The following is a 71,148-nucleotide window of genomic DNA, read 5'->3' as shown; positions in this document are numbered from 1 at the left end:
CCTCAATCTTGGAGTCCTCCTGGGTGCACATTCTCAGTACATTCCTACTTTCTAATCTCTCTAAGAAGCCAGCAAAGGCGGAATGTTAACATTTATATTTCAATGGAAAATCATTCATAGCAACTCAGTGACTCAAAATGTAACTGTGTCCCAGATTCCTGCCTTTTAGTTGGAAGGCATTGTTCTCTGTTAAAAGTGTTCCAGGCTATAGCACTTCAGTTAGAGAGATTATATGTCGGGAGTAAGGGGGCCTTTTTCTGCTCCTCCAGTCTCCTCGGGAATTACAGCGTGCTTCAATCAAGTTTTGAAAGCAAACATGCTTTACTCAGTAGAGAGTATTTGCTGGCACTAGAATGTAATCCCCACAAGGGCAGGGATCCTGGCGCCTGGAACAGGGCATGGCACATAGTAGGAACTCACATGCTTGTAGAATTAATATTTGTAAGTGAACTGAGCCAAAAGTGACTGAAAGGGCCTGTCCCCTCTCTTTTCTCTGTTTCTGCCACCCCCAGGCACAGACACTAAGGTAACAAAAATGCAGTAAAAAATCGAAGTGTATAAAAAAAGAAAAAAAAAATCGAAGTGTGGTTTGGTATGTAAATATTAGTAGTTCATTTGTAAACAGTTTAACATTAATGCCTGATAGTCACAAAGCATCTTATTGATTTTGAAGTTATGAGAGATATGAAAACATATTTACATTTCAGTCTTCTATCTCTAACCCCCTAGGCTCTGGCTCCTAATAGAGTATGGTAGTTGTCAAACAAATCCAGAACAACAGCCAATGAGATACATAAGGATTTTAAAAGAGCAGGCAGTCTTCTGGGGCGCCTGGGTGGCTCAGTCGTTGAGCGTCTGCCTTCGGCTCTTGGGTCATGGTCCCAGGGTCCTGGGATGGGCCCCGCATCAGGCTTCCTGCTCGGTGGGAAGCCTGCTTCCCCCTCTCCCACTCCCTCTGCTTGTGTTCCCTCTCTCACTGTGTCTCTCTGTCAAATAAATAAATAAAACCTTTAAAAAAATAAAAAAAATAAAAGAGCAGGCAGTCCAAGCGAGGGTTTCAAGATCTAAATAGGTACACACTTGTGTAACAGAAAGATTAAATGGTGTGATTTAATTAAATGGTTGGGGGAAATAGCGTATAGTATGATGCATTAAAGTTGGCAAGAGGAGGGGTGCCTGGGTGGCTCAGTTGGTTAAGTATCAGACTCTTGATCTTGGTGAATTCAAGCCCTGTTTTGGGCTCCACACTCAGCATGGATCCTACTTAAAAAAAAAAAGTTGGCGAGAGGATATGGATATGTCAGATGCGAGAAGTGGGTGGCTCAGGGAAGGAAACACTGAAAATCTTATTTTACATCAGATTGCTTTAAATAAAAAGAGAACTCAGTAAAGATGGAGGTAAAATTAGATACAAAATGTGAACTCATGACATTCACTAAAGTGGCTTAAATCAGTGTCATTTCCCCAGGGTCTCTCAGCTGCTTGCACTCAGAGCAGCTGATTCTGTGCTGTAAGAGAGGGAAAATAAAACCCAGCCTGACACAGCTTGCTTGCTGTCAAAGATACAGGGTATTTCAAGACTACCAAGGAACCAGTTTAAATCAGAGGCTCCCATGGGCTACATTGTGACAATTGGAGCATTATAAAGAAAATAATTCTTTAGAAAACCATGAGTCCAATTATTACCTCAAAAGAGGCAAACAGTATGAGGTATGCTTCAGGAAAGCTATACATAAATTTCTAATAACAGTTTCAAAAAACGGTATGTATTGATAACTCCTGATTATATACCAGGTTTGTATTTTGTTTGACAACTAACGTCCGGCAGTGTGAATCAGGGCATGGAGAGTTGATCTGCAGGTGCAGGACAGACCCTGGGCTCCTCTGAGGGTTATAGGGAACCAGAGAGAAGGAGGTGGGGACCAGGCAGGGGGTAGCTATGATCAGGGGAAAAAAACATTCAGAGTAAAAAATCCATAAAGGCAAAGAAGTGAGTTACCAGGTGGCAAGGAGGTCCTTGGGAGTGAGGGTACCAGCCTGATTTGCTGGGCCTCTGCGCCAGTCCTGAGATCCCACACCTGCTCTCTTACCTGGGATGTGGGATCCAATGCCTTGGCTGATGAGTACATTTTTGACTCTGGGATGAAGAAGGAAATCAAGCCCATATTATATGGGACTTATTTAAGTTGTGTTTATATAGTTGTGGTAGTAAGTTTTAGAATCATTACACTATTTTATGTATGCTTTGACTGCTGTTAGGATGTTGGGGAACCTGATTTGTTGGGTTCTGATTATTAGATGGATAAGCACACTTAAGTGTGGAAGGCAATTTTGCCCCTGAGAATTACAAAAACTCCAAGTTGAAGTACTTGAAAGAATTAGATATTATAGGGGCGCCTGGGTGGCTCAGTCGTTAAGCATCTGCCTTCCGCTCAGGTCATCCTGGGCCCTGCTAGGTGGGAAACCCGCTTCTCCCTCTCCCACTCCCCCTGCTTGTGTTCCTTCTCTCTCTGTCAAATGAATGAATAAATTCTTTAAAAAAAAGAATTAGATATTATATTCATAATTATAGCTTGAACTATCTAAGATAATTTAGTCAAGTTTGGAAATACTGTTGTTTAGGGGAATTTAATCTGTCAAATTTATACACAAATTGAGCATTGATTAAAGAACAAGGAAAAGTTGTCTTTTGACTTTCTAACATTATTAGGTGGTTGAATAGCTGAGCAAGACTGATCAATGGAGGATAAAGGGTGAAGAACATTTGGTTTTTAATTTTATAATTTTAGTTCATTAAGTATTGATAAAAAAACAAACCACGATCTTTTCTTTTTGAGGAATAATGCTACCTCCCATCAAACAACTCAATTGACAGCTCTCTACCACGGTTTAGAAAAGTAAAAGAGATGCAGTTGCCCATGCCACAGAAAAGGCCAAGGCTCTTTTCTCTAAAACCCACATGATTTTTTTTCAGATTAATACCATTTTTGGAATATTTATATAGCAACTGTGTTTTCTAGTGGGCTTCTTCTTCTTCTTTTTTTTTTTTTTCTCCTGGAAGGACATTTTGCGAAAGATAGAGAAAGAAAGAGACAGGGAAGGGGGCGCCTGGGTGGCTCAGATGGTTGAGCGTCTGCCTTCAGCTCAGGTCATGATCCCAGGGTCACGGGATCGAGCCCCACATTGGGCTCTCTGCTTGGCAGGGAGCCTGCTTCTCCCTCTTCCTCTACTGTTCTCCCTGTTTGTGCTCTCTTGTTCTCTCTGTCAAATAAATAAATAAAATCTTAAAAAAAAAAGAGAGAGAGAGAGAGGAGGAAGGGAGGAAGGAAGGAGAGGTGGGGGAGAGAGAGAGGGAGGGAGAGAGAGTGAGGAGGAAGAGAGAGATCCCTGTTTAGTACTTCGAAAAGCTCATTGAGCCTGGGAAATTCTAGGGATTCTCACCAATGACTTGTTTTTCTGCTCTTTATTAGCAAGGATGAAGAGCCACTCTCTGTTGACACCCCCTCCCCCCAATTCTTCCCCTCTTGGTTAAGGAAAGACTCATGGTGGGGGCTGGCTGGGGTGTCCCATGGGACATGCCTTCTATCATGGTTCCCAGACTTCTAGATTCCACACACCAGCAACGTCTCAAAAAAAACCAACCAAACAAACTTTTTTTTTGGTGACCTACATAGATTTGTCCATCATTTATGTGGCCAAATGAGAAGGAAAAGCAAAAACAAATCCCTGCCATTTCACATCACAATCATTTTATTACAGATGTGACATTTTAACACCAAAATGCAGAGAGGACATGACTTCGGTCAAGGACCATTTTTTCACATGAAATACACTTAGCTGAATGGAAAACTCACAGGGTTGTCCCTATTACTCTGTGTGGTTGTAAATGTCACTGGGGGCAGACCGGTGCCCACCTGGGAATTACAGCCCCAGAGAATAGGCTGAGTGTGCTGGGTCCGGCCACCCCACCTCCCCTAGGCCTACTCACTCAAGGACCCACTCTGCGTCTCCTCCGTCCGAGTCCTGAGCTGCCTGGCACTCCTTTCCTCTTAGTGGGCACAAACGTCAGCCTCATACTCTTTAAAGTGTCTGTGCCCCTTGATTAATGCGCCTTTCGAGTTATTATTGTCCGCATTATTTTAGCCTCCCAAGTTGTCACTGGGCCAATCATGAGCCTAAAGACATCATTTGAGCCCATCCCTTCTCCAGGGGACAGCTGCGAGAGGGAATGCCCTCTTCAGAACTGAGAAGCGTCCTCTGTGGGGCCAGTGTGCTTTCCTGGGAGGAAATTTAGTACTATTTTGCTGTTTCTATAACCATCATTCCCAAAGAAAATGGGAAAAGAGAAAAACCCTTCCATATATGAAAACACCTCTGTTCTCAGACTACAAGTATTTCCCATGTGTTATCCATCTCACACAGAGATGGGGGATTTTAAACTTCCTGAAAAGCTCCTAATACATTTGATTACTAAAAGGAAGTTATATTAGAGTTTGAGAGACTCCTGAAAAGCTACCTAGTACATTTAGTTACTAAACAGAAGTTATGTTAGAGTTTTCTACCAACCAGGAAAAATTCAAAAATAATTTTTAAAGTCCAGTATGCTTCACTTTCCTTTAAAGACTTTCAATTTGTGGGGCGCCTGGGAGGCTCAGTTGGTTAGTGTCTGCCTTTGGCTTGGGTCATGATCCTAGGGTCCTGGGATGGAGCCCAAGGTTGGACTCCCTGCTAAGCGGGGAGTCTTCTCCCCGCCCCCCCCCCATGCTCTCTCTCGCAATCTCTCTCTGTCTGGAATAAATAAATAAAATCTTTAATAATAATAATAAAAAGACTTTCAATTTATATATCAATGTTTTATATGACCTTTTCCAATTGGAATATCAGTGCCGTGATTGGGCAAACATCTAAGACAGATTCATTCACTCGGCAAATGTTTTTAAAGTACCTACCACGTGCCAACCGTAGCTTTGGCTTTGGAGACACAAAAATGAAAACTCATTCTTTTCCACCAAGGGGCTTAGGAATTTTAATAGGGAGAAAGAGACATGTTGACCAATACATGGGAAGTGTTCCCAGTGCTTTCTTAATGACCTGGGCAGGTATAATGGAGCATAAGGGAGGTGGGCATCATCAGTTCTCCCTGAGAAATGGTGAGGGATAGCAACCCTTCATCAGGGTGGGAAGGAGACACAGAGAAGGCAAGTCTGGTCAGCAGGCCAGATCGTGAGGGGTCTGGGTGTCTCTGGCAGACAGGGGAGGTTGTGCTTGTTATTAAGCTATTGCCTTCCAGCTCAGCACCCCCCCTTCTCTGCTCTGCAGTTAGATGCCAAGGCTAAGCCTCTGCAAGTACATTTCCCTTTGCCAGCTGGCTCCCCATGAGGATCTACCAGTGGGAGTGCTGAGAGGAGACTGGGAGGCTTGAGGAGGGAATGGGCACCTGCTGGCAGGCTGTTCTTGTCACCATCACACCGGCAAACTCCCAGCTCTTTTCCAGACCCCCACGCCAGCCTGCCTGGGTCTTGCAGAGGTGGCAGCTCCACCCAGCAGCAGCCTTGCCTCAAGGCCCCTCTTCCAAGCCTCTGTCCTGCCTGCATAGCAACCTTCTGAGGAGGCCCAGCTCCCAGCCCCAGGGCACCCCTCCCAGCGGACAGGTTCTGGCGATCCCAGCCTCTGCCTTGTTTCCCCAGCCAGCCCTAAGGTTGGGAGCTGCTTCCTGCCCCCGCTATCGTTGCTGACTCAACAGTTTTCTGTTTTTGCCTTTTTACCTGCTTAGCCAATTTCTTACATTCAGTTCTCCCTTGTCCTGAGAACCACAATCAGTATCATACTGGGTGTGAGTGGTCCAGGAAAACAGACTTTTTTTAAAGGTCAGAATATGGGATTGATCCAGATGTGTTTGGCCTTGAATGCAGTGCCGAGCTTCTTCCTGATGAAAAAGGGACACTAGTAACCCAAAGCATATGATGGTGTCACTATTAGTGAAATTATGACCAGAGATTCATTGTGAGGAAGTGTCTACTGATGTGCCTTGAAGGACCAGTGGCCACTGCACTTGAATGTCCAGCAGCAACAAACATTACGGGGATGGTGGGGTGCTTGCTACTTCTCTCTGCACCGGAGAGCTTTCAGAAAGAATACAACCATGCATATTCAGCATCTGAGAGCATGGCTAGAGGAGCAGGAGACTAGGAGTAATAGATTAGGAGTCTACTGCAAACTAAATTCAGTAACTTCCTGCTGGTTTGAATATGTTTGAGAAAGTCTATCCTAAAATACTGAATGCTTTTTAGTATTTTTATTACTTTATTATAATGCAGGGACTTAAAGCTAGCAAACTAATATGTGTCTGGACTTGGGGTACCTGCTATTAATACATAGCCAAAAAATGCTTTCCCAGTGCTCTGTAGCTTATCTCAGAGACTTTGATTCCTAGAGTTGGAAGAGATCATCAGCCCCACTTACAACAGCCCTGCCTCACACGCCTCTACCCAAAGCATCCAATGACGCACTCTCTGGTTTTCTGCAGCCCATCCCAATTTTTAATAGCTCTAACTGGGAGAATTTCCAGATCTTGAGCAATGTTTGCCTCACTGTAACTTTCTACTATTAATCCTAGTTTTGTCCCAAAGAATTATGTAGACTAATTCTAGCTCAGGGCTGGATCCAGAATTAGTGGAGCTAATCTTATTCAATTTGGGGATTGGGGAGAGCTCTCTTTCAGAAAAAAAGAATAACAATTATGAACATGATATTAGGTTGAAGGCTTCAAAGAAGCCAGTGCAAGTGGGGGGCCCAGAAGCTTCTGTTCCATGAGAGCCAGAGCAAATCCACTTCTGTCCCAATCTCTTTTCTTGAGAATTCTTCATGTCACCTTATTCTCCACCATGTTGAGAAGTTTTTCCTTCTCCACGATAAGCATCCTTAATTTACCCAGTTGTTTCCTTGGACATATTTGGGTTTGTCATCAACCCTCCTAAAGAACGGTGTGTAAACAGTAATTGCCTCTGGAGAAGGAAAGTGAGAGAGGTGCCCACGATGAAAAGAGAGCTTTTAGTTCGTGCCCTTGTGACGTTTTTGTGTCCTGTGCATGCATGGCTGCACATTGAAATGCCCTGAATCACCAATTTAAGCAAATAACTGTTTACAACATGCCAAAAACTGAACAAGATTCTCCAGGATGACCTACCCAGCCAGAGTATAATGGGATTCCAACCTGCATGGCTCAAAATATCAAGGAATCCTAACACATCCGTGTGCTGATCCCTGCAACTGCTAGGTAACCCTAGGAACTCACTCCGCACTTACACAGTTACTCTTTGAGACCTAAATAGAGGAGGTTCTATGGACCCCAGTTAAGTTTTCCTTTGCCAAGCTGTCCACAAAATTCCTTGAAGCCTTTTTCTATCATCTGCTGTGAATTACCTCTCTTGGGTTTGCCATCTGGAAAAATGACACATGCTTTTATTTATTCAGTTCGAAAATCATGAAGTGCCTACTAGATTCAAAGACAAAGAAAGCCAAATAATTGCATAACGTGACTAGGTCTACAGCCCGTGCTCGGAAAGAGTTAAGCCGCTAGGACCTGGGAGCCTGGGGAGGTAGAGCAGGGAAGGCTAAGAGTGGAAAAGTACTGAATGCTGAGTCAGAGTGGAGAGAAGTGTCTTCAAGGCCCCCCAGACCAGGTGGTCTTGGCAGAGGTCCTGAGAAAAGCCTCATCTGAGGCGCCTCCCCCACAAAAAGAGGCCTGAGAATGGGGGTGCTTGGGCCAGGCTTGCAGGTATTCCTCAGAGCATGGCTGGGGGTGGGAGAGCACAGTGGGGCTGACCTCGGAATCTTTCGATGCTCTCCAGAAAACTGCAGTGCCCTGGCTAAGTACCAAGTTTAGGATGTGTAAGGCACAGTCTGCCCCTCATGGGACCTGCCAGGTAAAACTTTGTAATTACCTATGGTCTGGTCTGAAAAATCACAATTAGAATTTTGGCCTGGAGCCAGACTCCTCAGACTAGAGTTAAAATAAAACATGATATCTCAACCTCAGCATTATTAACATTTTGGGCTGGAAAATTCTGCATTGTGGGCAGTATCCTTGGCCTCTATCCACTAGATGCTGGTAGCACTCCCCACATTGTGACAACCAAACTTGTTTCTAGACATTTCCAAATGTCCCCTGAAGGGCGAAATCACACTGGTTGAGAACACTGAAAAAGAGGAACATAATACCTCTGAGACTTGAGTTGCTCAGAATTTTACTTGTGTAAATCTACTTCTGCCTACCTTTTTGGCATTGCCCTGGGAATGTCTCCTCTGTCTGAAATAATCTTTCTTTCCTCTCCTATTTGTGGACACCTACTCTTCCTCTCACCTCTCCGTGAAGCCTCCCGTGACCATGCTCTCACCCTCCTGACGGTGGGTCTGGTCTTTGTGCCACTTCTGAACTAAACAAACGCTTCTTTTATTATTGTCTTAGTCTCTCTGCAACACATCCATCCACACAGGTCTGGCACTCGGTAGGCACCCAGTAAATATTGGAGAGAGGACTTAGACAAGAGGAACCAAGAGTTTTCAAAGGAGACTGAGAAAGGAGTAGCCAGAGTTATGCAGAAGACATATCAGCAGATATTGAGGTCCAGGAAACAAAGAGAAGAGATTTCCAAGGAGAAGTAGCCCCCAGAGGGAAATGCTGTTGAGAACTGAAATAGGAAAAAAGATGAAAAAGTGTCTGATATGCAGGCCTCAGGAGGGCACTGGTGACATTTGAGAACACGTGAGGCAGGGTGTCATAGGAAGCCATGCTGCGGCAGGCTGAGGACCCGCCAGCTGGGGCACTGAGGAGAGGGAGGACTCTCTCAAGAAGATCCAGACACAATGGGAAAGTGGCAACTAGAAGGGGTGTGGGGCTCAACAGAAGACACTTAAGGAGAGTCAGACATCAGATGTCAAGGGGCTGGGCAAAAAGGAAGAAATAGTCAGTGGAAATGAATGTAGGGAGTAAACATACCAGAGAGAGAAGGTAATTGATGAAGCGAGGTCCAGAGGGAGAATGGAGGAGCCGGTCCAGAACTCAATGGGAAGGAAATAGAGAAGCACCTCTTCCTTTGAATCAGGAGAAAATGGGTACAGGGGAAAGGTGTTGTGTGTACCAGGGTGAATTACCTCCTAGTGAAATAAGCAATAGGGCATTTGAACAGTGAGCAGAGAAGGTTTGGAAATGTCAGTGAAGGGGAGAGGAAAAGCATTGCTGAGCAGCACTGAAGTTGAGGAAATGCAAAGAAGAAGCCAATATTTAATGAGCACCTACTATGTGCCAGATCTTTTATTTATTTATTTATTTATTTTTTTAAAGATTTTATTTATTTATTTGAGAGAGAATGAGAGACAGAGAGCATGAGAGGGAGGAGGGTCAGAGGGAGAAGCAGGCTCCCTGCCGAGCAGGGAGCCCGATGCGGGACTTGATCCTGGGACTCCAGGATCACGACCTGAGCCGAAGGCAGTGGCTTAACCAACTGAGCCACCCAGGCGCCCTATGTGCCAGATCTTTTAGACGTTACTTCATTACTTCTCTAGACTGCCCTATGAAGTTCGTATGATATCTACTTTATAGATGACCAAGTGAAGACTGAAAGAGGTTAAGTCATCAGGTAAAGCCTGATGTCCTAGCCAGTAGCATACCTGGAATTTGAACCCAGGTTGGTCTGAAGTCACATCCTTTCCAGTGCTCCACTCCTGGAAATACTGGGACAGTTAAGGTAGTGGGAATAGGTGCAGGAGAGAAAGCAGTATGGACAGGTCGTCAGGGAGTGGAATATGGGAATGGACTGCAGAGGTGACTAAGAGCCAGGCAAAGATGGTGTGGGTGGGAGACTGGGGAGCTGGAGGAGGGGGTGAGGAACGCTAACCTCCTTCTCCCCATCTCCCTGGGGATGTGGAAGAGCTTCGGAAGGGGTGCTTTATTGCTAGAGACAGCCAGGTTTCATTTAGGACCAGAAGAGAGAGGAAGAGCTTTCTGTGAAGATGCTGAGTGTCTGTGTGTGTGTGTGTGTGTGTGTGTGTGTGTGTTGGGAGCAGGGGTCTAACAGTGAAATGGGTATCAGGGGGCTCAGTGATCAAGCCTGGCACAGTATCAGCAATGGGAGGAGGGTGCATGAGAAGCGAGGATGGGCTCAAAGCCCAGAAAGAGAATAGCCTTCTACCACGTTTGCTGTTGGGGTTGACCTAAGCTTTGGCCAGGACTGACTGCAAAGGGCTCAGACACAGACTGCCCTAGTCCACACCTCTTCTCCTTTCACATGGACACGCACCAGTTATACCACTAATTGCTCTACCTAAGAACAGACGTACTAAAGAGAAGTTACCCAAGCCCCATCCAAATACTTTGAAGTTTCAGGATAATTTATCACATTCACGTGCAATTCTCCTTCAACGTCCTGAATCACTCTGAGAGGACAATGCTGTTTGCCCGATAAATCACATCTCTAGAAAGAGTCCTCACGCTCTCTTCCCCCTCCCAGGCATCACAGGGTATTTCTTTTCTTTTCTTTCTTTCTTTCTTTTTTTTAAGATTTTTTTTTCTAACATTTCCTTTATTGAGTAAATAGCAAATTAGCTCAAAATTCTGAAATCCCTTTTTTAAAGATTTTATCTATTTATTTGACACACAGAGAGAGAGAGCGCGCACAAGCAGTGGGCATGACAGGCAGAGGGAGAAGCAGGCTTCCCGCGGAGCAGGGAGCCCAATGTGGGGCTCGGTGCCGGGACCTGAGCGGAAGGCAGATGCTCAACCGACTGAGCCACCCAAGCGTCCCACAGGGTATTTCTTCTGAAGACATTTGATTCTTAGTGATCCTAGTAGGTAGGGAAACTATGAACCATTTTTGCTGCTGCTGTGTTCTGAGTACTGAGCAAATCTTTCTCTCCCTGCCTCAGCCTTTTCCATAGAGACCCTGGAGCAACTGACAAGGAAGACAAGCTCCCTGCACTGGGGGGAGTTAGGAATCACTCAAAGGGTCTCTTGTGCCATAAAGAGCCTGCAGGTCATGATTTGAGGACCTGGAAGGATAAGCAAGTCTGAGTTGACACTGCTGTCCCCCCCTTCACCTCCCTTTCTTCCCCTCTTCTCCTAGAAGCAAGCAAACCCCCTAGAAGTCCCGTTAGCCTTAGGACAAGGCTGAGATTATACTTTTGGAAAAATCTGATCCTGTCCTCTATCTTTTCCTCATATACATCCTTCATCTGCATTTTGTGTGGCAGACCATTTGATCCAAAGTAATTTGGTTAAGAACTAGTTAATCCAAAACAGTAATTTAATTTACACAAAAAATTCACTGCTGGACAATGTGTCATCTACTATTATTCTTTTTCAGCTTTACTGAGGCATAATGGACAAATAAATTCGTAGGATATTGAAAGTGTATAATGTGATGATTTGATACGTTGAGTTAATTTGTGTGAAACAGTTCCCCCCATTGAGTTAATTAACACATATATCACCTCGTATATTTACCGCACCCCCCTTTTTTTTGGTGAGAACATTTAAGTTCTACTCTCTTAATGAACTTCATTTCAGTGTTTTGTTTTGCTTTTTTTTTTTTTTTTTTTAAGTAGACTCCATGCCCAGCATGGAGCCCAACACAGGGCTTGAACTCATGACCCTGCGATCAAGACCTGAGCTGAGATCAAGAGTCAGAGGCTTAATGGCCTGAACCACCCAGGTGCCCCCTTAATAAACTTCATTTCTACAACACAGTCACATCAGCTATATTCATCAAGTTATACATTAGATCCTCTGATGTTATCATCTTATAGCTGAAAGTTTGTAACCTTTTACCAACCTCTCCCTATTTCCCCCAACCCCAGTCCTTGGCAACCACTTTTTCACTCTCTGTTTCTTTTTTTTTTTTTTTTTAAGATTTTATTTATTTATTTGACAGAGAGACACAGTGAGAGAGGGGACACAACAGGGGGAGTGGGAGAGGGAGAAGCAGACTTCCCGTGGAGCAGGGAGCCCGATGTGGGGCTCGATCCCAGGACCCTGGGACCATGACCTGAGCCGAAGGCAGATGCTTAACGACTGAGCCACCCAGGCGCCCCTCACTCTCTGTTTCTATGAGTTCAACTTCTTTTTTAGATTCCACATATAAGTGATACCATGCTCTCTCCATCTGGCTTATTCTACTTAGCATAATAACCCTCCAGGTTCATCTGTGGTATCAGAAATGACAGGATTTCCTTCATTTTAAAGGCCGAACAATATTCCATTGTGTGTGTGTGTGTGTGTGTGTGTATACACACACATTTTCTTTATCCATTCATCTGTCAATAGCACTTAGGTTGTTCACGTACTATTGTGAATAATGCTGCATTATTTTTAAAATTTCTTATTTGAAATATTTTTTATTCATTTAAGCAAGTTAGAATCTATGTTTTTGGTAGTGTCTTCACAAATCTTTTAATTTTGTAAATCAGTTGAAAATGAACGTTTCCAATCATCTGTTCGTGTTTGCATAATTTTTTTTTTTTGCACAGTGAGGAGAGTGGGTATTATATTTAGAGATGTTCAAGCCGTTGTGACACAGACAAGAGGTGCCAGCTTGAGTTGCTGATCCAGTAAAGCCAAGCATAAGGAGATAAAAACTCCTTGACCCAGCTGGACTTTATGCCTAAGATTTCTGTTCATCATGTGCTGGGCAAATTTCAGAATCCTCTCAGGTTACTTATTTTCTATGTGCTCACATTGCAAAATAAGGAATGTGCTCTCTTTGGCCCTGCTTAAATCTGGAGCCTACCACAAACATGTACATTCTTCCTGAGGGTTCCTCACGAGTGGCCATGTTGGCAGCCTGAGGAATTCCCGGGAGTCTGTGCTCTGCAGTAGGCTTTGAGACAGGAGGCCCCAGGTTTGCTCTAAGGATGCCCTTACTGTGGGTAGGATCATGCAATACCTGGGTAGTCAAACTCTGGCTTAACCTTAGCAATATGGCCTCAGAATGTGTCTCCTTGTTTTTGATTCCAAGACTTAGGGAGAAGTGGACGGTAGCCCCTTCCTCTTTCTGCACTGTTCCCGGAAGACTTCACCTTGAATCACAAAACTATTTGGAATCCTGGGGAAATAGGCTCTCATCTTAAGTAAAACCATCTTTTAAGACACAAATTTAATACAACAGTCTACTGATGTGAAATAAGAAACCTAGAACTCTAGCAACTTGAGGGTTGAAGTGCGTCCTTTGTTACAAACGTTAGAAAGCATTGCAAATAGCAAACAAAAGGGAAATTAAGTTCTGGAATGCGGCTGACATGAGAACAATGCTTATGATATAAATATGAACACTTTTCCCCCCTAAGTCATGAAAAGTAGGATTGACTTTGCAGAAGTTAACTTTAACAACTTCAAGAGAGCTCTCTTATATGGGAATAAAAAGAATATCTTTGTTTTACTTCGTTTTCTGTCTCTGGTCTCAGTGATGGTCCCCTCACAACCACCATTACCTCCAAGAGAAATATTCTTGGAAGGGAGAGTCATATGAGTCAGCGAGTTGTTTAGTGTCCTCAAGGATGGTATTTGTGCAAATGAAAGGAGTGGCTTTGGTCCTAAAAATTAATATTTATTACCAAGTTTCTAGTTCAACTTAATTCATTTTCTGTTTAACAAATTTAAACAATCACTTTTAAAAGCGATTTTTTATTTTAATATGATTGTTTTATTAAGTGCATTTAGTCATATTAGATTACATTTATACATTTAATACATACGTATTCACAGACAATCCCTTAGTATGGAGATACTGGTATTATGAGTTTGGTTCTCTTTAGTATTTCTTCACTTAATTCCATATCCTGGTACAGCTAAACGATGCTCATCCACTGAAGGAACAATGTTCAACCCAATTCCAGGAAGACAATGTCTGCTTTTGAACTTGACAGAATTCTGCATCATTGTCACAGTCTTCCTATTGCTGGGACCACAGCCCTCACTGATGTGACAGTGACAGCTGATTGAATTCTGCATCTGCCCCCTGGATTTTGTCTGACTCTGCAAACCAATTTCCAAAGACAATCTAACGACAGTCTGTTGCTGCACTCACCCACCAGTTTTGCCATCCTGTTTCTCCTGAAGCCTGCATGATATTTTCCCCTGTGCAGAGACATTTCCAACTCAATTCAGGGCCCTTGGTGGTGGCTGCCTTCCATGTACAAGGCCACCAACTGGAATAACTGATAATATAGAACCCTACATCGCCCTCTCTTCTTGTTTTCCTCACCGTCAAGGGCCAATATACAATGAAGAAATGCCTGTTGAATGAACAAATGCACGAACGAATAAACAAATAATAGATATGAGGATAAATCCACACAAAAATATGAAACTTACTTTGTTTTGTTTCCCCCTTAAATTGGTTTCCTCTCTTGGCAGAAGAGATTCAAATGTTGATGCTGATCAAAATATTTCCTTTTAGTGACAGACGAATAGCATGTACTTATCTCATTTAGATCCCATATTCATCCTTCAAGGTGAAAAATATGCTAGCTTAATAGCAGTGGCTGCCTTAGAAATGGAAATTCTTAGTGAGATTCTGTATTTGCTAGCTTTATTCTGTCAGCTATATATTCCCCAAAGGTGTATGGTGATGTGCTCTCTCTCACTCTCTCTCTCTCTCTGTGTGTTCAAGTGTGTATACAAAAACACATGTAAACACACACACATATTTACCTATCCTAGAAAGTACTTTCTATGTTTAAGTTCAGAACAGATTTTCTAAAGTTTAATAAAAAACATTGCCTTAATGAAAACATGACTGATTTTGATAATTGCCAGAAACTCCATTTTAATAAACTTAATCTGCCTTCCAAAGGCATGTGAACTTTTAAAAGGGCTTTATGCAACAAAGCTGGTTCAGGAAGTTTGTTTAACTCTAATAATGGGAGCTGATGCAGACTAGTATTACAAAAAAGGGAGTATTTTAAACGCAGAAGGATATGTGAAAAATGAAGAACTGTCAGGTGAAGAAAGGTCTGGCAGGACTGAGCACATTCATGTACTTCCCCCTTTCCGCAGTTATCAAAACAACCTGAAAAAGAAAGTGCAAGTACCAACACTTCCAAAAGCCGGCATCTGTGTAATGAAGACATAAAGCTTTGAGATGAATTGCCTTGACTCAGGGCTGGTCATTGTTCCATCCACTTCAAAATGTCAAGTGTTTCGGTAATTGGATTAAATGCAGCAGAATCTCACTGTGTGTCTTCCTCTCAAATGTTATTAATAACTTTGTAGCATTTTGTATGTAGCAACAAACAAACTTTCTCCACGATAATGTGACAATGGCGTTTTAGGTTTAAAAAAAAAAAAAAAGCTTTGCAAATGGAACATAAGCTTTCAATAAAAAGGCAGAGAAACATTTCCCTGAAAACAATCCAGTTTTAAAATACAGGCAGATGGAGGAGTTTGTTAGTAAGATCCCATTCTCCATTCGTTTGCAACCCCAAGAACCTTCCTCCTTCAAGCAGTGAGATCTGAGGGTGAATTACCCTAAGGGGGCGGGAGGGGCACTATCGTGAGAACTCAGAACAAAGCTTGCCCATTTGGTCAGTGCTGACAAAACAATAAAAATTTTGAAAAAGATATGGTGCGGCGGAGGCCGTGTCCCTCCCACCCCCAGTAGAACGGGATGGGGGAGGGGCGGAGAAGGAGCACTGGGAGGGAAGAGTTAAAGCTTAAGGCCCGCCACTCTGCCCCCTCCTGCAGAAGGGCGGAGCTGGGGGTAGCGGGATAGGAGGTCTTTTCCTGGTAAACTTTAGGAAGCCTGGGCCCCTTCCTGGCACGATTTGGGAAGCATGCATGACCTGATTTCCTTCCACACGACACCAGCTTGGGGGAGGGTGAGCCAGCCCAAGAGAAACTGTCCAAGCTGGAAAGACCAAGCTGGGAACCTCCCCTGGGGAGCATCCCATATCCACAGTGCCCCAGAGAGGGGGTGCCGGAGACCCGAAAGGGCCTGGGGGTTGAGGGAAAAACTAGCACCATCTGTCAGTACCCCAGATCACGATGGCCAAGGCTGTCAAAGGAAGGAATGACCAGAGGGGCCTGGATGGGGCAGGCCCCATCTCAGCATCCTGCTAGCATAAGACAGAGCAAGGTTCAAGGGGCAGGTGTCTTCTTCCAAGGCAGAGACCCCTTTGCATGGACCCACCTAGGGAAAAGGGGGACAGCCCAAAGCTGAATTAATTGAATTTTGAACTTGAAAAGTCTGAAAACTCACTGACACATGTGAGTTGTCCTAGAAATAAGTTTTCTGCCATTGGCAGGAGGGGAAGCTAGAAAGAATCCACTTATGGGGAAATAAAGAGAGTTGCATGTAGTACCGCTGAGTCTATGGATTATGAAATACCATCTGCTCTGCTAGCATCATTAATTTCATGAACCTCCTCATGAAGAATTTCAGATGCATGGAACTGGAAACATTGGAAATTTATTTTACAGGACTGAGGGCTTGCAGGTTAGGTGAACAGAATGAAGGTGGTATCAGTTATTGAAGTATAATTGCATTGTCTCCAGGGTCTACGATGGTGGGATCCATAGACATAGAATCCAAGTAAGCAGTGAGTTGAGAAAATAGCAAAGAAGAAATAGGAGTCCCAGAAAAGCTTTGCAAAATTCTGAAAGCCAGCACACCTGGTGAATTCTCAGGGATTAGCTGGTACAAGGTCACACTCAGCAGGAGGGGTAATGACCACCACATTAACCCCTTCCTCAATGGGAATAATGACTTGGGAGGCTTTTCCAGAGTAGGAAAAAGCATCTCTTTTTACCATGGAAGTAAATGAGGACAAATAACCTTCGGAGAATTTTTTTTATAGACAATTCCTCTGGAACAGAGCTTTGCAAGGACTCCTAGACTTGTTCTTTGTTGCGGAGCCATGCACAGAATGTTGGGTGATATTTAAATATAGAGCATTTGTTGGTAATCACCTGTCTGACTTAATTTAGTGAGAAGTTGTGGTGTTGGCTGCCTCCAATTATTGCATAAGTGACCCCCCACCCACCCACCCACACACAGCTTGGCAGGGAGCTGGGTGGTGGGCAGAAGGGTTGGCTCTGTTGTTCCATCCTGGGAAGCCAGGCTCCCTATGGCCCTCTACAAAGCTTCTTGGCTGAGAAAAGCTCCTTATAACCCTAAGTGTGGTGATGCACAGGCAGCCCTCTTTGGTTCCCAACTGTATCAGTTTGCTAAAGCCGCTATGATAAAGTCTCCCAGACTGGGTGGGTTAAAAATAGAAATGTATTTTCTCACAGTTCTGGAGGCAAGAAATCGAAGGTCAAGGTGTCCACAGGTTTGGTTTCCTACGAGGCCTCTCTTCTCAGCTTGTAGCTGACCTTCTTCTCTTTTCGTGTCTGTCCCCAAATTCTCTTTTCTTTCTTTCTTTTTTTTTTTAAGATTTATTTACTTATTTTAGAGAGAGAGCACAAGAGTGGGGGGGAAGGAGAGAATCTCAAGTAGACTCCCCGCTGAGTACTGATCCCTCAGGTCATGATCTGAGCTAAAACCCAGAGTCAGACGCTCAACCAACTGAGCCACCCAGGCATCCCCCAAATTCCCTTTTCTTATAGAGATACGGGTCATATTGGATTAGGGCTCACCCTAACAACCTCATTTTAACATAATTACCTATTTAAAGGCTCTGTCTCCAAGTACAGTCACATTCTGAGGTGCTGGGGGTTAGGCCTTCAACATATGAATTTTGGGGGCAACAAACTTCAGCCCGTAACACCAACTTTCCACACCCAAGGCTAAGAATGGTCAAATGTTATCCTGGGCCTACTTCTAGGGATTCAGATGAGATGAAACAACAAAGCTCATCAAATGTCCCAATCTGAGTCTTGGTTCTAGAGAATAAGATCAGATTTCAAAGTAATCTGGGAAGCTAGAGAAGTGGGTAGAAGAACTTTGCTGACATTTTATTTAGACTTTGCTTTGTTCCAGAAAGGACCTGAGGGGACACCCAGATTAATAAGGATATAAAAGGCAAGACAAAAAAGAGACAGTCTGTCCTGTCTGCCCTTCTACCCTCTCACTGCCTCCTCCCCCCCCCCCCCATCTCCTCTCTTCTTTGGCCCCTGTGTAGTCACCTTGCATTCCACCCCCTGGTAACTAGAGTGTCCATTGAGGCTGCACCCTCAGAGTGGAGGTAGAAGGGACAGTTAAGAAGTAGTTTTTCAAGGCAGAACCTTGTACTCTAGGGGCTTAATAAGGTAAATGTGATTTCCCAGGGCCTCTGAAAGAGGTAACGAGCAGACTAGCATATAGGTCATGATGGTGAAGAACTATGTTGTTTCCACAGAGAATGGTCAGTAAAGCATGAGAAACTTGGATACTCTATTAGACAAAGCTGATTTCAGTATTCAATGATTAACAGATAATTACTAAACTCCTATTATGTGCCAAGCAATATGCTGATCACTGGTGAGCCAGTCTTTAATAATAGTAGCAAACACACAAGTGCCAAACACATGGATCCTAACCCATATAATATTTACAAAAAAAAAAAAAAATTTTGAGGAACAATTACAACTGAAGCAAAGAGGGTTATTTGTAATTTGCTCAAATCCACACAGCAGGGAAGAAATGAGGCCAATATTTTAACTTAGGAAAATCTGGCTGGCTCCAAACTTCATACTCCAAACCACATAATTCTATCTTAAGCTATTTCAGAGTTCATCAATGAAGTTATGAAGTCTTTTTCTCTAGATGTTTAGATAGGCTAAGCATAAGAGCTTATCTAAAGATATAATTGAGGTCCCAGATTGGTCCAGGACAGGGAGTAGGGGGGAGAGGTGTACAGAAAGGGGAGCTAAGAAGGCACCAAAGAGAAATTTTGTAACTTCAAATTTTGCTTGGTGTTGGAAGGGGCCTCTAATGAAAACCTGCCATGAAGATCAACAACTGAATGCATTCAGTTTTAAAGTGAAGCATCCAGAACATAGTCTTAAGTATTTTTCAGAAGTCTAGCTCCATATCTTGAAAACCAAGAAAAATGGGAACAAAAAGGATGGAGCAGAGCACGCTTTTAGCTGCCCCCAAATGGCCTTTGTGGAAGCTGGGGCAATTCTTGGCTTAGTTTCCCAAGCTTTTGGGCAAGCCTAGAGTGCGCTGCCCAGCTCTGGCTTCCTAATTCCTCCTTATTGTTTGTAATTTTCATCTCTTACACATAAACCTAAAATTTCTCTACAAGATGCTTCAACATAAAGTGCTCACAAAATCTAAAAACATTTAATCCCTTGTTATGTTGTGTAAAATACGTCCCATCAAGGTTCTCCCAGACTGAGAAGTGACACTCCAGAATAACTTTATATGGGTCAGCATATTTTATAAAAGGGTGGGCAGAGCGGCTTATGAAATTAAACTCTTGGAAACTAGAGACACCCTCTCAGGAAATGCCTTGTATTTATGTTTAGGTGGTGTCAGTGTTCAGCAGCATTAAAGAATCCAAGGTCGAAAAGGTCACTCCTCATTGCAAATAAAGACTAGTCACAGTTTGGGCTCCACATCGGAGTTCTGAGTTCAGACAGTTTATAAAACCCACTGTCATCGTAGTGTGTGGTTTTTAGCTGGGGTGAAGGCTTCTCCTTTGCATCCAAACATTTGGGAACACAGGCGCTTTGTGAGGGCGGGCGCCCGCGGGTGACCGAGCAGGCTGACAACCCCAGCGTCCTGTGGCTGTCGGCTGAGGAAGAGCAACCCGTCAGCAGATGAAGGAAGCTTCTTCGGCCTGGCCGCCCCTCGGGCCACGTGCGCGCGGACCGCCTGGACCCGGCGAGAGGGTCGGAGGCGCCCCCAACTGGCGCAGACGCGTGGGCGCCCACTGCATATCCGGTGCCCGGCTGGAGTCGTGGCCACGGGCGCGCACTGCCCCCACTCCGAGACCTTGCTCCAGTCGTGTTCCGGGGCTTCTGTCCCAGGCCCACAGTCCCCAGCACCCACCCTTCTCGGGGGACGGAGAGCGCGGGAGGGGGTGGGGATGGTTCAGCATGGAGCGGGCGGGGCGGGGCGGGGCGGGGCTCTGGGCGGGGCCGAGGGCTGGCGGGGCGGGGTTTGACGGGGAGGGGCCAGCCTCAGGGCGGGGCCTGGCGGAGCGAGGAGCTAGACGCGCGGCGGGGAGGGGCGCGGCTCGGGGAGGAGGGCGGGACTAGGGGCGGGCCAGAGGTAGAGGGACCCGGGGCGAGGAGGAACTGGGCTCCCCGTGGGGCCCGAATTCTCGCTGGGAGGGGCGGGGCTCGGTGCTGGAGGGGCTGGGTTAGGCACCGGGAGGGGCGGGGAACAGACGGGCGGGGGAAGGGGGCGGGGCTCGACGCTGGGAGGGGCGGTGAGTGGGAGGCGCGGCCAAGAGAGGGGAGAGGGGCGGGCCTCGGGGCAGGGCCCGGGCGGGACGCGAGACGCGCCGCGCGGCTCCCCTGGCGGCGGCCGGGTCCCTGCCCTTCCCGCGGGCACAGCTGTGGGGCGGGCGGAGGCCGAGGCGCGGAGTGGCGGGACGAGAAGGAAGCAGTGCGGAGCCTGGCTTCGGGGCGGCGGGAGCCGGTGGGGGCCCGGCGAGGAGGGCTAGAGGTGGCGGGGCCCGGCGAGGCCACGATGAAGCCGAGCGGCGAGGACGAGGCGGCGCCCGCCGGGGGCCCCTGGGAGGAGTGCTTCGAGGCGGCTGTGCAGCTGGCGCTGCGGGCGGGACAGGTGAGCGCCGCGGCCCTCCTCCCCCGCCCGGCAGGGTCCTGGAGAGCACAGCCCCAGCGGGCCGGGCCGGGCGGCGCTCTGGCCGCTGGGTGCCCACTCGAAACTTCGCCAAGTCCGAGCAGAAGTCCTGTGGGACGGAAGGAGACCCTCCGGGGCTCAGGGCAGCCGGGCCGGCACAGCGTGCGGCCCAGGAGGAGCGGCCCCCGGGTGCGGAGTGGGTCCGGCGAGGCCTGACCGCGTGCGGTGGGCGTCTGGTATCCGCGGACCGAGGGTGCTAGGGCGTGATATGGTGAAAGAAGTCTTTGTATTGGTTTATGGCACGGACCATCCCTTTACCTTCTCCATCACAGGAGCCAGGAGAGGTGAGCGCCTCTTTCTCCGGTGGTAGCCACGCATGAAGCTTGCTCTCCTTTGGCAGTTGAATGTCTAACTGTAGGTGACTTGACCTTTGCGTCAGAGAGAGTAGGTTAGAATATATTGGCTATGCAAATCAGAGTCCTGGGATTTAAGAAGCCCTCCCAGGCTTAAATGCCGCAGCTGTTTGTTTTTAAGGACCTTTGAATAGATCCTGTGGCCAGGACGTGGGTGTGTGTGGTTGCCCCCAGGTTTAAATCCCTGCCGCCGGAGCTGTGGCGGCCTTGCAGTTTGATTGTCTTTCTTCAAGCACCCCGAATCTGTACCTCCTCCGGCCCACAGCTGAAAAGTGGTTCCGCTCAGTGTTTGGAGGAACTTGTTACAGTGACCAGAAGAAGGATGAAAATCAAGCAACATAGCTAAAGAGAACCTGCGACTTGAGGTTGAAAAGGGAGTGCGGCTCCTCTTTTCTCACTATCATTTTTGCGTTTTGCTCCCCACCTTTTCCTCAGTACCCCAAGCAGTGCCTGACACATTGTAAAGTTTGGAAGTCCTTGTGCAGTGAATGAGCGGTGGTGGTTGTCCCAGGACGGTCAGGGTCAGGTTAGAGTGGGGAGATGGCTTACTCCTGCCTTGTTAAGGTACATGATTGTGTTCTGGTGATTTGGACAGAAGTAGCAGTGTGAGCAGATTGACTTTTTATATCCAAACAGCATTTTCTTTTTCAGGTCTAGCAATATGAAAATGCTCTGCTGGTTCTTCCTAGGTGTTAAAGTCAGGCTGTTACCAACCCTGAATTTGTCACGTGCTCGGTGGACAGGGCTTTATGTTGGTGTGAATCCTCTAATCCCCTTTAAACGTTAATTTCAACACTTGAGTAGACACATTTTGTGTTGGAGGGCCCTCCCTCTGTGGTTTGAAGGATTCAAGATTCAGCCTGTAAGGAAGGCAAGATTTAAAAGGTGGGTTGTGAAACTTCATCCCCTGGCTCTGTCGCCTTTCCTTCCTATAGGAAAAGGAGGACCCCCAACCTTAAGTGCTAGAATGCTGAAGTTTGCAGCTGCAGGACATTCTTCCTGGAAAGCAGATCCACTATGTGCAGGGAGCATTTGCTCTCCCCCTCCTTCCCTCTCAGGCCCCTCACTTCCTTTCCAGAGTGAGCATCATCAGGATATTTAGTAACTTTTAGGTTCTACCATAAAACTCTTCTTCCTTGAAGCTTTAAGGAGAAGCCAGCTTAGGATTCTGACACTACACTGTAAACCCTGGTGATTTGTTATGGGTTTCTATGGTTTTTCAAATCTAAATCCTTGAAGAAACAGAAGTGTCTTTAAAACATCTATTTTATTGAACAGATGCTTATATAGAACTTGCAGTATGGCAGGCACAATTCTAAGGGTCTTATTAAGAGATATCTTAAGTTTTCACAACCTGACAACAACAAACTTTTTTTTTTGAGTGGGGGAGGGGCAAAATAAAGATTCTGCCATTAGGAGTCCGGTCAGGGAGCCCAGAGTCCTGGGCTCCCTCTTGGGCATTATGCGATGCTTCCTGCCTGCCGGGCAGTGGAGGGGAGAGTGGCCGGAATGGCCTATGGCTGGAACAAACAGAAGCCACACAAGGTCATTGCAACCTGTGTAAAGTGGGACAGATTGTCTTAATAACATTCTCACGGGAATGGGGTGCTGATGGGAGAAAATCTGGCCTTTAGCCCAGAGGATAGCCCAAAGAGGGATGAAAAGGTAGGTAGTGGTGATCCTTTTCTGAATCCTCCTTAGCTAAAGGAGTATTTGGTCAGTTACAGTGGCCTTGTGACACAACATGCCCATCCCCTCATCAGTACCCAAAGTTCTGCTATTTTATTAAGTTTGTTCCTCTCAGCTGCTCCTGAGACAGTTCTGTGTGCTGAATTCCTGAGTCCCGAGGGTTCTATATGCCGAAAGTAGTGTTGGGGGCATGGGGGGCGGGGCGGGACCTCCCAAGAGATAAATGTCGATGCCCTTCATCTTTCAGACATAGGTTTGGGTCAGGGCAGTCCTACACACTTTGCTGCCACCGCCCCTTTACCCCATCCTGAGAGGTCTCCACAAAAGCAGCCTGCCCCAAAGTGCTGCCCTCTCCACAGTGGCCTCCCCGGCTCCTCCTCCCTTCTTCCTTGCCTCTCCACCACCCATTCCTGCGTGCCCAACTACCCCTGCTGGGGCCCCTGCAGCAGCCCCTCCCCGGCTATGGGGCTTTGGGGAAGGCAGTGACTTTAGTCCCACTGTTATCACACACCACAAATACAAGTAGTAATACTCATTGAAATGGGTGTTTATCATCTTTGATGTGTGAACAGAAGTATCTTAGAAAACTGCTTTTTTTCATCGTCCCATAAGACTAGATCCAGATTTTGTTGGGCGTGAAGCTTAGACATTTAGGAGCCCTCTTTAAGAAAAAAAAATACAAAATTACAAATTCGAAATTAGGTATAAACATTATTTAGGATAAGAAAAATCACAGCAGTATAAATTTTAAGATGCTAACAAATCGGAATGCATAAAAAGTAATCCTTTAGCTGCTTTTCAATCTCCTATAAGACTTTTTTCACATTTTTTGGCTTCATGCTCCTTGTGCCTTCGAATGACAAGGAGTCTGTGCTATTTTCTACGGAGCCAATAGAAAGGTAAGTTCAGGCTTTCCTGTAGCACGACTAATTGAAATTGACTACTGATAGTTTAGGAAAGTTTATTTAGGCTTCACATTTATTATTGGGTAGGTTTATATAGATATTTAGGATTGCCATCAAATTTGAGAATCCTGTCAATTTTCTTTTATATGTTAGTTGTAAGAGATGGAAGAATTTTCTGCAGACTGGCTTCTAGTTCCATGTGGTTGCTTATTTCTTTCATGACCCCATGTGCCAGTTGCCACAGCTCATGCACACATGCTCCTCTGGTCCAGCCCTTTATGTCCCCAGGCCAAGTCAGTCGGCGTGGTGGACAGTAGAAGCATTTCTGGAAGCCATTCCTACACAGGATGGCTAATAATAACTTACGGACAGGTGTGACGGCAAACCCCGCAGATCTCCCATCAAGCCCAAAGTAAATTTCATCTCTACTCAACTTGCCTGTAGCCAAAAATGCCAGGACCCACTCCGTTGCCACCTGACACAAAATATAATGGGGGTCATAGTGGGAAGAGACCGTGGTTACATCTGCAGTTAAAACAGCTGATTTTTGCACACTTGAAAGGGCGTTCACGTGTGGCCATGTGAACACTACGCCAAGGACCTCACAGAGCCTCTGGGAAGGCGGGACCCTTGGAGCCCCAGCTGCGTTAGCCTCACAGGAAATTCATCTCTGTTTACTGGTGGTAACAAAATCTCAGGACAAGCAGGGAAACAGAAGCCCAGGATCCACCCTCAGTCAGTACTCCAGACCTCTAGGCTCTCCAGTTGGCCTTACGTACCCTGCGGGTGCTGCTTCCCAAAGCTCAGTCTGGACTGGAGAAGGCAGGCTGCTATCCCCATAGCCCCCGCATGGACCAGCCCTTTGGCTGGCCACATTGAACTACTTGGCGTTTTCCAAACACACATTGTATTTTCCTGCCTTCCTTATGCTCCTGGAAAACTGTACCCTCCCTCCAGGGTTCGGTTCCCCAACCTTTCCTTCACGGACCTTCCCACATGACCTTCCTCATCATTCCTGTGCGTCTTCCCAGCTTTGTCCCTGGTCTGGTTGGTGTGCTTTCCCTGACGTGTTCTGAATGTAGATGCTCTCTGTCCACCTCTGACGCCCCAGGGCAGAGAACACCCAGCAGTGGGCTCTGACCCAGTATAACGCCCTTGTCTGGCTGGCTTTGCCAACACAGTGTTGTTTTTGATTTGGGATTTTAATTTTTATCAGTTATTCACACAGGCAACTTGATCCAAGTGGAATACTCCTGAGAGGACTGTGATGAGAACAGCAGTGCCCGGTCCCTCATCATCCTCATGCTGCTCCCCAGACGTCACTGTTTTCAATTTTCAGATAGTTACACCTGTCTTCTAAATCACAGGCTTCCACTGCTCATTCTTGAGTCATCTGTTTTAGACAGTGTCTATTATGTTGTGTGGCTGCATTACCCGATTGCTTCCGTCGTTATCCGTGCTCACATTCTGATGACCACACAATTGTAATGCCTGGTTGAGCTGGGTATATAGTTGTATTACATATTTGCTTTCTTAGGCAACTTGTATTTCCCTTAAAAAAAAAAAAAAAGTTTTGTTTTTCATTTGCTTAGCTTTCTGTGTACCTGCCAACAGTCATTTTCCACCTTCCCAACAGAATTTTTAATGATCTCCTCAGTGTGGTCAAACTCATCAGGTTCATTGCTGTGGAGAAGTGGTGCCCCCATGTTCACATGCATCAGAGGGCACCTGGAAGGCTTGTTGAGGTAGACTCACTCCCATCCCCAGAGTTTCTGATCCACTAAGTGAGGAGCCGGACCAAGAATTAGCATTTCTACCAAGCTGCTTCTGGTCTGGAGACAGCACGTTGAGAACCACTGCTGTATTTTGTTATGTGAATAAATGACTGTTTATTCAGCTCTTGAGGAAACTTTGGATAATGTCCAACTTGGAGTTGTTACGGATAATGTTGCTAAGAACATTCCTGCATGTGTCTTTTGGTTATGTATGTATGCATTTCTGCTGGGGATATTTTAATAATAGGAGTGAAATTACTGCTGTGTCATCAGGTATGAAATTCTGCCAGGTAGTTTTCTAGTGGATGTACCAATTTCCACTCCTCCCAGCACGGGTTAGGGCCCATGTTGCTCCACATCTTGGATAACACTCGTATTGTCTGTCTTCTCCACTATAGCCATTCGGATGGGTTTGAGGTGGTATTTCATTGTTTTAATTCGCATGTCCCATATGCCTAATGAACCTAAGGGCCTTTTCATGTGTTGCTTGGCTTGACTATCTCCTGTTTTTACAATGGTGGTACTAAAATACTAATTAGAAATGTATTCACCCACTGAACAAATACTTATTGAGGAACTCTGGAAAGGACTGTACCTTTACTCTGAGTGTGATAATGAAGTTCTGGGCAGTCCTGTCTGGGGCCCTACAGGGCAGTCAGGAGCCCGCCCTGGTTGCTGTATGGGGCCCTACAACTCCATGGGGGACGAGCATCGGATATCTGATAGGGAGCTGTTCAAATAGAGCACGTGAGAAATGAGGGTGGATTGACTGGGCTGTAGCGAAGAAGGTGGTAGACAGCTGCGTTTCCCAGGCTGAGTTGTCAGGCCTGCTGTTGGAGTGGACGCAGAGTGTGTGTGTGGGGGGGGGGGGGGGGGGGGGGGGCAAGGATGCCTTCAAGGGTTCAGCCCTGCAGAACTGGTTGAATGGTTTTGCCGTCTCCCAAGGTGGGGAAACAGCAGGAGGAACAGGTTTGGAAGTGGAAGTCAAGTGTGTTTTGAGCACGTCAGGCTTGAATTGCCAGGGGATTTCTAAGTGGAGGTGTTGTGTTTGCATCCAGAGTTCAGGGGAGAGGTTGAGGGTGGAGACGCCAGTTTGGGAGCCCTTGGCCTGGGATGGGATTTAAGGCCAGGTCCTTGGACCAGGAGAGAGCAGGTTTGTCCACCCACGGACTCCACCTTAGGATGATCCCAAGTCAAGCTCCTGGATTTTCTCTGGGAGATTCCCAGATGTCAGTATGTGGAGGTCTTGGGTCTCTCATTTCTTTCAGAAGAGATCCCTACTCCTCTCCCGCCGGGGCTCAGTGTGCCAGCTCCTGGAGGAAGGGAGGTGCTGGGTGGCACTTTCCCCACTGCCCACCTTCCGTCCCTCACCTCCCCTGGCCCCAGGTGGCATTTTGTGCCCCAGGTCCAGGCCTCCGGTTTCTGCCTAGCTCCACAGGGTGGAGGTCAGTCTGCACTTACAACTGTAAAACTTCTGCCAACATTTGAAACCTCCGCCAAGACAGAACTCCCGAGAGACAACTGGCAGGCACAGAGTAGCACCTGTCCTTTTTGGGGGCACATGTGGTCCAAGTGTCCAGGGCCCACCCCTCCCTGACCCTGTGTTTGAGGCCAACTGGCCATCTTCCTTGTATGCTGTTGTAGGGGAAGAGACTTGTTCCTTATGCCCACTTTGCTAACAGGAGCTGGGCTGGGGGATGAGAAGGAGCACTTTGTTTCAGAGACATTTGCATCTGCACTGACAGGAGGAGCCCGTGAAATCCCCCATCTTACCAAAGGGATGGAAGCAAAGGCTGGTGGCACTCCCACATGGAGGTGAGTCAGCCTCTCTGTGGCCCTGAGATATTTCCTTGCTAACCCAAATGGGGCGCTTGTTAGTGGAGAGGACAGTCTTCAGGGCTGAGGGGAGAGTAGTCTGAAATCTCACCACTTAGCCAGAGCATGGAAATGATGCTGGTGAGTTCCAGCCTAGGCGTGGGAGGCTGGCTGGAGGAGCTCAGCCCTGACACCCTGAGGTGTAGAGAGGAGAAGGGGACTTTCCCCCCCACCCAAGGAATTTTAAAGAAAACTTTTAATAGTAAAATAATTATAAATTCACAGGTAATTGCAGAAATAGTACAGAGAGGTCTAGTTTCTTTCTTTCTTTCTTTTTTTTTAAAGATTTTAAATTTCTGATTTCATCCAGTTTCTCCTGATGGTTATATTCCCACATCATAGAATATTACATAGGAACAAAAAAGGATGAACTATTTTTTTTTCAAAGATTTTATTTATTTGACAGAGAGAGACACAGTGAGAGAGGGAACACAAGCAGGGGGAGTGGGAGAGGGAGAAGCAGGCTTCCCGCCGAGCAGGGAGCCCGATGCGGGGCTCGATCCCAGGACCCTGGGATCATGACCTGAGCCGAAGGCAGGCGCTTAATGACTGAGCCACCCAGGCGCCCCAAAAGGATGAACTATTGATACACCCAACAACTTGGATGGATCTCTGAGTGAAAAAACTCAAGTTTCAAAAGGTCGAGTAATGTACGATTCCATTCATATAACATTCCCCAAACAACAAAATTATAAAGATGGAAAAGAAATTAGTGGTTGTCAGTGAGTAGGGATCACATGAGGAAGGGGGCAGGGTGAGGAGTGTGACTATAAAGGGTAGCAGGGGGAAGATCTTTGTATTGATGGAATGGTTCTGTGTCTTGATTAGGTGGTGGTTCCATGAATCAACACATGTGGTAAAAGGGTGTCCAGCTATAACACCCATTTTACCAATGTCAGTTTTTAAATTTTGATATTATACCATAGTTATCTAAAATATAACCATCAGAAGGGGACTTTTGCATCCCGGGTCCTCCCTGTCTCTCAGCCTCATCAGGCTGGAAACTGAAGGCTGGCGGGCTCACATTTTTCTCCCATGGGAGATGAGGGAAGAATTCAGCTGAGGGGCGGTATCCCATCCATGTATTAAGCCAGTTTCAGGGTCTCTGTGTCCACTGTCCCAACCCCAGGGGGCCAACTCCCAACCCCAGGGGGGCCAGGGCAGTGCCTGGGCTGCCTGGGTGGTACATTCGGCATGAAGCGGGCATTTCAGCCCCCCACTCCCCACCCCCCACCCGCAGGCCTCCTGGGACAGAGGCCTAAGCTGATGATCATAGTAGCACGCAGGATGGCTGTGGTGGCGATCTTCCCAGGCCCTGGAAGATGGAACAACTTCCTGAAAGGAGTCATACCTGCTCTATGACTTTAAAAGGAAAAACTAGAGAAGTTAGGTAACAGGCTTGGGAGGGTAGGGGGAGGTAAGGGGGTCAGGGCAGAGAGAGAAGATGGACACGCCGAGGGGAGAAAGCCAAGGGTGGCACCTTGACTAAAGCTTGAGATGGAAGAGGAGAGTGAGGCCAGTGGGTGGGTGAGGTTTGGGGGGCGGGGCACGAGGAGGCCCTCAGTGGAGGCTGGGGTTGCAGGGGGGTGTCCTGCCCAGACTGACCAAGGTGAGTCTCCATGATGGTGTGGTGGGTGGCCTTGGCCATGAATTGTAAGGTGATGGAGACCTCGTTGTGGAGAGCCTGTGAGTTTCTGGCTCAGGCAGCTGGGTCGATTCCATTGCTTGAGAACTCCACACCGGTCAGGGACTAGGGAATCCCTGAGGGGGTTGGCCCTGGTCAGAGATGGAAAATTGGGAGCACCTGCTGTGGAATCCCTTTTCCTGCGCTTAACAGCTATGTCCATGGGCAACTTTCCTCATTTCTTTGTGCCTCAGTTTCCTCATCTTGAACATGGCAAGATAATTATTACTATATCAGAGTTATTGTGAGGGTTCACTGGTTGGTATGCATGAACTGCTTGGAATGGTGCCAGGACAGAGTGAGCCCGAGTGCCAGCAGGGTGAGGACCCGGCCACAGGGATGCAGTAGGTGGGGTCCCAGGAGCGGCCCCTGCTGGCAGGGCCCAGCCTGAGATCTTGGACACTTGTAAGGAATGGCCTGAGGTGGAGAGGGTCAGGTGACACAGAAAAGGCAGCTGAGGTATGGGTGAGGGTGTCCCCAGGATGTGACACATGAGGTGGCCGGGTGCCTGGTGAGGCTGGTTCGGAGTCATGCTGGGGTGCAAGGAAGACAGTGGGCGGCGGGTGACGGGAGTTTAGAAAGTGGAGATGGCAAGTTGGAGGAAACGTAGCCATGAAGCTAAAGAGGGAGACAGTTACACTGGAGAGCTTTGAGACTCGCTGGCCTGTGAGCCCAGGAGAACCTGGTGTCCATGGCCCACCTCTGCTTTAATCAGCTCTTCCTCTTTCCTGTGATTAAGGTTCATTTGTGAGGTATTAGCGGATATTGACTGCTGACCCCTATGCTACATGATAGCCATGCGGAATTCACTTTGTAGGTTTTACTGATTGTCCTGCGTATTACGGTTTTCCAGAGAAACAGAACCAACCGGAAGCCAGCAAGTTCTGGTGGCCTAGCAGGCTGGAGACCCAGGGAGAGCCAGTGAACCTGCTCAAAAGCTGTAGGCAGGAAGAGCCGATGTTGCAGATGAAGTCAGCCGTAGTCTGCTGGACAGTTCTCTGTCAGAAGGATCAGGCTTTTCCCTCTGTTCAGGCCTTCAACTAATTGGACGAGGCCCACCTACATTCCAAAGGGCAGTCTGCTTTCCTGGTTAAGTGTTAATCTCATCCAAAAACACCCTTGCACAAAAACCCAGACTACCGTGGCCCAGTCAAGTTGACACATAAGATGAACCGTCACATCACACTCACTTGAGCTCGAATCTGTCCAGAACCTGAGACGTACGGTCAGGGTTGTCAGGACTCCACCCCCATGAGCCACGTTTTCTCAGTCCAACAGACCTGCTGCCTCTCGGAAGCCCCACTTCTGGCAAGTTCTCTAGGCGAACTGTTCCCTGGGCTCTGGGGCACACACAGGTTGCTCTGGGGTCTGGGAGACTAACTGTACAGCAGACTTGGGGACAGAAACACAGAATCAAGATGGTGCGCAGACAAGAAGGCATTGGGACAGGACCCTGACACTGACATTGAAGCGGATGGCGTCCCTTCTTTTAGACTGGAAACTCAGCTGTCAGTGATTAAGAGCCCGTGTTTTCGATGTTATGCACTAATAGAATGTTATCTGGAAGGAGAGACCCAGTCCAGGAGGTCTGTGGAGTGGATGCTTCGTTAGTGAGTAGCTGAAAAACATTAATTAAAAAACAGCATACACTGACTTAACTGCTGGCAGAATGAGAATGTTTATGATCTCCAGGAGCGAAAATAGCTGTGGTGAAGGGCTGTGGTGGCGACCTGTCCTGGCAGCCTCGGGGGCCATCCCCCTGTGGACGGGCCTGTGGCGAGAATCCGGGCTGTTTGAAAAAATACAGCACTCTCTCACCGCTATTCCTTGCAGGGTAGGAACATTTATGAATTAAACTTTTCTTAACCTAGTACTCTGTCATCCCGTCTGAGATCTGTACATTGGGTACAGGGTTTGGTTTTTTGTTGTAAGTCATTAAGTTCTGTCAGGTATTTGCCACAACAGAGTGGCACAGGTCTGAGTGTATATGTACACCATTTTGTGTCCCGGGACCTTTACGTAGGCTTCCTCCTCTAATCCTTACAACCACCCAGTGTCTGAGGTGCGACTGTTACTGCAGATGAGGGAACTAGGGCTCCAAGCAGCTCAGTGATTCCCCCCACGCCCCCCGCGGTCTCCCAGGTGGAATTCAGATCTGTATGATTCCAAACTGGGGGGTATCATCTGTGCTCCCTAGTGATGCTATGAAATGGGTCCAAGTAGGAATTACATTCCACACAGGAATTTTTCATGTGCATTTCCTCCCCGGAGAACTAGAAGAACTAGCATTTCCGAGTCCTGGGCAACTGAGAGGAGGCTAGTTTACATACAGCTTCCCCCACACTCGGAAATCCATTACATACAATGCCTATTGCCTTGCTGGGCCTGGGGCCTGGGGCCTGGGGGGCAGGGTGCGGCCTGCTTAGTGAGGGAGGGCTGGGTCCTGGAGCTGCTCTGATGGAAGGCAGAGCTCCTGCCTTCTAGGAGCATCTAGTGGGGAGACTGGGCGGTGCCTTCCAGTGATGTGAGTGTGCTGTAACTGAGATGTGCCAGGTGCTAGGGAACCACTGAGCCAAGAGGAAGGGCCTCACCCAGGGTGAGTGGGCAGAGGGCTCCACAGGCGGCTTCCTGGAGGAGCCGGGTGGGAGCAGGGTCCTCAAGGGCAAATGGGGTCGGCCCCTGCAGGAAGAAAGGAACTCGTCTCCAAAGACAAAGTTGTGGAAGGGAGAACAGCAGAGAGTGACTGAGGGTGGCAAGGGGGACGAGTGCCACCCAGGCTGGCCACAGAGGTCCTCACCCACAGGACATGGGCCTGCCGTCCTCGTGGGGGACCCAGCAAGCCACAGGGGGGTGCCAGGAGATAGATCTGCTTTCCGGAGAGGTTGCTGTGCTCGCTGTGGACCGCGCTTCAAAGGAGCAGGGCAGGAGGAGGTTTGGAGGCTGGTGGTGACAGGCCATGGGAGAAGGTTAGCAGAATTTGGTTTTGGAAATCATTCAGAAATGGGATCTACCTATCTGGGTGTGTCAGCGGGTGAGAGGGAGGAGTTAAGGTGTCCCAGTGGATGGGACCCAGGGCCGGAAGCAGCAGCAGTGGGTGAGAAAGAGAGGGCTGGCCACCGCACCCCACCGCAGGTTGCCAGTGAACACGGACGGCGGGGTGGCCTGCCCTGCCGCCGGGACACGGGGTATGCAAGCTCCATGGCTTTCCTCGTGACACATGCCCACGTCGAAATGATCATAGCACAAGAGTAATAAACATTAATAGACACAGACAAGAAATATTTTGAAAAAGCACATGATTCAATACTCTCCTCCTGAATCCATAAATCTCCCCTCTGTGTGATTTGTAGTGAGGGGCCTGGGTCCTCCGGAAAGTGTGCCCAGATGACATCAGACCTTCCCCAAACTGCCCACAGAGGTCCTGAGCATGCAGCCCCTCAACACACCAGAGTCGGGTATATTTTGGATCTGGAAGACCAAATGCATAAATACCAGGGCCATTAGATACAGCTTCACAAGAACACTTGCTGGAAAGTCTTCCTACTCGAGTTACCAATCAGCTCAGCCTGTAGCAGCCAGGAAATCTTCATTCAGATGTCCCCCAAGACCTGATCGTGGAGCAGCCCCCTGCGTAGGGTGCAAAATCTACCTGTGGGAGGTGGATACAGAGTCAGGACAGCCGGGGCTCCTTCACCGGCGTGGCCCGATGTGGAATCCCAAGAGGCCAGCTGTCTGGTTTGCACAAGTTCCCTAGCAGCATGCTTAGAGACTGATGCCCCTCCGCCTGCAGAAGTTGGAGACTCGTCATAGAGGAGGTGATGTCTGAGCTGAGTCACAAAGAGAACACATGGGCCAGAAGAAGGCTGGTGGTTCTGTGGCGGGGCGGGGGGGGGGGGGGGAGGGTGAATGATTACTTTGGCTGGAGCATAGCAGTCATGGAGTGGGGGGTGGGGGGGACATGAGAATGCAGAGGTTAGGTGAGGCCCATTTGTTAGGTTGGTGGTTCGGCCTCCTTCACAGACCAGCGACAGAAGCAAGGCAGGTTTCTTTCTCTTTCCTACAGCAGCCCAGTTAGAAGTCTGGGGAATAGGGGCTCTGCTTCTCGAAGTCACTCAGGGATCGGGGTGCCTTGTCGCTTGTTGCTTTAAGGAGGTGCTCTCTCCCCACGTGACCAAAGCTGACCTCTCACCACAGCCACATCGCCAGCTGGTGGCGAGGGGGAAAAGGACACGAGGGCGTAGTGTGCAAACAGTGGCCTTTTAAGGGTGTGACTCAGAAGTTGCACATATCCCTTCCATTCACCCCTCTTGGGCAGAACACAGGACCACACCTCCCTGCACAAGAGGCAGAGAGATGTGGACTGTTGAGCCTTGCTAAACCTGGGGCTTCTGTTCGTGAAAGAAAGAAGAGAATACTAGCTATTTGGGATCAAATAGTCTCTGCTAGAGATCAACTCAAGAAGCTATGGTTATGTCACTTCCAGGGGTTTTGTATCCTCAGAGTGCTAGGGAGCCACGAAGTGCGTTATGCTGGGAAGACCCATGCCTAAGATCAGGGGTTTAGCAAGCCCTTCTGGCTGTCGTGTGGTAAGTGGACACGGGTGTCCTAAAGCCGATTGGGGCTGGCTGCAGGAGGTGGGGCCACTGGATGGAGGCCACAGGAGGAGACTCCAAGCGCATCTTAACCTTCTCACACGGTCACCAAAACCCACAGTGACGTAAAACAAAGAGACCAAGGTGGTCAGTGTTCATACACAGTAATGGTCCAGTTGGAAAAAATGTGCAGAATCTACTCAAGCAGTCTGATGTGTATTTTCTTCATGATTCAAAGAATTTTGTGCACCTGCTCTATGCCAGGGACGATTCTAGAGGCAAGGGGTCGTGGCAGGGAACCAAAGCGAGCGGCTCCTGCTCTCCTGGGGAGACATACCGTCAACAAAGGGACAAACAGGGTAATTTCAGATGGCACGAAGTTCCAGATAGACTAGAAAATATAAAGTCGCTGGGACAGAAAGAAATTTGGTGAGGATCAGCCAGAAGACCAGAATGGCGGAAGGATGGCGAGCATGGGGGTGGCCTGTGGGAGGTGAGATTTGTAGGTCTGGGGCTTTTTCCTAAAGCCATGGCAGTCGTTGGGCAGTTCTAAGCATTAATGTCATAGGAGCTGATGCATGTTGAAAAATTGGTCTAGTTCCACCACAGAGACTGCAGGGTGCATGGTTGGAATCCCAACACTGAACTGTGTGAATGCTCAACGAGACACGTGGAGAGGGGCAAGTGTAACATGAAGCCCGTGTCCCCTCAGGGTGGCGGTCCCAGGACTCGTGTGTGGCACTGGGTCAGAACATCCCAGCCCCCTGAGGACCCTTCCTCATTCTGGGGTTTGAGAACCTGCTCTCAGCCCAACTACTCCAGCGTGGCCCCCAGCATCGGGGTCACCACAGAATTTGTCAGAAATGCAATGTCAGACCCCAAACCCCATACCTACTTGACCAGTTTTCATTCCAGCAAGACCTCAGGTGACTCATGCACAGTGAAGTTTGAGAAACTCTGGTGGCATGTCGTCTGGTCTTCCTCTCGCCTTCCCTCTAACCGGATGCATACACACCCCACACACAACCACACACACTCCCTTGACACCTCCCCCCCACACACAGGGGACCACACCCGCATCACATGCACATATACATAAACCACACACATCACATGCACACACATAAACCACACAGGTACACACACAAATACACAAACAACACACCTCACATGCACATGCATAAACCACACAAACACCACGTACGTGCACATATAAACACACACACCACCACACACACCCCCACGCACCACGCTGAATTGCCGTATAAGATACAAGCTCATTGCCAAGTGACCTATAGAGAGGAGGTCTGGACTAGCCCAAAATTTAGGGATCCCTAGAGGACAAGGCAGTGCTACATGAGTTAGATTTGAGGAGTTTCAAATCTGTAAACAAGGAACCTGTGGAGATTCATTTGGTGGGAACGTACTGTGTGCAAATCGACGTTTTAAGACGGTTAATTAGCCCGACTGTGCTAAGCAGGATGTTGCACATAGAAGGGCCAGCAAGGTCCCAAGTGGCAGACAGTCTGGGGACTGGCACAGAAATGTTAATGGATTCTACGTGAGCGCTAGATGCTTTGACTTTTGCATCATTTACAAAATTACACTTTAGATTTTCTGTAATATGTATCTGTTAGCAACCAAGATGAAAAACAGAAGGAAACCTGTCCAGGCTCAGCACTGTTGGGGCTGGCACTGGCAGGGGCCGGTAATGTGGCGAGCGTGAAACGTGGGGATCACTTGATGTCTCGGGGTCTCCTGCTTATTCTTTAAAATTCCACATGCAGCCCTCCTCCTCCCTGCAGACTTGGGGGTCATCTCCTGCTGTCCTCTTCAGCACCGTCAGTACGAGCACAGGCTGGACATGAAGCAGGCCCGCGGGAAACATGATCGAAGGGGACGGATAAGGCTCAATGGGGGGGGCAAAGGATGTGGAGTCTGGGCAACTGAGTGATTGATGGTGCTTTGGGAAGAAATGCAGGATTTTGGGGTGGTAGCCAGTTTTGGAGGAAAGGTCTGAAGTCGTTTTTAGGTGTCCTGACTTTGTCGTCACGCTGAGGGAGACACTGAGTTGTTACAACAGACAGAAATGGAAAGAAAGGCCCAGGCTGGAGAAGGAGGGCTTTTTATTTCACAGAGTAGACCTGGTCCTTCCCAAAGTGTCCTGTGACTAATTAACCACTCCACATGCCTTCCTGTTTGGGCCTTCCAGGGGTTCCTGGAGCCGGATTGGGCTGGGCAGAGAGGCACCGGGAGGCACCCTCCATGCCTCGCCTCTGTATTTGGCTGCAGCAGGTTTGCACTGGGTAGTCTGCCTGTGAGCCCAGACCCGGGGGTCAGCGAGGTCTTGGGGTTGAAGCCAGCCGGTAGGCGCATCCGCCCTGGCCGGTAGGTGTCGCCCTGACCAGAGCGGCAGGGAGAGCGTGCCTTCCTGGTAAAGTACCTCTTAACCTCTCCCAGGTCTCCCCATTTGAATGTTTATAATCTGGATTCAAGAGCATGTGATCCACTCCATGTGATGCGTAAAGTGAATTAGGGAAAATACGTTTTTACAATGAGAGCAAATTCTTGGGACTCGGGGGCAAAGGTATGTTAGTTACATCATCTTACATTGGATGAAGCTTCATGCTCTTTAGAACCACTTCATGCTCTTTTTTCTTGTCCTTCAAAGAATAATTGCTCCACAGGTCGGACAAGCTTCAACAAGTTAGCCCGTCTTTCTGGTGAAAGCACAGTGGGTAGTTAGGCTCACTAGACGCCCCAACAGGAGCTCTTGGGTATGATGTTAAGCCCCCAGGGCCTGCCCGTGATGGAAGCAGCCAGTGGCCCTCAGACCCACGCCCACCACCCACTTTGTTCAGAGTTGACGCCCAGGAGGCGAGAGCATATTTGGAGGACCAGGCTGCTCATCCATTTCACTGCCTCCTGTACTTTTTTGTACTTTTATTTCAGATCATCAGAAAAGCCCTTTCTGAGGAAAAACGCGTCTCCACAAAAACATCAGCTGCTGACCTCGTGACAGAAACAGATCACCTTGTAGAAGGTTTAATTATTTCTGAGCTGCAGAAAAGGTTTCCTTCACACAGGTAGGTGTGTTCCTCCAGAGGGGACCCCGTTAACATGCTGCCATTGTCTCACGCGGGGTGCCACGCTGCCGGTCGCTGGGGGCAGATGTGAAACGGAGCCTCACAGTCGGCCTCCCGTGATTTGATCGCATGGTAAACATAATGTTTTCATTCATCTTACTGTCATCTTGACAACGCTCACGTCAGTCTGTTACCTTACAAACACTGAAAAGGCTCCACTGCTCTAACACGCTCAGGGGAAGTGCTCTGCTGCCCTCTGCTAAGCCACTTGACATATTTCTGGGAGGACTTGGAGCAAGTAACGTTCCCTGCCTGTGTCTGCATGGTGGCCCCATGCAGACTTTCCAAGAGGGATGCGTCCCCAGGTCCACGTCTGTTGGTGCGGCCCTGCTGGTTCTCAGGGACCCGTTCTCCCCTGTCAGGCCAGCACATGTGACAGGGAAAGCTGCTCTCCACCCTAGAAGGCCCTTATGAGGACTCCACCTTCTCTAGAGCAGAAGTTCTTTTTTTTTTTTTTTTTAAAGATTTTATTTATTTATTTGACAGAAAGTGACACAGCGAGAGAGGGAACACAAGCAGGGGGAGTGGGAGAGGGAGAAGCAGGCTTCCCGCGGAGCAGAGAGCCTGATGCGGGGCTCGATCCCAGGACTCTGGGACCACGACCCAAGCCGAAGGCAGACGCTTAATGACTGAGCCACCCAGGCGTGCCCCCCCTTTTTTTTTTTAAGATTTTATTTATTCATTTAGAGCAGAAGTTCTTAACCCTTTTGGGGTCACCATGTGGAGAATCCAATGCAAACCATTAATCTTTTCCTCAGGAAAATTCAGATATGTACGCAGCACTTTGCATCTAGTTCCAAGGGAACCCTAGACCTCAGAGGAAGACTCCCCTTGAACTCTGGGCAAGGCAGGGCAGTCCTCAGGCCCTCCCTCACCCCTGGAGCTCTGCAGGAGAGAGTTGGAAAACCTCCTCCTGACAAGGGAGGGCTCCCTCTCCTCAGAGGAGGCTGCCTGTGGGATTGGATTTCTGGGTATGGATTGCTGATTACGGTAAGGTTCCATGTTTGATGGGCTTACACAGCAGAGACGTGGAGGGTGGTCTCCCTCAGCATCCGTCTGGCACAGGGTGGGCGCAATAGAGTTTTTCCCTGTGAATGATTAAATGAAAGAAGGGACAAGCCAGCATTCAAACATACCTCCTCTTTCCCTGTTGTTTCCTCTTAACTGGTTAGGTCATCTCAGGGTCGAAATTCTCTCTGCCAATGGGTCGTGTTTGTTTTGTTTTGTTGCCTGTTATTTCCTACTTCCTTATTCAGTGTGAAGTCAGGATTCCTGACACGTGTTAGGATATTTACAAGCTCTAAAACATTTATGATTTTTTAACTTTTTGAAACGCAAGTTAAATGGTAATGTCAAAAGAATTCTATAGATTGCTTTTATTCTTTGAGAGGAAAAAGGACACAGTAACCGACATGTTGTTTCTGGTTGAGGAACTGTTTTGGTACTTGAGGTTTCTGTGGTATTGGCCCAGGTGTCTGTGGCAGAAGTTAGGGCTGGCTCGGCTCTGTGGGGTCCTGGTAAAGGCCTGGAGGTCACTGCAAGACTAGACATATTTATCAGGCTTCTGGAAGGTTTCAGTTAGATTACTCCTGAGAACCCCAATTCTGGAATTACATACGTGCTGCATGTCTTGGCAGCAGTTGCTAAGTGGTTTGGGTCCACTCTTGTGTCAGTATGGGGCATGGATTCCATTTGTACAAGGTGTATTTAAATATTCATTGCTGCATATCCCCGGATAAAAGTCAGTGTGTTATATGAGTGATCGTACCTGCCCAGGCCCCCCCACCAGCCACCCCCACCCCCGCTCTGCCCTGCAGCCCGGGGTCGCCAGGGGATCGCCAAACTCGGAAGCCCCCCTAGAAAACCATTGACCCAGAGCAGTGGACCCTACCTAGGGTGTGTGCCAGGCCCACGTGGGCTTCTCCAACCTGCTAATGCCAGGCCTCCTTCTCTGAAAAAGCCCTGGGAGAAGCAGATACACACACCTGACCAGGAATCCATGATTTAGAGTAGCAGTTCCCAAAGCGCCTCCAGCTCATACTGGCCAGGCTGGGATGGATGAGATGTGGCTGCCCCATGGTCACCTCTGGCTCTTAGCCACTTGCTTCTCAGCTCTGAGGGCAATACCAGGACTCGGGGAAGCCTGGATGTCCTTGTACTCTGCTCGGTTTGCCTAGAAAACTTAGGTAGATGAAATCATTTCTCAACATATCTATGCCAAGTGTGGAGTGGGTTTTTTTTTTGTTTTTTGCCAATGACTAGGATTCAGAAGAATTTGGGAGCATTTAATTGTATTTTAGATCATAGACAAATTGATATATTTGCAATGAGAAAACATTGCATACACATAGTAAAGTAGCGTATTGTAATTTTTCTGCATTCAGAACAATAAGTTAGCATAAACTGGCCTATCGTCTTTTTTTAGGAAGGACTCCCTGTTATTTTGAGCTTATGCTGGTCCCCATTTCTAGTTGTTTATGAAACTATTAAAGAGTGCAACTGTTTTTTTTATTTTTTATTTTTTATTTTTTATTTATTTAATAGAGATAGAGAGAGAGCACAAGCAGGCAGAGCGGCAGACAGAGGGAGAGGGAGAAGCAGGCTCCCTGCCGAGCAGGGAGCCCGATGCGGGGCTCGATCCCAGGACCCTGGGACCACGACCCGAGCCGAAGGCAGCCGCCCAACTGACTGAGCCACCCAGGCGCCCCAAGAGTGCAACTGTTTTTTTAATAAAATAAACAACAACCTGGTATAGGCTCCCTGTTTTATTATTTTATTGTACTCATTTCTGAAATCCAAAGTCTGTGTCCCCGATCTGGAAGATAGGAGTACCAAAGAACTCTAAGATTTAAACTTGCTACTGCCCGCAGCTTTGGAAAATCCCCCATCACCCGTTCTCAGGGTCTCAGCCTCCTCATCTAGGACCGAGGCACCTAGCCAAGGTCATCATACGGTGGTAATGACAGAAAGCAAACCAGCAGGTTGAGGTTGACAGTTAAAGCACAGTATTGGCATTGACCACATTAGCTCAGTCTCCATCCAGGCCTGCCTTTGTGGGGTGCCTAAACCTGTTTTTAGTTGATGATTTTGAATCAGGTCCAAGTTCTGCAACTTTGGAAATAATTCAGTAGCATCACTGAACCATATTTATATACACCCTGTCCGTGTCCCTTTTGTCTGGGTTAGCGCAGGCAGAGGGGGGAGAGCAGCCCAGCCGCTCAGTACACCCAGCTGCCTCCTCTGTCCCGGTCTGGGCTCCCCTCAGCAGGACGCGGCCTTGTCCATCGTGGTGACTCCCAGGCCCTGTGGCGTGCCCTGTGTGCCCTGGACTTGGAAAAAATATGTTCCTAGCCACCACCGGCTAATGCTTGCTTTCCGCCACTTTCGCACTGTTTTGCACCGGGCACTCATGTCATCAGGCCACGGAGCCTGCTGCAATGGTGGCCAGGCCTAAGAGCATTAATTGGCTCCCTAGTGAACCGAAGGGTGACCCTGACCTTGTCACAGAATAAACAAACCAACCAGGGAAAAAAGGCCTAAACACACTTGGCCGTCAAAATTATAAGGGTTTAGGGGCGCCTGAGTGGCTCAGTCGTTAAGCGTCTGCCTTCGGCTCAGGTCACGATCCCAGGGTCCTGGGATCGAGCCCCGCGTCGGGCTCCCTGTTTGGCGGGAAGCCTGTTTCTCCGTCTTCCACTCCCCCTGCTTGTGTTCCCTCTCTCGCTGTGTCTCTCTCTATCAAATAAATAAATAAAATCTTTAAAAAAAAAATTATAAGGGTTTAGAGGGGGAAAAAAAATTATAAGGGTTTGTTAGGACTCTAAGGAAAAAAAAAAGTAGTTAAATTATGCAAAAAGATATCATTCTAACTTGTTACCAAGCTTTGAACCTTACCCCAGTTGCTGCTTTCCTCTTGTATGGTAGATAGGCTTATGAAAAGGCCCTTGAGCTCCCTAAATTTAGGCACATGGCTTGTTTTTTTTTCTATTTATGTTATGGATTTTATGTAGCTGTCCAAATGCTTTTATTAAGGTCTCTGTTATTTCACACCTCCGTCTGTCCAAGTTGATTTCCCCACTCCCTCTGCAGAGAGCTGAAGAATGTTTTCTCCGCTTCCCACATGAAGGCAGTCAGGTTTCAGTGAATAAACTACATCCCTCCTCACATACCAGGGAGGTATTTTTGGTGCCTCAGAGGAGGGGACACGGGCCAAGGCCCTGCCCAAAAGTGTCACCCACAGGTGCGAAGCAAATAGCGAGGTGACGGACGTTCCTTCCCCCTCTGTTGACTTGGGCAGCTGAGTAGAGACAAGAACTCTTGGGCATGAATCCACTGCTGGGAAAGTCCAGGGCTCGGTGTGGTTCCTTTGAGTGCTTCCTACCCTACCAGAAATGCTGTGCAGGACAAAAGCTGTGTCAACAGGAGCATTGTGGGTGCTGCTTTGAACATGCTGCTTGGTGACCCTGTAGACCGCGTCCGTCCCACCTGCTCTGCTAGTGAGCCAGCCGCGCTCCGGGCCCTGCGCGTCCTGAGAAGCCCCACCGGTGTGCCACGGGCTGTGCTCCCTGACGGGCGCGTCCACTGCCAGCCCTGCAGAGATGCTCTTCCCTCTTCCTTCAGTGAGACCCCACAACTCTAGTAGGTACCAGCTTCCCACTTAAATCAGGTTTAAAAAGGAAGAAATTTCCACATTCCTCCTCAGTTCCTAGGAATTTATCTTTGGATGTGAGTCACTTCCATTTCTATCTTGACCTACTAGTAAGTTGTCTCACTGCTTTATCAACCTTGTGCCCAGTTTAAGATTTGGCACTTGATCCCTATATGTGTGTGTTCTTAGGGTGTGGACCCTTTTCTTTGGAAACATAATCACAAGCCATTGCATGGGAGGAAAATCATATAGCTATAGAAGAAGACATTGAAAAGAGATGTAGTTCCTTAAGTCTTTGGCTAAGAAAACTTGGCAGAGCTCATGCCACGCATAATCATCAGTGATTCTGCATGTTCGTCACCTGCCTCCCCACCATGGTCAGGAGTCACAGCCTGCCCAGCTTGGCTCCTCCAATTTCATGTCTTTCCTGACACCGTGTCTGCGGTGTAGACCTGCCTGCCTGGATCACATGATCCAGATGACCCAAAACTCCACGGAGGGGAATGAGGGGAGGGGCACAGTTCCCAGCAGGAGGAGGGGACCAGGAGCATGCATCCCTAAATTGTAAGCTTCTGGGCTCGGGTTGCTGGTCCAAGCTTTCTCTGCACTGCAGCTGTTTTTCAGGGGATGGATTTCTCAGGCGCCTTCGTCAGTGCTGCCCGGCCCTAGTGCTCTGCGTCTCCTGCGGGGGTTTCTCCAGGGGCAGCAGCTGGGGCGGTGGAAACACATAACCGGAGAATGATACATGTTCACTCCTCCCACACACGGACCGATTTCAGATCCTTTATCAGAGAGAGGGGGTAGACAACTCTGTGTGTGTGTGGACGGCGTGACTTTCATAGTCCGTGAAATGGAAAGGGGTGGTCCCAGATGAGTTACGGGGCATGTGACGGTGCTGGGGGGACGAGCAGTGACATCAGAATGCACTGGTTCTTCTTTCTCAGTGTTGCAGTTGAGGACAGCACTTGAGATGCAGCTAGTGAGAGTAAAGAACTTCTTAGTTTTTTGAAATTGCATTTAATTTCAATTATTTAAATAGTTCGTTAATTTAAATTATTTAAATAGTTTGAACCAGTAGCTCGTTGGGGCGGAGCAGTTAGAGGTTTCCAGCTCAGTGTTCTTATTGACAGTATGATGTCCATCTCATCTGCAAGTTCGTTGTTGCCACATCTTAGGACACCTGGTTCCTCTAGAGAAAGTGGTTTCCGGGAGCGCTTTGAAGCTGAGCAGGAGGGGCCAAGCAGCTGCCTGATGACCACAACTGACAACACACCAGATGCCACAGGAGGACAGATAAATGAGCAGGACTCATGTATCCTTCTCAGGACAAACATACTGTCTTCAGGCCTCCTTTTTCTCCAGTATAGACTGGACATAGCATGAGAACCTGCTAGAAAGCTCTCCACGAGGCCTTGTATTCACGCATAGAACACGTGGTTGCTCAGCACCTGCCGTGGACCAGGCCCTGGTGACAAGGCAGTACACGAGGCGAAGGCCCCACTCTTGGTGGACCTGGGTTTGTTACGTGACAGAGACATGGGCCAAGCAGTCAGTGTGCCAAGCCCTGTTGAGTAAGCTTTCGATCGGGATGTGTTTTGCTTGTTTGGGTTCCTAACGGGAAATAGCCTGCTCAAGTGAGGATGGTTCCAAGAGCGCTTGTCTACAGAGGACTAATTGTAAAGGCAGGGGCCGGGAACAGGGGCCACTCTCGCTGGTGCAGGACAGTATGCAGCCTGAGTCCTGGGCTGGTGCGTTCCTACAGGCTGGGGGGTACCAGAGCATGAAGGAGAAGGTGTGGCCCACCGAGGGGCTCCTAGGCCAGATACCAGGGTGGAAAGGGCCTCAGGAGATACGGCAGCTCCTGCTGAGCCCGGATGGTGGGCGGGTACAGTTGTCACCTTGTCTTCAGTTCAGAGGAGGCCAGGCTGGGGACAGACCTGGGAGGCGTCAGCTGTAGGGGACATTCAGTGCCTCGGGTCCAGCTTCAGTCCACGCCAGCCACAGCGCCACTGGTGGGAGAGCTCACGCCCGAGTCTGGGCTCTGCTCCCTGGCCAGTGTTCCTCGTGCTCTATCATTTGTCTTTGGCCTTTTCTCCTCCAGACTAAAATTAGAGCAGAGTTTAGCTTTGCGTTATAAGGTCTGTTTCCCAGCGTTCTTCATTCTCATATTTGTCCCCCTGGCCCACTCACATGTCCCGATGCTTTCCCAAAACTCCTACGTTGAGGTGTCACTTCATGTTTTCTAAATCCTGCTGAGTAAGTAGGCTAGCAGACAGATCAAAAAGCAGATGATCCTTTACAGACTCTGCCTCTGTTTGACCCAGAGAAGCCATAATGAAATCTCTACTGTGTCTGCTTTGTCTTTGATGGGACCAGAAGCAGTTTGAAGCGCTTTGTCTTGAGTTCTTGGCGAGTTTTCTCAGGCTGAGCCCCTGCCCACCACAGGTTCATTGCGGAAGAGTCTGCAGCCGCCGGGGCCAAGTGTGTGCTCACCCCCAGCCCCACCTGGATCGTCGACCCCATTGACGGCACCTGCAACTTTGTGCACAGGTGAGCATCAGCATGGGTCGCCCCTATTCTGGCCCTTAACCTGTCCTCTTCTCTAAGACTTTGTCTTTTCCAAAGCAGCATTCTTTGAGGCAGGAGTATATAGACAAACCTCTAGTAGGTTGATAGTCTCATTAAAAAGGTGGTCATGTATTGATCTTTTTTAAAATGAGGTTTTCCTTTTGTGAGATACTCTCAGCATGTAGGAGATACTCATTTGTTTAAAACTGTTGTGTTTGTCATCTTTAAAATGTTGGGTTGAATTAACAAGGACCCCTTAAGGAAGCCCCTGGAGAAACGAGCAGGGCTATGAAACAAGCATGTGCAGCCCAGCAGCCTCAGGAGCCCGGGTGTAGACAGCAGCACCCGAGGGCTGGCGTTCCAGAGCTGCCCGTGGAGGTGAGAGTAAGCCTCATGCAGTCATGAGGCGGGAATGAGGAACCCACTGGCAGCGGGCCAGGCCTAGTCTGACTGAGCAAATAACAGCCAAAAAGCAGGAGGTTTCAGAGAGGTCAGAGAGGCCCTCGGGGGGAGGGGAGGCGAGCCGCAGCTCAGGGAGGTGATAGGGACGCGGCCTCGACTCCAGAAGCTCTGACCGGTGCGGGGGCTGTTGGAGCTGTCCAAGGACACAAGGGCACCGAAGGTGACCTGGTTTCCACAGATGGTTGGTTCTCCGACACGAACACACGTGGGGCCTCCTGGAGAGCTGGTTGGCACAGGTTCCGGGCCCCTCCCCGGGCCCTTCCAGGCCAGGCATCCCTGCATGTGCATTTCTCAGCACACAGGGACACCAGCAGTGCAGAACCCCACTCTGAGAGCCCCCTCCCCAGATGAGCAGGAAACACTCCGTTTCCTTATATAGAGTGAAAAAGTAGGAGCACAGCCGGACTAGGGGGGCTTCGTTCCCGGTGCTGTGCTCTGTGTTTTGCATCAAATAGTGTGTTTATTTGTAAGTAGGTAAAGTCATCCTGATCTATCGTGTTAATCATCACCCTTTTCTTAACGTGGGTTATCTTGAGAATTTAGTCGGTCATGCCCACACGTTGCCTTTTGAGGCAATGGAATAGTGCCATCTGGTGACCGCCACAGCGTCAACAGACTAATGTGAACTAAAGCGTGACACACACACCCCCCCACCCTGGGCAGGAATTCGGTGCAGCCTCAGGTCTCCCCTCATAGGTGTGTTTCTCTGAGTGAAGCTCCCGTTCTTCTGTCTCACTTGTCATTGCTGTGCTGGTAATGGGGACGGGGGGGCTGAGCCATGTCATGCGGTGAAACCTGCACAGCCACGAGAGGGCTTCTTGTGGGCCCCGGTGGCCCTCAGCTTCCAGAACACCTTGAAGGGCCACAGTGTAGCGATCCTTGTGGCCTAAAGACATCAGAAACCTTTGCCCGCTGCAGCTCAGGCAGTCTGTTCATTCTTGCGTCCGGCAGCGTCAGGGCTGAAGCAGGTGGGGGCGAGAGCTTTCCCAGGGACTAAAGTGGAGCCTGGCGTGTGGTGTGTTTGCTCGGGGAGCCAAGCACCCGATGACTGTGCCGGCCGCCGCAGCCTCAGTGCAGGCTTACCTCTGCGGAGGACTGGTTTCATAGTTTTCCTGTAGGTTACAAGTACCCGGCTCGTCCTTCCTACTTGCTGGTAAGCTCTGCTGATCTTCACATAAAAGACAGATTATCTTGAAGAGGTACAGCAGTAGCAACAAAATCACAAAATAAAACCACGGGCAATCTGCGACGTCACAGCCCACCTCCGATGGCCTAGGCCTGCAGTTGGCCGCTTGGGAGCTCACTCAGGAGACGGGGTGGGGGGTGTTGTCACCCAGATCCGGCCTCTGCGGGGAGGCTATGATACCGCCTCCTGGGGGCCCCTCCTCACCTTACCGGGGACATGGGTCTGGCCTTTTTGGAGGTCTCTACTGTCCCTTTATGTCTCTGAAAACCGGACAGCTGATCATTAAAATCCCTCTCGGTTGGGTACTTGATGGTCATTGTTGAATTACAGCAGTCGTACACGACTTTCAGAATACTTCTTTCAGGGTCAGCTGTCTTACACACCGCTAAGCCTGTTTGTCTTGGAAGCAGTTAGTGAAATTGTGGGAGGGAATTTAAAATGAACAAGCCCACCCGCACTGTAGAAAGGTCCTTCTGCACCTCCAATGACAATGTTGCGTAGCCACACAGAGGCTCCTAAGAGTTTGCATGAGACCGTTTACGTTCTAGAGTGTAAACCATTCTGTTTTTCTTTGCAGATTTCCCACCGTGGCAGTGAGCATTGGATTTGCTGTAGACCAAGAGGTACGTGGTGGATGGGTTCCCCCAGGCCGGTGGTCCTAAACCCCTTGGGCCTGGCTTAGCATCGTCCTTTTCGGATTTGGTCCCCATACTCCTGTTTTTCTGTCTTTGTCATGTGCCTTAGTCATGACTAGTAAATCCAAGCATGTGTTTTTCAGATCCGGGAAAGTAAACAAAGGAACACTGGTTTGGGGGTGTGTGGGTTTGGGGCTCCATGGCCAGCCCACCCCCGTGGTGGCAGGCCCTTGTTTCCCCCATGGTCTTTCTGTGATGCTACTAAAGAAGCATGGAAAGGAAAGTTCTGAGCAAATACTCCACGTTAGTCCCCCTCTGACCCCTGGGGCGTGTGATCTAGTCCCACACAGAAGAAACTCCTATTTTTGGAGGACATTTTTAATCCCTGTCTTTCATTAGTTCTTCTCCATCTTTCCGTAGCTGTTAGCCTGAGAACACGGCTGCCTCAGGGTTCCCATCACCCTTGGAGCTAAGCGACAGCATGAGACCCACATCAAGGGCATTAATCAATTTAAGCAGCAATGCTGAGGAAAGACTTCACTTCTGTGCAGTCACCATAGTTACATTTAAATAGGACTGGGGGTTCAGTGTTTTCCAAAAGCAGCCCTCCACTAGGCACTGTTTTCTCATCTTCATCCTCAACACTAGCAGCGATTGCCCTGGCGTGGAGACCCAGGGATGTTTATACCTGCATAAAAGGTGAAGGTGAAGATACATAAGAATTTTAATATCAAAATCTGGTTAAGGAGTTACATGCTCACTTGTTTCTCTGTTCGGTGTCATTGAGACCAAGTAGGAGGTTGAGCTATAAGCTCAGAGGGTGACACTCATGACGGCATGTCCGTAGCTGGGTGGGGAGGACAAAACTGCGGTGGGCGGGCAAGGTCTCTGGAGGCGAGGCCTGCAGCTCCGATGGGCCTGGTGTGAGTGCGTGCAGGTGGGCCGGGCGTGTAGTGGAGGGCTCTCGTCAAGGGGCGCATTCCAGCCTTCCTCACCCTTTTCTCCTGCTAGCAAAGGCCACACACCCGACCACCCTGGGGGCACAGGGTCTAGAGGCCCGCATGGTTCTAGGACAACTCTGATTTGGAAACCCCCTTAAAGCCAGGGTGGTGGGAAGGAGGGAAGATAGTTAAGTGTTGCTGGAAAGCTGACTGAATGATCCTCCCCAGAAATAAACCCTTTTCCTGCATTGTCAGGGAGTCCATTCCACTGTGGTCGAGCTCACCCCAGGCCAGCCGAGACTCTTCCCCAGAGACTAGGCCCGGGTCTCTCTCCATTTTCCAGCGAGACGAAAACATGGCCAACCCCCAGACCACACACACTTGCCCCTGTTAACCCCGAATAGTGACGAGTCGGTGGAGGAAAGAAACAAAGCACAGGAGTGTAAGGCAGCGTTTTTTTCCATGCTCGCCTCTTCTTTTTACTGTTTGCGACCGGGAGGCTGCTTTCTGAGGCGTTTGTCACCTGCTGTACGCAGCGTGGCAGTGGTTTGGCGCCCCGCCTGCTCAGCGCCGCGCCCCTCCTCGGTGAATCACCTCTCCTGCTTGGCCGTCCTGGAGTCCGAGTCCATAGGCTTTACAGGTGTATTCTTAATTCTTCACACGTCAGCAACTTTGAGGGTTTCTATGGGGGTGCGTTAGTCACAAGTAGCCTTCCCCAGCCCCCACCCCCCAAAACAGAGGCCTTTCTGAAGAGTTAAGCTTTTTCAGTAACTTCCAGTTACTAATGTTTGATTATGAGGTTAATTTTTTTTTTCTAAAGATTTTATTTATTTATTTGACAGAGGGAGAGATAGCGAGAGCAGGAACACAAGCAGGGGAAGTGGGAGAGAGAGAAGCAGGCCTCCCGCCGAGCAGGGAGCCCGATGTGGGGCTCGATCCCAGGACCCTGGGATCATGACCTGAGCCGAAGGCAGACGCTCAACGACTGAGCCACCCAGGCGCCCTATGAGGTTAATTTTTAATAAAGCTGTATTTGTTTTAATACATTTTTAAAGGCAGTTTGCTTTCATATCCGGTTTTGAACCGAGGCACTAATTTTTTTTCCAACTCCCTTTTGAAAGGTAGTTTCCATCACATTGGTCGTAACACCTAGAATCCTTCCCCTTTGAATTACTGTTACTGTCTCTGTCAAATTAGTGAAGCACGTTTGTTTTCCGTCCTGCCCCTGCACCCCGCAGCTTGAATTTGGAGTGATTTACCACTGCACAGAGGAGCGGCTGTACACGGGCCGGAGGGGCCGCGGCGCCTTCTGCAACGGCCAGCGACTCCGGGTCTCCGGGGAGACAGGTGGGGCTTCACGCGGCTCGTCTCAGCTCCTTTCAGAGTGAGAAGTGTGAATGGAAAATGCCAAAATCACCATCCTGGGAGACGGTGCTGGAACTCCCCTGCTGAGGGTTCAATTTCTTTAGGGACATTGCGTCCCTGAGGATCTGGAAAGCCAGCCAGTTCTGGGTCTTCATGTTTTTGTGGATGTGGCCAGGAGCTTTAAATAGTCTCATTCTGTTTTACCCTCGAATATTTCAGCTTTCATGCTCAGAGAAACCCAGTCACCAGTATGGTTTGGTCTCTAGCAATCCAAGGACAAGGGCAGAGTCCGAAGCGTGCTTGGGCCCTCAGAGCGTCCAGGTAGACATCGGTCATCCCGACGTCCCCGGGGCGACGTCACCCAGATGCAGTCTGTGGCCCCCTGGGTGTGGATGGACTGCCACGGGCTCAGTTTCCATAAGATGGGTGGCCATGGGAATGAGTCGTGTAAATAAGTGATGTTTCCACACACCACAGCGTTATTCCTAAACCAGAACCTCAAGGATATCCAGTAGCTTCTATAAAGCGACTGTGGTTATGTCAAACTGCGTATAACTGTGTATCGGTAACAATACGCCAGCTTAGGTTTTTCGCCGTCTTTTGGGCCTTTCTTTCACACCGATGATGTCAGTGATATTTTTTCGCATTGTGGGACAGGTACCGTACTGTAGGGGGGAGAAGTCAAAGACGAGCCCTAGCCTCGAAGCAGCTAGATGAGGAGAGACTTTGAAAGCTCCCTCGTGTCCATGTTTGGGTCTAAAAAGGTATTAAGCACCGTTGCTGCGAACCTCTCACTTGCACATTTCCGCAGCAGGACATCATGAGGCATGCTCCCCCTTTCTTCATTCTTCCTTTTCTTTTCTGCGTTGTCTTCCTCCCTGGATGATACCTGTGTGTCTAGATGGCCTCAGAGGCAGTGAGAGGAGTACGGTGTGTCCCTGCCCTCCAGCTGCCCCTCAGTGAGTGAGGAGAGTAAGTTCTCCAGCTGTGATCTGTGGTCTGGCGAGAGCGTCGCCGATCAAGGGGCCCTGGGTGGGTGGGAGGACAGGAGCCCTGTGTGCCTAGAGCCGGCAGTCCGGCCCCGTGGGGAAACCAAGGAGGCTCCCCCAGGGGCCCCTGAGAGTCACGCGCATGCCCAGGGGAAGGGGAAGATCACATGAGCCTTCAGACAGAGGTGGGACCAGCAGGACACGAGAACCAGTTACTGCTTCTGAGTCCCAGAGAGATTCCAGAACAGCCTCCAGCCCTGCCCCATGTCTCCCTCTCCCAGAAATGTTTTGTTTGGCTGTACAAAAAGTAGCATTAATTGTAGGTACACATGCCAAGAGGTAACCACTCAGGCCAAACTGTAAGTCAGTAGTGAGGAAGCATGTCATTAAACACGCTTACGTGAGCTTTGCTCTGTATTCCATTCGGTTAGAACACTCAGCTCCATTCACACACACTTGGCTTCCTGCTCGGCTGCCTGTGTGGCTCGGTCACGCCTGACAACTTCACGTCCTCAGAGGGCTCTCGGCCCCACGTGGGCAGGACCTTGGGATCACCTCTACATCTGGCCCGTCGTAGGCCCTCTGGTCCCGCGCAGACCCTGCCACAAACCCCTTCTGCAGCACAGCCGGGGCTCCCGCCTGTCTAAAACCGCCCCTGTTCTGGAGCTCAGTTTTTAAAAATTCTAAAAAGAGGCTGATGTGCTGTTTTCGGCGCTGGTCGTTTAGTACTTGCGGGGTGACGAGGTTTCTATGGAGAGGACAGAGCGCACCCTGCGGCACAGTCGTTAGGTGTCGTGCAGACCTGGCTGCAGTCCCGGTTCTGCCCCCCCTGCAGTGCTGTGAGCTGTCAGTTAGCCTCCCGAACCTTCGTCCTCACGTGCTGGGCGGGGTGACGTGATGGGAACTGAGGACTAAATGCAGTTCTACGAGGGAAAGTGCTCAGTAAAGTCCCCGGTACGTGGTACCCAAAGGTGAGAGTCGTTATCAAAGAAGAAACTTCAGTCTTTGCACGAGATCTTTAACGCCCATTGCTAAGGTTACGACATGTTCCTGGAGGAAACAGGACACCCACCACCGATCCTTCTATCTCCTCTCCTTACTCCTTTTACACCTTTCCAGGAGGCTTCCACTTACAAAGTAAAAAGCAAACAGAACTACACTGGGTGGGGTAGAGGATTCAATTGAGGCCAGAATTTCAGTTAGAAGCTTTTTCTTCACATCCCACCATGCAGAATTTCAAACATGTATAAGGTAGACAAAGTACAGTCAACCCTCGTGACTCGCCATGTGTCCAATATTGTCAACTCAAGGCCGACCCTGATAGCGCCACCCACTTCCCACCACCCCCAGCGAGTCCCTGATACAAATCCCAGACTTAGTGTCACTTTCTAGTCAGTATTTCAATATGTATCTCTATAACATACATGATTCTTTGAAATGCATAATCACAATACCAATGACACACCCCTCTAAAAATTATCACTTACTCCTAAAGTCATTAAGTACCCAGTTGTCTCATCCTGTGGGAAACAGCCCTTCAAGGCCCCACCCTGAGTTCTCAGGGCTCCTTGTGGCTCTTGGGTCAGTCTTTGTTGCTAGGTCTTCTCAGTGGACAGAGCTAGGAAGTTGTCTTTAAATATAAAAAACATTATGAGTTCATACTGGTGTTTTCAGTTCATATTCATGACGACAAGTCTCTCTACCTAACTCTATGTCTCCTCTCCCTGTGCTGGAACCCGCATGCGCAGTGACACCAGGAATGATAAATTCGGTAATGTCACACAATCACTTTTCCTCTTTATCCCACAACATACACCAGTTATAGATTCTAAATAAAAATACTGGCCTACTAACGACAAACCACTACCCAAAGCAGTGGGAAGGATGTTTTGTGTTGTCTTGTCTTTTAGAGTTCTTTCCGTCCTTAGCGAATGTCCCACAAGGGTCTGGAGTTGGACTGCTGTGAGAATCTCTGAAGCGGTTCTTTGTTCCCTTTGCCTATGCCACCAACTGAGGATAATCACTTAGATGCAGTTGTTTCACTTTGTTTTTAATTTAGGAGGACTAGTTTTTAAAAAATTGATTTTATTTTGTAATTATATAAGGTATTATATATAATTATATGACATATTATATAGTTTTATAATATATAATTATAGAAGGTACATGTTCCAAAGTCAAATCTATAAAACCTAGTATATTTGAAGAGGTTTAGCTTCTGTCCTTGTCCTTTACTCTAGTCTCTTCCTCCCCCTGAGGAATACCATCTAAGAAGTGGTTATTGTTCCATTGTTTATTTTAGGTATGTGTATGTTTATTTTTTTTTAAATAAGCAGCTGGTTTTTTCTTCTTTCTTTTTGCTTTTATTCTCTGTTTTGGTATAACTTTGGTATTTAGAAAGGTTTATATTTTTGTTCCAATGATTTCCTTTATATAAAATTTTTCTGTACTATCCCTAGTCCTCTCTTTTTTGGGTTACTGTCTCTTGGTTCCCTATTCTCAGTAATATTTAAGTTAGCTTGTAACCTCTTCCTCCCCCTCCTCATATACTCCAGTATATGATTAAAGCACAATAGCCTTTTACTCTCAGTTACGACAAGGCAGTTGGCTCGCTCATCCTACTAGTCACACCCTCTCCTCGTTACCTTTCCACCTTTGGTTGGTTGTGCTGTGTGTGTGTGTGTTGGTTGGCAGGGCAACCAGCCACGTGTGTGATGCTCTCACCCTAGAATTATCGGTTAGTGGGTAGTCTTGGTTCCACAAATAAATTAGATTTACTACCCCCCACCAGCCCTTTATGTTGATGTATCTCCAGTCGTTTTGGTTGTGTGAAGCTCAAGCTCATTCACCAGTACAGCATTTCTCAAACTTTTTGATCTTAGGACCAATACATTTATACTAATGAAAAAATTATTGAAGACCCCCAAAGAGCTTTCATTTATGTAAGTTACCTGTTGGTATTTATGCATTTGAAACTTAAACAGAAACTTTTAAAATAAGCAACTCATTACATGTTAACATGAATAATATATATATTTTTTTTTAATGAGAAACCATATTTTCCCAAACAGTTTTTCATGAGTAGCCTTGTTTTACATTTTCTCCAAATCCCTTTATAATGTCTGGCTTAAGAGAAGACAACTGGATTCTCATATCTGCTTCTATATTCAGTCTGTTGTAATGTATTATCTTGATGTATGAAGAAGATCGGGTCTTACACAGATTAATAGTTGGAAAAGGGACGAGTGAGGAATATTTTAACAGACTTTTCAGATAATTGAGGATATTCTTCTTTGATGCCTCACCCAAACTCAAGAAGTGGGGTGGTTTCTTAAAGGTTAGTTGCAGTGTGAAATCTAATGACATATCAATGAATTTTTTTGTACCCTGTGACTGTGAAATCCATTGGGCAGTCTCCTACTTTGAATGGATCTTTTGCTCATGGATGACTTTGTAACATCATGCATTGGTCATTTGGAAAATATGGGTTCGCTGAGATTTTCAGGGTCTTTTAAATGTTGACCTATTGCATCTTAAAATGCTAAGAAGTCATATTCATTAGTATCACCACTCTTATGAGAAATCTTTAAGTGTTGGGAAGGTGTCAAGCTTTTGGTGGTAGATACAAGTCTTCCCAAATTCTAATTTCCACTTGAAAGCTTGAATTTTATCATTGGCAACCTTAGCAATTGAAGTGATGGGCTCATTTCTTTCATTTTCAAGAAAATGTCTTCCAAATACCCAATTCTGAATCTCTATAGCTTATCTAAGCCCTCCATGTGTACTTCCCACCTCATCACACAGAATATTGAAAAGACGTGTGCTTAGGCTTCAAGACTTAATACAATTCATAATATTTGCAGCTTCTTCATTCTGGAGTAAAACGGACACATTTTCCCCCAGAATGTGAGTGTAGCAGAGAAGACTGCATTGACCACCAGAACCGGGGTGTCCTGCCTTGCTTTATCTACTCTGCACAAGTGTTAATACCATGAAAAAGGCAAATAATACCTTAGTTTAACTTCACAGATTCCTGAAAGAGGCTCAGGGACCACACTCTGAGAACTTTTCCAATTGGTCTCTCAGGAAGACCTCCTGGGAATAATAATAACAATCCTTCCCTGTGTTCTTACGTGTCCATAACAGCTTATCAGTGGCCTTTATACTTGGAAATCCATTCTTCTTGTAATAAAACACATGGCTCACATTTTCTTGTGTTGACAGTCAAGTTGTCTCAGTCATCTTCTGGCATAACCTTGTTGTTGAAAAGTCTGAAGACAGTTTCATTTTCTTTCCCTTATAAGGGACTTCAGTTTTCTGCTTGAATACCCAAAGGATTTTTTTTTTCTCTTTCTTTAGAGTACAGTAATTTTAATAGAGTATATCTCAGTGTTCTTTGTTTTCAGTTTCCTAGGCACATCATGGCTCACCATTTCTTTCTTCTTTTTTTTTTTTTAAAGGTGTCATGGTACACCATTTCAGTATTCAATTTCAAGACTTATTTTTAACTTTCAGAAGAATTTTCTTGAATTACAGTTTTTAGTATTTGTTCATTTCCAAATTCTTTTGTTTTTGTCTTCTGGGTCTTCTATTATACCGATGTTGGATCTTCTCTGCTTATCTTTTCTATTTGTCACTTTCGCTTTAATCCTTTTTACCAGTTCCACCAATTTTTTTTTTTTTGCCCTTCATTTCTTATAAAGCACAATCTATTCTGTTTATTTATTCTTTTTCCTTCAGTTTAGTCTTATTTTCTGAAATATTTTCTTTTCCAAGTCTTCCTAGGTTCTGTCCCCTCCACTTTCTATTAGGCTATTTTTTAATGTATTTATTTTCTTTCTTTCTTTCTTTCTTTCTTCCTTTCTTTCTTTCTTTCTTTCTTTCTTTCTTTCTTTCTTTCTTTCTTTCATATAAAAGTACTTCTGTTTTGTGGACAAATCTTTCTTTCAATCCTTGATTGACTGGAGAGATGTTGTTGTTCTCCTTATTCTTTTTTTTTTCCCCATGTAAGTGTGTGTGAACCTCCCCCATCTTTTTTTTTTTTTTTTTTAAGATTTTATTTATTTATTTGACAGAGAGAGACACAGCGAGAGCAGGAACACAAGCAGGGGGAGTGGGAAAGGGAGAAAGAGGCTTCCCGTGGAGCAGGGAGCCTGACACGGGGCTCAATCCCAGGACGCTGGGATCACGACCCAAGCTGAAGGCAGATGCTTAACGACTGAGCCACCCAGGCGCCCCACCCATAATTCTTTTTAATTATTTATTTCTACTTGAAATCTGTATTACTGAAATTGGGAGGAGCTTGTGGAGAGTGGGGGTGGGGGCGAGTTTGGGACATTTTTGGTATTTTTTTCTAGCTCTGGAATTTGGAGTTTACTCCCATGTGTTTCTGTCCAGTGCTGTATTCTTCCCCTAAGAGGTCCTTAGAAGTCAGTTATGAGAGATCGTAGGGCTGGTGGCTCCCTCCCTTCAGCCCTGACCATGCACCCTAGTGCCACGGACTCATGAACTGGGGTGTGCGTGGCCCCTCTCCATGTGAGCTTCTCACATTGGCCCATGCTGGTTTCCAAGGAGTGGCTGTTGGTGATTTTAAGGTTCTCCTGTTCTGGCGTGTGCAGCAGATGCTCAGTGCTTCTCTGTTCCTCCTGATGACACGTGGTCTTGTAGCCGTTGGAGGTTTCCTCCACCCACTTTTGTTTTGTGGTTTGGATATACTTTGTAGATGTAGTTTCTTTCGTAGATGGTGTCTGCAGTTTTGCGTTTTTGCTCTCGTAGTTGTTCTGTTTTTATCAGAGGGGATTTGGAGAAGTTAAAAACTATGTGGCCGTTATAGAGGTTTCCAGTTCTTCATCAGAATTCTAAACAATACTTTTTTTCCCTCAAATTACTTGTTTATTAAGAACAAGTTTTAAAATATTTTAAAATAACATATTGAACTGAAAGCCAAATACCATAAAATTAACCATTTTATTTTATTTTTAGAGAGAGAGAGCGTGTGGGGGAAGGGGAGGGCAGAGGGAGAGAGAGAATCTTAAAAGCAGGCTCCACGCCCAGCATGGAGCCCGATGCAGGGCCCGATCTCACAACCGGGAGATCACGACCTGAGCCAAAATCAAGGGTCAGACACTTAACCAACTGAGCCACCTAGGTGCCCCTAAAATTAACCATTTTAGAGTGAGCCGTTCACTGGTAATTAGTGCATTCACAATGCTGCACATTCACTTGGGGCTTCAAGTTCTAACCCTGTGCCCACTGAGCACCTTTTCCCCACACTCTGTCTCTCCCCTGGCCCCCACCAAACCACCAACCTTCCGTCTGTCTAGTACTTATGTTTTTTTTTTTCTAGTACTTATGTTTTTAAGTTAAATCGAATTAAATTTTATTTTCATATGAGTAGCTGTTAATGGTCTATAAGAAGTCTGAAAGAATTAGGACATGTGTGTAAAAATACCCACTGGTGTAAGGGCCGTCATGGGGGCTGTGTGTTCAGCAAAAGCAGTTTGTGTTCATAGGGGGTGTTTCCCAGACGTTAAAGCATGATCAACTCCTTTTCCATGAGTACATATTTTGGTGTCTTCTCTTACCTTTAAGTTGTAAAATTTCTCTTAAGACAACATTATTCTTTGATACTTGGGGTATTTTAACCTTGCTCAGCCAGAACAAGGGTTTTCAAACTGTTGGAAGTCTATTAATGGACGATTTTTTTCATCCTAAAATCTGTTTGTTGAAAAAGTATACAGAGATGCCCTACTTCAAAATTTTTGGATTTTTTTTATTGTGGCAAAATATATATAACATAAAATTTGTCATTTAAAGTGTGTAATTTTGGGTGCGCCTGGGTGGCTCAGTCGTTAAGCGTCTGCCTTCGGCTCAGGTCATGATCCCAGGGTCCTGGGATCGAGCCCCGCATCGGGCTCCCAGCTCAGCAGGGAGCCTGCTTTTCCCTCTCCCACTTCTCCTGCTTGTGTTCCCTCTCTCGCGTTCTCTCTCTCTTTCAAATAAATAAAATAAAATCTTTAAAAAAATAAATAAAATGTGTAATTTAGTGTGCCTGGGTGGCTCAGTTGGTTAGGCAACTGCCTTCGACTCAGGTCATGATCCCAGAGTCCTGGGATCGAGCCCCGCATCGGGCTCCCAGCTCAGCGGGGAGCCTGCTTCTCTGTCTGACCCTCTCCCCTCTCATGCTGTTTCTCTCTCTCTCAAATAAATAAATAAATAAAATCTTAAAAAAAATAAAATGTGTAATTTAGTGGCATTAATTACATTTACAGTGTCTTCCAACTGTCACCACCATCTGTTTCCAAAATTTTTATCTCTCCAAATGAAACTCTCTACCCATTAAGCAATAACCACCCCCCACAAACATACCCATGAAATTACAGATTTTTTTTTTTTAAAGATTTTATTTATTGATTTGAGAGAGAAAGACACAGCGAGAGAGGGAACACAAGCAGGGGGAGTGGGAGAGGGAGAAGCAGGCTTCCCGCCGAGCAGGGAGCCCGATGCGGGGCTCGATCCCAGGACCCTGGGATCACGACCCGAGCCGAAGGCAGCCGCTTAACGACTGAGCCACCCAGACGCCCCCAGAATATTTTAAATTAAAAAATATGTACATGGTGGGGGGCGCCTGGGTGGCTCAGTGGGTTGAGCGTCTGATTCTTGATTTCGGCTCAGGCCATGGTCTCAGGGTCCTGGGATCACCCCGCCTCAGCTCTGCACTCAGCGGGGAGTCTACTTGGGATTCTTTCCCTCTCCCTCTGCGCTCCCTCTGCTTGCTTGCGCTCTTCCTCTCTAAAATGAATAAATCTTTAAAAGATACATATATCTGTTAGCATTTGATTGAGCTAAAATATTATGGTAAATATAGTATAAGGGATAACAAAATGCAAAAATCAGTGATTATGGGTAGCTAGAAATAATCATAAGATGATAAATAAAGATTGTTTTGTCTGCAGCAAAATAAAACCATAGAGACCATTTTGCCTGTAGGTGGCAGCACTCAGGCTTCCTTTTTCCTTGTTCTTGATTTCATTTGGGAAAAAATATTGGCCAGAGTGAGAAAGAATGGATACATAGCAGCGGGAGAGGGAAGAACTGGATACAGAGATATTTCCTCACAGATTTGAAAACTATGGGAAGAAATCCTTTCTTTCACATAATCACTGGACAGCTTGAGTTTAAGTCTGGCCTCACCACCTAAGGGCCACATGACCTCGTGCAGATCACTTCTTTAGGCTTGGTTTCCCCATCTGTGAAACAAGGGCAGTGCAGTAGTGAGGGCAAAGGAGGAATGGGATCATAAATGTATCATAAATGGAACAGAGGAATGGAGGCGTAAGTAGAAAGTGCTTAGCACTGGCCTGTCTGGAGAGACCAAGAGCTTGGTAAATGTGAGCTACTGTTTCCACACTTTGCTTAGTTTCCCTTTGTGAAATAGCCTTGTGGGCACTTAGTCTGAAACTCTCTGCTCTTCTTGCACCAGCCCTGCGTGTAGGGGTATCTACTTGTCTGGGCTGGCCCTCCAGGGACTTTTCTCTTCACTCAGCCTGCAGCCAGCCCAGCCCTCCGATAAGGACAGATTGGGCTAGGCCTTGGCCTGAACGAGTAGTCACATTTTTTTAATGCGGTATAGTTGCCATCTAGATTATGTAGTATCAGGTGTACAGCATCGTGATTCAACATGTGTATGTATTGCAAAATGATCATCACAGTAAGTCTAGATAACATCCAAGTAGTCACTTCTTAGGAACCTGATTAAAAGTAGGTGCTTATCTCCCTATCGAAATTGGCTTTCTAGTTCCTGGAAGGAAATTGTCAGTGTCTTCCTTAATATCCTCCCAGGGTGACTGAGATCCTGGAGCCAGGAAATGCCTTATATGTAGGGATTATTCTTTTGATCTTAGCTTTCTGAGAAAATCACTCTTGAAGCATATACTGCAGAGTGAGGGATACTGTTAGGGTCTTGATAATAGTACAGAATCATACCTTAGTGGGGAGGGGACGATGGTACTACGATACAGCTGGGGGGGGCCAATTTGGAGAAAAATTATCAAAATCTAAAATATGCGTACTCTCAGAAATCCCACTTCTATCTTTCTATCCTGAAAACACTATCAACATAGGTAGGCAAGCCTACAAGGAGAAGAGACAGCGTTGTTTATAATAATAGGAGTTGAGAATGTTTATCTGTGGGGGTGGCTGAACCAATGGCAGTCCTTCCATTGAGTGGAACAGCATGCGGCCCCTCACGAGTATGGAATGGTGGAGAAAGATGTACTTGATACGTTGTGTTATCAAACCAGCAAGTAACAGAATGAACTGCTTCTTAAAGTACAGTGTTTGTGTGTGGGTGTGTGTGGAAGATTTGAAGTTAGATAAGGAAATTAGAAGCAAGATCAGGCAACATGCCCTGCTGCTTCACTTGTTTCCCTCCTCGGCCTCCTCTAGGACACCTCGTCCTTTTTAATTTAACAGTCACTCCCCAAATTTCAATATGTTATCTTTCGAGAATGTTTATAACAGAAGAAAATATTTATCATTCAGAATTCATTCCCCCCCCACCAAAAGTGTTATCCCTAGTGATTAGATTCTTACACTAGCCAGCCAAATCCTACTTAATTCCAACATTCCTCTCATAAATTTTTAAAATGCTACTAATTTAACAAATCAACCTGAACAAGAAGACTTACCAATGTTGCTTTAATGCTAGTGTTTGAAGGAAAGTGCTCATTGCTTCAGTGAGTGTTTATTTAAAGCACTTGCTGTCCCTGGTTCCGTTGATGTCGTTTTCTTCGACAGAGGTCTTCTTTCCCTCCCCTGGGAAAATATGTTTTCAGTGTGCAGCCCAGAGAGAGAATCAGGAGCTTGGGCGGTGGCCTGTCCCCGGGGATCCCGGCCGCTCGTGGCCAGAGCCCCTCGCATGCACACTGGACACCTGGGAGGTACGTCAGTAGCTCAGCTTTGGTGCTGCTGTGCGTGGCAGGGAGTGACTCAGGCCTTGCCTCCTAGGCAGGTAACTGGTGTGGAGCCAAGCGATTTTCACAAAGTGGTTTAAAGTAGACAATGAGAGCCTCTGATTTAAGACAAGGGGAAATGGATATAGATTCTGAGAGGAGGACCGTTATCCGGCCCCTCAGTGAGAGACTTTGCAGGTGTCGACGTAGGATTGGACCCATTGAGGGACATAACTTGCGGAGTGTGCTTCCCCTCCAGTTCGTGGAGTGGCCTGGTTCTGTTATCTGAATACGTTGCTGCGGCTGACTGTGCTCAGCCAGAAGGCCTGACCAGACACGACAGACTAAATGTGGTTGTGTTTGGGCCTATAGCAAAGCAAAGACAAACTGCTTGTGACCGCCTACCCGTGAGTCAGGCATGGGAAGGGGGCCCGGGCACGTCCCCTGGCACCCTCGGGCCAGCTTCCTGCTCCCGCCCCAGAACCGGCTGCTTGGCCTGAGCTCCCTGCCACCCTCCCCCCGCCGAGGTGGCCATAGGCCACGGGGTTGGCCTTCTTTACGCCCAGTGGGGTTACTCCTGAGAACTCCCTTTCCAAAGTTGTTATTTAAAAGTTGCTTTCTCTGCAGGGATGGTATTTCTATCTTTGTGATCGTAGCAGTTAGAGAAAGGTTTGTTTGGTTTTTTTTTTTTAAGATTTATTTATTTATTTGAGAGAGAGAGAGCGGAGAGGGGCAGAGGGAGAGGGAGAGAGAAACCCAAGCAGACTCCACACTGAGCATGGAGACCGACATGGGGCTCAATCTCACAACACCAAGATCAGACCTGAGTCAAAACCAAGAGTAAGAAGCTTAACCAACGGCACCACTCAGACATCCCTAGAGAAAGGTTTTTAAAGGCAGATGTACTTGATGAGGCTTTTTTTTCTTTTTTGTCTTTCAAACATTGGGTAGTCCCAGTTTGGAGTCATTTTGCTTTTATTTATGACTGAATGATGGTGATTTTCATTAGCCACCTGACTCTTCCAGGTTCTTCAATGCTAACTATCCCTGAAAAGAGAGAGAACTGAGAATCTGCTCCCTCTGAAATCTGAAACAGAAAGCAGCCTTAAAGGAGTGAGGATGGAATAGTCAGGTGCGGGTTTTGTTGACCGCTCTTCACCGTGTCCTTCCGTTTCAACACAGCTATCAGAAAAACTTCATGGCGTAAACCTCTCAACAGATGGTACTTTCGTGAATGGGAAGGAGAGGCAGATACTTGAGGTTTGCTTCAGAGGGAACCCTGACTATTCAGTTAGAACCGAGACTTGATTTTCCTGATCACGGGGCATTCTTTCTACTGCAGATATCTCCAAGGCCTTGGTTCTAACGGAAATCGGCCCCAAACGTGACCCTACCACTCTGAAATTGTTCCTGAGCAACATGGAGAGGTTACTGCACGCCAAAGCTCATGGGTATGACTTTTCAGTTCCGGGAACACCCCGGGGCCAAAGAGGAAAGTGCCAAACACACAGTCTTGCTCACAGCTCCCCGGGGAGAGAGGAAAAGATCCCCCGTGATGGGAGGTGGCCCACCCGCGCCCCACGCGGATGCCGGGGGAGCCGCATGATGCTTCAGCGGCCGGGGTGTACCTCGTGCGGCCAGCTCTCAGGGAACCGGCAGGAGACCTTTGTTCCTTTCCAAGCAGCTTCCAGAAGCCAAGTGACGGACCTAAAGGCCCCCAACCAGCGAATCGTGTGTGGGCTTAGAGCCCTTCATAAATGACATTACTCCTGCAAACATTCAGGAAAAGTAAATCCAAGTCCAAGTGAATCTGCTCCCACCTCCCACCCTCTCTAGTCTATGCGGTACTAGCCCCACGAGGCGGTTTAAATTTAAGGGAAAGTGCCGTAGAGTTAAGACTTGAGTTCTTCAGTTGCAGTGGTCACATTTCAAGTGCCCAGCAGCCACCGGCGGCCAGTAACTCCCACCGTGCAGAACATTTCTATCCTCACAGGAAGTTCTCTTGGGTGGCGCTGCTCTGCACCCCAGATCTTGAATCTAGAGCTTATTAGAGAAGCCCCATGGTTCATGTTTAATGACTGGGAATGCCCGGCAAGGGGGTGACTTTGGATGACGTCAGCTATTGAAGAGACATCCGACTTGGGCCCAGCGGCACTCACGGGAGCCTTTGCCCCCTTCCCTCTCCTCCAGGGTCCGAGTGATCGGGAGCTCCACCTTGGCGCTCTGCCACCTGGCCTCGGGGGCCGCAGACGCCTATTACCAGTTTGGCCTGCACTGCTGGGACCTGGCCGCTGCCACAGTCATCATTAGAGAGGCAGGTGGCATTGTGATGGACACTTCAGGTGAGCCCCTCTGACCCTCGGCCCGCTGTCCATCCCCAGGGAAATGACAGCAGAGACCAGACCCAGTGTCCCACCAGACCCGGTGTCCTCCCAGTCTAGACCTGGTAACACCACCAGACCCAGCGTCCCCCAGGCTAAACCAGGTGAGGCCACCAGACCCAGCGTCCCCCAGATTAGAGCCAGTAACACTACCAGACCAAATGCCCCCCCCCCCGCCCCGAATCTGTTGGTGAGAGACCATGTGAGGACATTGGAAAAGCAGTGGGCCAGTGCCCTCTCAGCTTCTGTGCTTCGCTACGCTACCCCTCGGGGCAGGGAGAGAGACCCCAGGGTCGGGATAAGGCCACACGGTGGCAGCACCACCACTGTACACGTGCGTACACTTGACCGTTTTCTAGCGTGCACGTTCTCACCCCACCAGATCCGATGAGATGGGCAAAAGAAGCATCACGCTCGCCAACCCATGAAGAGGAGGCTAGCACCCCCACACCCTGTAGCTCAGCACCCTGTGAGGTTTTAGGGGAATGGACCCCAAAAGGTGACCTGTCCTTCAACTTCAAGGTCCTCATGTCCCAGTGACTGACCCCCTGGGGGCAAATCCTGTAGTGTCTCTGCCCCCGTAACTCTGCTTAGCTTCAGGCAGACCCTTCCTAGTCTAACTTTTAGGAACAAGGGGGCTGAGACTGGGTCGATCTTTTTAGATCCCATTCTCTAGCTTTTTAGTCACGACGCGTTAGCCAGCCTGCATTGGGTTACGGCTCAGACAGGCCCCACCCAGTCCTGTAGGTTGGCACTTCCATCACATGGGGTCCCCGGTGCCACCCATGCAGCAGACGTTTGAGAACTCTCCCCTGTCCTGGTCTAACTGATCCTGTGAACCTCGGTCCCGATTGCTGGACCTGAGCCTGCATTCCCCCAGCACAGCCTCGACCGCTCTCTTGCTGGGACAGCAGAGCGGGTGCCGAGAGGCCGCACCCTCGCTCGGGTCAGGCCCGCGTCCAGACCTTGCTGTTCGGTCCCGCCTCGCGCCTGGCCCTGGACCTTTGTTTTCCTTGGAATGTGCGTGTGCTGAGTCCTCATTTGGGACTGTTCTGCCTTCTCCAGGAACTCAGGCGCCCTCTCTTCTCTCTCTGTCCTCAGGTGGGCCTCTCGACCTCATGTCTTGCAGAGTGGTTGCTGCGGGCACCCGAGAAATGGCAACACTCATAGCTCAGGCCTTACAGACGATTAACTACGGGCGGGATGATGAGAAGTGAAAGGGAGCGGAGAGGCAGAGAAATGCGACCCACGGACTGGGCCTTCCCGGGAATGCTGGGGCTGGCGGCGAGCCCCAGGGATGAAGCTGCCTCGAGCAGCCTGCACACATCAAGTGTCTCTGACAAGCCCCAAAGGGAGGTGTTATGCTAAAGTATGTGGCTTTCTGGTTAAATCCACGTCTTTCACCGGGATGCAGTGTTTAGCTGGTGTCTCTCTTTAATCTCACACAGCCTTTATCAGGCTCGTACAAGTTCTTCTATCAGGGCCAAAACCCCAATTTTGGATGATGTACGTATTAAAAATTCAGTCTCCATTTTTTCCCTCCAGAATGTAAATCTCAGGTAATGCGGCTTTAGAACTGCTGATAAAGCGGACTTGTTCTCAGGCCTTCCCCCATGGTACTTCAGAATGCAATAAATCAAAGTAATGGCGCTCTGCTTATCTGTGTCCCTCCGTAAGTGTGTCACCTGTTTCCCCAAACAACCCACAGCACCCATGGCTGGAGATCCAGGCTCTTTGGGAAAGCTTGCATATTAAAGCCCAAAGTTGGCAGTGTTTGCTCTCTGCTGCCTTTGATAAGCACTGCGAACACGACTTCAGTAATTATCATGTGTGTGTTAATAGAGAAAAGTGAGGCATAGGAAAGCTTTAGGAATTTATGTGAGCGAAAACCAACTCCAGTCGGGCAGCACCAAAGCAGAAGTGGCTGGAAGCACTCTGGCCACGGGAGCTGGGGAAAAACTTTCATAGAGAAAAGGCGAAAGCAAAGTAAGGAACTCAGCCATTGACTCTAGTTTGAAACCTCTTAGGACCCGAGCGCAGTGCGACTGTCTAACGTGCTGATGGCTGCAAGCGTGCGAGACCTCGAGAGAACACGCACACCGGACTGACCGTGACCCTATTAGGAGGCAAATACCAGGACACTGAGTAAATAAACTCCTAGCCCTGGCCCCCGGCCGTGAACCAAATAAATCAGAGGATGTATCAGATGAGGTATCAACCTGTATAGGAGGAGCTTAAACAGTTCATTTCTTGCGTTGGAGTTTCTACAAAACCAGGGGTGTTGATCTAGGAACAGCACGGGCTATTTGCTATGGCACAGACTCCCCCTTGTTCAGCCAACAAGTAACCTAAAGCAGTCCCATTATCTAAAACCACCGCAGCGAGAGACGGCTGTTAGACTCAGCGGGGGTTGCCAGAGGTAAGGGTAAGTTTCTAATGGAATGTTCGTTTGTAATAACTCCAAGCCAAGGAGGAAGGGACCTTCCAAATGACGCGCCTCTAGAGGGGTTAACATCTGCCAGTAAACTTCTTTTAGGTAAATTCACGGGAATGGAACACTGTTGCGTTCCCAAGGTATTATGAAGGGACAATGGAACAGTAAACACAGCAAGGGCACTTTGTCCTTTCACCCTCCAGATGTCAGGACACTGCCCAAAACTCCACATGTAAAGGTGTAGCCAGGAGGTACATATAGGGCTCCCTCAAGTATTAGCATTCATAGACCCATTCCCGGGTATAGAGGTTGGCATTCTTCATCCAAGACTCACATAGTGTATTATCACATGTTGAAAGACTGCCCAAATGGCTGGGCCTAACAGCAAGCCTACAGATGGTCTGACCGACACTGGCTGTCCCGCAGCATCTTTTGTCTATGCATTCAGTGAATCCTGTTTTCCCACCCCAGGATTGGGTTAAATTGAGGCAAGAAACAAGGGTATGTAGATTTAGTATGTTAACTTTATAAAACGGACCTGCAGGACAATTTGGGCACACAGTGGCCTTCAGGATGCCCTTCAAGTCCTGATTTTGGTTTAGCATGACGAATCCAGCAGTTAGTTTCCTACAGTAGCTATTGTTTTCGTGAAATCCTAATTATAGTATTGTCTTCCCACACATTAATAGAAAAGGCAGATAGCCAATAGGCAAAAGGGATAAAGGTTTCATACTGGAGATGAAGATTTGGATCCATGATCTTGGGAGAGTTGTCCACCCCAAGCGTCGTATGATTCTGAGGAAGAACCTCTGTGGTCAATTTTAACTTCACATCTCTGGCTGATACATAGTTCCGAGAGTCTGGAGGAGCCCTTTCAACTATGAGCTGTGGACCCAGGGTTCAAGTTCCTGAAGTTAGGCTGCCATCTGGGTAGTGAGGAGAACCTGGTATAGTCCCTTCTACTGAGGTTCAAGGGCAGTCTTTCTTAGGTGTCGTTTCCAAAACGACCCACTCTCCAGGTTCTAAGTTGTGGAAGGTTAAACCATCTGCAGGAGGGTCATGAAAAGCTTCCCTTACCTGGTAGAAATACACTTTGGCATAATACATTAAAGCTTTACAATACTGAGTCATACCAGAATTTATGAGTACGGGAGAAACATGTGGTTCTATCATCAAAGGCATAGGTCTTCCTATTACTATTTCATGAGATGTTAATTTGTGCTTTCCTGTAAGTGTCGATCTCATTGCCATCAAAACCAATGGTAGAACTTCTGGCCAGGGCAGTCCAGTCGATTCTGTTAATTTAGCTAGCTTTAGTTTTAAATTACCATGTGTCCATTCGACTTTACTGGATGACTGAGAATGGTAAGGACAGTAGTAAGGCCATTGCGTTAGCAGCACCCTATTTGTTTACTTATTTGCCCAATGAAATGAGTTCCCCATCACTGGAGGTCTCTCTGGGGATACCCCATAAAGAAAATTGTCTTTTCTAAGCATTTCTTAGCCGTGGTTGTGGCATCAGCCCTTCTGCAAGGTTTCAGTCTGTCCTGAGAAAATGCAAACAATGACAAGGACATATTGATAACCCATTGTGGGAGCAATTGAATGAAATCCATTTGTAAGTGTTCAAATGGCCCCAAAGATGGTAGAATGCTCCATCTAATGGGCCATCTTAATGGTCTTCCCAGGGTTAGGGGTTTGATCAATCAGACATTGCAACCTTGGAGCAGTCTCCCACCAATACTTTTCATAATTTAGGTCATTTTCTTCTGTGCCATGTTGAGTTGCAGAAGGTAACACTTCTAGTAATGGCATTTTTAAGGACTCGGGAAGAACCAGGAGTCCATCCAGGCCCTCAGCATATCCTCATCTAATATTAAATTTGCACACTTGGTCTCAACATTTGTCATTCCAGCTCAAGTGCCTGATTTTGTCTTTTATATAGATTATCATAAATAATTTGGTTAGAATCAGTCTTAGGAGTTCATTCAAGTTGTATATTGGAACAGTTTTAGTGCTGGCTGATTTCACATCGAAGTCTGCTAGAGCATTTCCCTGATACTCAGGTTCTGTCTTCTAGTATGAACTTCGTTTTTAATCATTCCAATTCAGTCAGGCGATAGAATGGCAGAGAGCAGTTCATTTACTCCAAGTCCAGTTTTCCAGAAGTGAGGAGCTTTCTCTGTTTCCATCATGGAGCAAAGTCAAAGACCACCCAAAGCCATATGTGCTCGAGGTATCCTTGGGTGGCTAACAAGTGAGGGCATGTAACTCTGCTGTTCCTGCTTGATACTGCCCTCCTGCATTCTTAGCATAGGACCCATTGACCAAGAGTATCAAATCTGGGTTTTCTAATGATTTGTCCTGTAAGTCATGCGAAGGGTCAAGAACCGCACATCTACACCTTTACGCAGATCCGTACCATCATCGGGCCAGGGCAGCAGGCTTGAGTGAGTTGCAGCACGATAGACGGAGGTTCGAAGGTGAAAGGAGAAGACTCTCACAAGACGTTCATCTACTTGCTGAAAATGTTGAATCTAATCGCAGTGTAATAGACTCTGACCAGCCTGAGGTACTTGTAATATTAGGTCATGTTCTAATACCGGTTCAGCTGAGGATCCCCCCCAGTTGAGGCACTGTGGCTACTGCTTTCTAACAGTTTGGATGTCCTCTGGTTCCTGGGTCTACCTGTAAGCTGTGGTCAGCAGTAGATCTGTGTTTTCCTCCATGCTCTTGGGTTAGAATTCCTAGAGCCTGGTTATTGCTCTCATGGACAAGTAAGGTGAAAGGTTTAGTATAATTTGGGAGCCCTAGGGCCGGAGTTTGTTGCAGGGCTAATTTTAGTTGGCTAAAGGCTTGTTCATGATTAGCTTCCGAGGATAAGGGCTCTGGAATTGAGTTCCTTGTAAGCTCATACAGAGGCGATGCAATCAGAGAAAAATGTGGAACCCGAGATCTACAATATCCTGCAAGTTCAGGAAATTGTTATTAGTTGTAGTTCTGGGGAAGTTTTGGGTGGTCTTTATTCTTTTAGGTGAGAGGAAAATGCCTTCTGCATTCAAATCATGTCTTAGATAGCGGACCTTCTCTTTTGAGAATTGGACTTTTTCCTTGGAAGCTTTACAGCCTTTACAAGCTCATTGCTGTAATAGTTAAACTGAATCTATTTCTGAGTCTTCCCTTAGAGGGAAGCATAGCAATAAGGCATCTACATACTGATGAATATAGCATTCTTGAGGAACTGTAAGATCTTGATATAAAACCCAGGACAAACAGGATGGGGCTTCAGTGACCCCTTGTGGCCTTATCATCCAGGTATATTGTTGATTTTTCCAAGTAAAGATGAATAAATATTGATTCTTGCTGTCAACTGGGATGCTGAAGAAAGCAGAGCAAAGACCCACCACTGTGATCCACTTTACATTAGATAACAAGGTATTGAGATTTGGAATGACGGGGAACCTTCGGATCACAATTTTATTGATTGCATGCAGATCCTGGACACATCCTGTCCATTTGGTCTTTTAATGGGTAAGATTGGAGCATTACAGGGACTAGTGCATGGGATTCGGAGTCCTTAGTTGTCTTCTGTAGTCGGTGAGAGCTCTTCAGGAGATTCTGGTCTTGGTGAATATTGAGACAATTTAGGCAGAGGTTTGGAATGATCTATTTGGATTTCTATGGGTTCAGCGCTCTTAATTTTGCCTTTGTCGGTTGAGGAAGAAGCCCATAGGCATTCAGGCACTTCTGAGAGATCGGGACTTTCACACTTTCCGGTCTCCATTTCATCAAGTCCTGCTTGGAGAGAGGAGAGCAGCTCAGGTCATTTTTCCTCCTAGTTAAATTGTATATGACTCCTCAGTTCAGAAGGCCAATCTTCTCCTAACAGGTTTACGGGGGCAGTGCCACACAAAAGTATGGTTTCCTGGAAATGACCCTAATATCATCTGGACTCGGGTAGATACAGGTACCCTTTGAATTTGGTGAGAAACCCTTACTACAGAAGTATTTTCTTTACTCTGAGGGATTGGCTATTTTATGAAAGTGGGATTTATTGTTGATAAAGCTTCTGCAGACCCACCAATACTGTGTAGGATTCTCCATTGATTTTTTCTTCATTTCCCCTTGCTCATTTAGAGGTATCATGGGGAGCAGTTTCCTGGAGAATCCCTTGGAACTCCATCAATGCTTATTATTTTGATAATTAAATTTTTTAAGCCCTCCCCTGATGGAAAAATAGTGTGAATTAATAGGTAGAGGTCTATAAAACGATAGGTTCGGCAGCAGGCCTTCCTTTTTCCAATGCCCTTGTTTATAATGAAGGTAGACATTTAGGGGCTGGTTCAGTTGGTAGAGCATACAACTCTTATTCTTGGGGTGGTGAGTTCAAGCCCCGTGTTGGGTGTAGAGATTACATAAAATCTTTTATAAAAAATTATAAATTACTCATAAAATTTTCAAGAACTCCCTTTAGTGTTTGGAGAATCTTTGAATCTTCAGCCTTTGACCATGGAGAAAGGTGGTTACATCTGGTATTCCAGGCTCTGCAGATGACCTCACTTTAAAAGGCATTGGTTTAACCTCTAGCTCATCTTCAGAGTGCAAAGGCAATGGAGTGAAGGGACCCACAGATTCAGAATATTTGGGGAGAGGAGGGTACAGGGAAGGAGCACTCAGACAAGTTAGTGTATACTTCTTTTTAGATTCACCACCATTGTTGTATAAGCTTTTCATTTGCCTTTTGTACAGAATCTTTTAAAGAAACATTTTTTGATTCATTCAGTTTCTTAGAAGCTTCTGCATATCAATAAAAAATGCATTCCTTTGTTTTGGGCAAATTCGGAACTTTCTTTTCTCTAGAGCATTTCATAAATGGATAAGCTCATCTAGGTTATAAGTTCCCAATTTGACCACCATAATGCAAGAGGATCCTGGGTACGTATAGTTAGCCAGGGTCCCAGATGGAGGAGTCCCAGATTGTTTGGACTCAAAGGAACCCATTTTCTACCCCGGTTCCGCCCCCCCCCCCCCCGGCTTATTCCCTGAGGCCTCACTTGGTCCAGTCCAGCTTAAGTTGGACCTAGTCTGGCCCTGGACCTGGTGTGGTTTCTTCTGACTGATCCCAGACCCAGTCTGGAAAAAGAAATCCTCAAGGAAACTCAGAGAGCTCTTTTATTTTTTTTATTTTTATTTTTTATTTTTTTTAGATTTTTATTTATTTGCGAGAGAGACAATGAGAGACAGAGAGCATGAGAGGGAGGAGGGTCAGAGGGAGAAGCAGACTCCCTGCTGAGCAGGGAGCCCATTGTGGGACTCGATCCCGGGACTCCAGGATCATGACCTGAGCCGGAGGCAGTCGTTTAACCAACTGAGCCACCCAGGCGCCCTCAGAGAGCTCTTTTAAATGTGGAAACTGCAGAGCTCAGTTCTTACCCGCAGCCTCCAGATGCAGTGAGAAAAGCAGTGAGCTCACTGGGCTCAGCAGGTATCTGCCCCTGGTTGCTCCTTGCTCCTGGGGGCCATGGGGGTGGGGGGAGGTGGTTCACCTTCATATCACACCAAAACTGTTGAAAGATCAACTGAGGCATGTTAACATTTTAGTTTGAGCAAAAATGGATTCCAACCAGGCAGTGACAAACTGGAGGTAGTAAGAGAGATCCACTGACAGGAGTTGGGGGGAAGCTTCTATAGAGAAAAGGCAGAAGCAAAGTGAGGAAATAGAGCATAAGGCCTAGCTGGCTGCTTGGGATTGGTGGTCCTTAGGTTTCACTTTCGTAACCTTGAGGCATTTACAGGCGTAGATGGTTTGGTTTGGTTTAGAGCCCCGTAGGTCTGATGGCCTCCTTGTTTCATTAACCTAACACATGTTGGTATATGAAATCCAAGACATGGGACAAACTGAAGAAACATGAATAACTCAAAAACAAATCTGAGAAATTAGATTGCTTCTGTGATCCATTTATTTAATGAGGAGAAATTGTATTTTCTGGGCTTTATTTTTTCCCTCTGTAGGAGATGGAATTACATAAAGGATGTTCGCTGACTAGCCAGGTATCCTTTCTGAAGTTTAAGAATTGGGAATGTCAGGGGCCCCTGGGTGGCTCAGTTGGTTAAGCGTCTGGCTCTTGATCTCAGGCTCCTGAGTTCAAGCCCCAGGTTGGGCTCCATGCTGGGCCTGGAGCCTACTTTAAAAACAAACAAACAAACAAAAAAGATAGAAAGTCAGTCAGGCTAAGATGGAGAAAACTGCAACCTGCCCTTTTTCCCTCATGTTCCTAATTTACCATCAATGCCAACAAATATGGAGTATTTGGGAGCCTCCGTGGCATCTGCTGTCTCTGGCTCCTCAAATTCAGAGGTTGCCTGCACAATAACCCCTGCCACTTTCATCGGACCATACCCGTGAGGAGTCCTCCGCACGCCCCAGGCTGACCCCCAAGGTGTCTCCTCTCTGGACACTGGTGGGCCCTTCACTGCTAACTCCCCCACACCACCCGCCTCTCCTCTCACACGCAAGCTGCATGCAGGCCCCCTGCTCAATGCAAAGAGTAGAGCCCCCAGTGAACTTCCCCAGAGGATTAGTCCCTTTGGGAGTCAGTTACCCAGATGCCTACCACCACATCCCCTTGGGTTATTAATTGGTAAATTTGCTATCAAAAAGGAGTTTCCTTTTCTGATCTGAATGGGGTGATCAGATGAACCCCCAAAAGGTGCACAGTTCAAGGGCTCAGATGTGAGGACTGGGATCTCCTTTGGGACTAAGGAGTCTAATGTGCAG

The 71,148-nt window shown here is 47.6% G+C and overlaps 1 protein-coding gene across 1 annotated transcript; it reads left to right on the top strand.

Annotated features, from left to right (window-relative positions):
- Positions 1–20,457: 20,457 nt before the first annotated feature.
- On the top strand, positions 20,458–63,585 carry IMPA2 (inositol monophosphatase 2). The gene is made up of 8 exons (XM_032399052.1): positions 20,458–20,711; positions 36,615–36,748; positions 43,902–44,006; positions 46,250–46,295; positions 48,487–48,595; positions 60,898–61,006; positions 61,746–61,897; positions 63,038–63,585. The coding sequence occupies exons 1-8, from the start codon at positions 20,616–20,618 to the stop codon at positions 63,151–63,153; spliced, it is 867 nt and encodes a 288-aa protein (XP_032254943.1). The 5' UTR covers positions 20,458–20,615; the 3' UTR covers positions 63,154–63,585.
- Positions 63,586–71,148: the final 7,563 nt, after the last annotated feature.

Source organism: Phoca vitulina, unplaced genomic scaffold (assembly GCF_004348235.1).
Source record: "Phoca vitulina isolate PV1807 unplaced genomic scaffold, GSC_HSeal_1.0 scaffold126, whole genome shotgun sequence".
Classification (NCBI taxonomy): Eukaryota; Metazoa; Chordata; class Mammalia; order Carnivora; family Phocidae; genus Phoca; species Phoca vitulina.
The sequence above is the reverse complement of the archived record's forward strand: the minus strand, read 5'-3'. Positions and strand labels throughout refer to the sequence as shown.

Bases quoted from the DNA above. Each gene is read 5' to 3' on its own strand.
- IMPA2 (XM_032399052.1), top strand. From the start codon at position 20,616: ATGAAGCCGAGCGGCGAGGACGAGGCGGCGCCCGCCGGGGGCCCCTGG. The intron at 46,296-48,486 runs GTACGTGGTGGA...TGCACCCCGCAG, and splicing joins GATTTGCTGTAGACCAAGAG to CTTGAATTTGGAGTGATTTA. The intron at 61,007-61,745 runs GTATGACTTTTC...CCTCTCCTCCAG, and splicing joins CTGCACGCCAAAGCTCATGG to GGTCCGAGTGATCGGGAGCT.